The following is a 72,089-nucleotide window of genomic DNA, read 5'->3' on the forward strand; positions in this document are numbered from 1 at the left end:
CTGAGTGGATAATTTTATAAATCTGTAGAACTGTGTAAACCTACTTTTCCAAACTCTGAATTACTGTAAATATGACAGTGCAATTAATATGTATATCACTCTATTCTTGGCACTTTCAAACAACAAGGTAAAGTAGATAATTCATCAAAGTTCAAACAACTTTACCTTCCATTTAACTCTCAAGACCTCAGCAGCTACACCCAGGAAATGAAGACTTCAATTTAACCCTGAAATTTTAGGGCTCCTTTTATGAAGCCGCGGTAGCGGTTTAACGCATGTAATAGCGCGCGCTAAACCGCTATATGCTCTAGCCGCTATCGCCTCCTCTTGAGCAGGGTAGTGCATGATTAAAAGTCATGCGCACTAAAGCCCCTAACGTGGCTTCGTAAAAGGAGCCCTTAGTAGCCAACCTCATTGGTCTTATATTCTTCATAATATTTATGTTTTTTTAATCTTTTTAACTTTTATATCATAAAACTGTCTCCTGTATAAACTTTAATAAATAGCTTAGAACTATTTCAAAAAGTACTCAATTTTTATCAGACGTAGGGGCTCCTAAGTCTGATAAAAAAATGAGTACTTTTTGAAGTAGTAGTAAGCTATTTATTGATAAAGTATATAAAGGAGACAAGCTTTTGTGAAATAAAACTTAAAAAGATAAAAAGCATAAATTTTTATGAAGAATTTAAGACCAATGAGGAGGCTGGTTACCGAAATCTCAGGGTTAAATTTAAGTCTTCATATTCTGTGTAGCTGCTGAGGTCTTGAGAGTTAAATGGTTTTGAGTGATTGGAAGGTAAAGTTCTTTGGACTTTGATTAATATGAGATTTATGCTATGACATGAAGTATATAGTTTAATTTTATCACATTAAAAATAATTGACAGACTTAACATAATTTACCATATTTATTTGCAAAATAAGCTAATAGCATACAGCAAAATTGTACATATATTATACACAAATAAGCACTCTATTGACACCTACACATTAGGTAAGAGTTTAAACAAATACACAGAACTGGTGCAGCCAACCAATGTGGTTAAGCCATTGAGTCTGTAGAAAAGCCAGATGTCCTTTTCTGTTTTGGCAGCCAAGACACGAATGCACTCCAGTACAAAAAGATAATTGGAGTTTGCCATCCAAAATGAAGTGTACAGGCAGTGCAAATAAGAGTTTTCATGCTTGTGCTGGGTTGAAATTCTATCTGGTCCATAGGAATAAACCAAGAAAAATGTCATAATCTGTAAGATCCTCACATGCCCATCCTGATACTTTGGATGATCTGAAAGATGGCTGAAATATAAAAAGAGAGGTTAGTCAAAACTCTGGTAAGTACAATAAATACAATATTGTAGAGTACCACTATAAAATTTCAGAATATACATTACATAGCAAACAGGGAAATAAGAGGTGCTTGGATTAATAGATCTATGCTAATGTTCAATGGCACAAGGAGAAAGGAAAAAAGCCTGTTCATATTTTGAAATTTTTTTTTCCTTATTGTCCATTCTAGCCTAGTCCAAATCAGTGGGTTATGACTTCCTGCTAGCAGATGATGCCAGAGAAAACAGCTCAGAGCTGACCACTCCCCTTACAGGGGAGCATCTCTGTATTTCTCTGGCTCCAGCAGATGATGCAGATATGTAACCTAGTGCAGCAATTTTGAGTAGGCCCAGTGGAGCACAGTCCAAGTCCAGGAAACACTGTGGACAACAGTGCTTTGAGACTGATTTCCTTTCCCTCTTGGGACTAGAGGGGTCAGATTGGTGGAGGCTGATCTACAGAGCCCAGGGATGATAAATCCAGTAATGCTGGGTCCCTCATCCTGCCCCTCCTTCCCTTGTGATTTTTTTAGGGGTTTTGTGGCTGTGGTTTGTGGCAAATACTCTTGGGAGGGAGCCAGAGGTAATCTTCCTGAGTAGTAATGAATTAAAATGTTGGGGAAAAGAAAAAAAAAATTCTTCATTATAGCCTCATCCCAGACTGCCTCCTGGTCTCCTATGGTGCTACTTGGTGGGGACTTGTTGGGGAGGTCTGAAGTGATCACACTTCCCAACTCTTTCCCTCCACTTGTTTCCAGTATTTCAATCTCCTTGTCAATAGTACAGGTCAAGGCAGAAAAGCTTGCATCCTGGAGATAAATGCATGGCTTCATGGATGGTGTCGTCAAGAGCGTTTTGGCTTCCTGGGATGATTTTCCAAAGGTTGCTGAGCAGGGATGGTGTACATCTATCAAAGAAGGGAAGAAGTGTCTTCAGCAGCAGTTTGCCTAACCTACTGAACAGGGCTTTAAACTAGTTACATTAGGGATGGGTAGTTAAAGCCCCCAGGTAAGTGAAGCATTAAATATCTCTACACAAATAGCAAAAAGGAAATAAGGTTCTGGATCTAGAAGCTGTGATGGAAAAGGCTGATTCATGGAGAATCATGACTGGAATATAGTTATATAGAGCTTTAATCTATTTAGGAAAAACAGGGTAGGAAGAAAAGGAAGGGGAATGACATTTTATGTCAGAGATCCTATTAAAGCCACACAATGGCAAGATATACAGGATAAGGAAGACATTCAAAATATAGCTGTAAAAGGGGAGGTACTACTAATAGTTGATTTTAATATGCCAGATGTTGATTGAGGTATCCTTATTGTAGGATCCCCTACAAGTAGGAAGATCCTGGATTCTTTACAGGAAGAACTGTTCATCAGTTGGTAATGGAACCAACGTGGAATGGGGCCATACTGGAATTAGTGGGGAGGGTGTTTCTGATATTATAGTGGGTGATCATCTGGCATCCAGTGATCACCAGATATTAAGGCATGTGTAGAAAAGGTTAATTCAAAAACGAAGGTTCTAAACTTCAAAAAATCTAACTTTGTTCAGATGGGGGATTACATTGAGGAGCCATTATAAGGACAACAAACCATTTTGTAAGAAAAGTAAGAGGAAAAGAAAGCTGCTTTGGTTCTCAAAAGTAGTAGCAGAAAAGGTAAATAAAAAGGTTAGTCTTCATAAAATACAAAAGATCAAAGAAAGAGAAAGATAGGCAAAAATATCTTAAAAAGTTAAGAGAATCTGGTAGAATAGTCAGGAATAAAAATAGCCAACATGGTAAAAATAGGGGGAAAAGACATTTTTTAGGTATGTTAAAGATAAGAGGATGTGCCATTGTAAGACTCAGAGGTGAATGGGAGGAATACATAGGAGCTGATAAAGATAAGGCTAAATTTCTTAACAAATATTTCTGTTCTGTGTTTACAGCTGAAGGACTAGGAACAGGACCACAGAAGACAAACACAAATAGAAATGAATGGAGGTGTGGTAGACCCTGAATAATTTTCAGAGGAATGTGTTCTGGAGAAACTAGCTAAACTAAAGGTAGACAAAAAGATGAGACTGGATGTCATACATCTAAGCCAGGGTATGAAAGGAACTTAGGGAAGTTTTGGTACCTCCACTAACTTTTTCAATTCTTCTTTAGAGTCCAGAATGGTACTGGAGAACTTGAGAAGGGCAGATGTGGTCTCGCTCCACAAAAATGGAAGCAAGGAAGAAGCAGGGAATTATAGGCTAGTAATTCTTACTTTTGTGGTAAGTAAATTAATAGAAACACTTTTAAAGCAGAGAATAGTGAAGTTTCTGGAATGACCCAAGGAAACATGGTTTTATTAGAGGTAGATCTTGTCAGAAAAATCAGATCAATTTCTTTGACTGGATGACCAGAAAATTGGATCTAGGGAGAGTGCTAGATGTATATTTAAATTTTAGCAAAGCCTTTGACACTGTTCCACATAGACTTGTAATAAACTGAGTGCCCTTGGTATGGGCCTTAAGTGACAGACTGGGTTAGAAACTGGTTCAGTAGAAGCCAACAGAGAGTAGAGGTAAGTGGAGCTCACTCTGAGGAAGAGAATGTTACTAGTGGTGTCCTGCAAGGTTCAGTTCTTGGGCCTGTTCATTTTAACTTATTTGTAAGTGATATTGTTGAAGGACTGGCTGATAAGTTTTGCCTTTGGATAACATGTGCAATGACCAAGTGAAGCTTGAAGAATGGTCTGGAATTTGGCAGCTAAGATTTAATGCTAAAAATGTAGGGTCATGAATTTGGGCTGCAAAAACCCAAGAGAACAATACAGTTTAGGGCAGGGGTGTCAAAGTCCCTTCTCAAGGGCCGCAATCCAGTCAGGTTTTCAGGATTTTCCCAATGAATATGCATGGGATCTATTTGCATGCACTACTTTCATTGTATGCTAATAGATCTCATGCATATTCATTGGGGAAATCCTGAAAACCCGACTGGATTGTGGCCCTCGAGAAGGGACTTTTACACCCCTGGTTTAGGGGGTGAAGAATATTTGTGCACAAACGAGTGTGACTTGGGTATGATTGTATGTGATGATCTTAAGGTGGACAAACGGGTAGAAAAGTTGAAGGTTAAAATTAGGAGGATACTTGGATATATAGAGAGAATGGAAAGGAGGTAATGATGCCCTGTATAAGAATCTGGTAAAACCTCATTTAGAATATTGTGTACAATTCTAGAGATTGCACCTTTGAAAAGGATGGAGTCGGTCCAGAGGGTGGCTATTAAAATGGTTGGTGATCTTCATCACAAAGTATTTGGGGACAGACTTAAAGATCTCAATATGTATACTTTGGAGGAAAGGTGGGAGAAGGGATATATGACAGAGACATTTAAATATCTATGTGGCATAAATGCAAATGAAGTGAGTCTCAATTGAAAGGAAACTCTTGAATGAGTGGGGCATAGGATGAAAGTGAAAAGACAGACTCAGAAGTAATCTCAGAAAATACTTTTTCATGGAAAGGGTGAATACATGGAACAGCCTCCCAGTGGAGGTGGTGGAAACGAAAAATGTATTTCAATACACAGATAGGGATACCACATTTGTGCAGTTAAAAAAAGAGGACACATGACCCTTCTCATACTTTAAACTGCCCCCACCCCCACCCCTGCCACACTTACCACCAGTCTCACCCATGCCTCTACCTTTCATCCATTTCCTTAGCCCCCTTCCCATCTTCTGTACCTTTTTAGTGCTTCTCTCTCTCCTTCCCTCCAACTCCTCCATGGATGTTTCTTTTTCTCTCATAATATAAGGATGTAAACAGTCTCAGTTACAACATTATATTAGCAAACAAAGATCTTTAAAAATACTGTAAATTGATTTACACACACCAAAAGGGGGGAAAAAAGAATCTCAGAAACCATAACACAGTACCTTATGAACTGAAGTTTTTTAAGAGTGTGAAGTCTTAACACATTGTGAGAATGAATGTATACGTGGGGTTTGTTGTTATGATAAGTTGAGCCCAACAGCGTGGCAAGTTGTTTTAACAGATTGTGACAGTGAGTGATTTGTTGAATATGGCAATCTGAGCTTAAGATAGTGAGTGTAGGAACAAGTTAATGTCTGTGAAGATCAATAAGAACACTGGGGAATAAACTTTTCTTGATCCACAATCATATCTTCTCTTATGCAGATGATATCTTCATTCTCTGCACAGCCAAAGAATCCTTCAATAGCACCATAACATACCTGAAAAATACCATCAAAGACCTAAGTACTTGGACGATGAGGAATTTTCTTAAACTAAACAAATATAAGACAAGAATATATGGTTTGGAGATTACAACTTGCTACGAGCACCTAGAAAATACCAAAGTCCTGGGAGTCACACTAGACTCCAACTTAGCCTTCAATACACACATTACCTCATTAGTGAAAAAAATTATTCTTTAAGATGAGACAACTGAGAACAATAAGACCAGTCGTAACCGAAACCAGCTTCAGGACAGTAGCACAATCTGTCCTAATACCATACCTAGACTATTGCAACTCACTATATTATGGCATTACAGAAAAGGAATGCAAGAGACTGCAACTGCTAGAAAACACAACTGCAAGACTAATTCTAAAAAGGAGCCGATATGAGAAGACAAGTTCACTATTAGAGAAACTACATTGGCTACCGATGAAAAAAAGGATCCAGTTCAAGATAATCTACATTGGTCCACAAAGCAATCTACAGCGAGAGCGCAGAGGGACTAACTGCTAGCATTAAAGTTCCACACTCTTTCTTCAACTCACGTACTACACAACACTACAAACTATCCTCCCCATTTCCTCAGCAAGTACGGTGAAAGAAGACATTTGAAACTTCGAATACCAAGGACCTCTCATTTGGAACAAACTGCCAATAAGCCTAAGAAAACCCAACAACTACCTTAAATTCCGAAAGAAACTAAAGATACCGTATTTATTTTCACTATAGATACTTTCTTACCCTTCCCCTTCTACCTAAACCAATACTGCGGTGAACAATGTAACTGATGGACATGTTCTAAATCTTTTGTAAACCACATAGATTCCTTGCAGAAAATTGCAGTATATAAGATAGTGTATTGTACTGTATAAGCTAATAATGTTGTGAAGACAAATTAGATATGACATAGACATACATATGTATTGTTTGATTTTTATGCTGTATTATGCATACATGTCTTGAGATCACTGACATATTAGTCTGTTTGTTCTGTCTTCCACATCCTGTACTTGGAAGTTTTTACTGTGAATTTTTATAGAGATAAAAGTTTGCCCTAATGTTTAAGTCATGACCCCTGAAGAAGCTGGATTGGCCTAATGAAATGAGTATTGCAAACTAAGTACAGTTTATGGTAGTATGTATAAATAATTGACTGGAGCATAATCACAAGCACTATAATTCATAAGGTACAGTGTTATGGTTTCTGAGATCTTTTTCCTCCCCTTTTGGTGGTGTGTAGGTCAATTTACAGTATTTTTTAAAGGTCTCTCTCTCTCTCTCTTTTTCTCTCCCCCTCCCTCCATCCCTCTCTGTGGGTGCTTCTCTATCTCTCCCTCCCTCCAATCCCCCCATGGCTGCTTGCTTCTCTCTCCCTTCCCCCCTCTGTGGGTGCTTGCTTCTCTCTCTCTCTCTCCCTCCCCTGAAGGAGCTTTTCTCTCTCTCCACAACTCTCCTCCCCCCGTGGGTGCTTCTCTCTCCCTCCCTCCAACCCCCGCTCCCGCAGATGCTTCTCTCTTTCTCCCTCCATCCCCCTGTGGGTGCCTGTTTCTCTCTCTTTCCCTCCCTCCAACTCCCCCATAGGTACTTGCTTCTCTCTCCCCCCACCGCAGGTGTTTCTCTCTCCCTTCCTTCCTTCCCCATAAGTGCTTCTCTCTCTCTCTCCACAACCCATCTCCCTCGCGAGTGCTTCTCTCTTTCCTCCCTCCACTCCTGTGAGTGCTTCTCTTTCTCTTCTCTGTTCCTCCCTCCAACCCCCTCTCTCCTCTGTTCCTCCCTCCAACCCCCTCCCCCCATGGGACAATGTTTCTCTCTGTCCCCTGTCTCCTACCTACCTCCTCACCAAAATTTAATCTTTAGACCACCCGGCAACAGGAAAGAGGTGAGCCTGCTGCTGTTAGCCTGTCCTGGAAGCCTTCTCTCTAGAGCATTCTGCCTATGTGAAAACAGGGAATCACTCCAGAGAGAAGGCTTCCTGGACAGGCCAACATCAGCTGCAGGCTCACCTGGCTGCTACTGCTGGCTAGCTCGAAGATTCAATTTCAGCATAGCCAGAGGAGGTAGGTGGGGGCAGGGGAAAATACCCCAGAGCAGGCTGCTCTGCCTCCATACTGTCTCCTTTATCTGCATGAAGAGATTTGCAGGTCTCTCAGTCTCAGCTGTAACTTTAAAAAATTTGAACCCTGTATGCTGCCACTGCTTCTGGCCTGCACATCCAGACAGTCCTCTAAAAAGAGGACATGTCCAGGTAAATCTGGATATCTGCTAACCCTATCCAAGGATTACTACCAGATTTGTTATCCTTGATCCCCCACTGACAGCTTCAGACTCTCTACCGGTGGGCTAATTATGGCCCCAGTTACCTGTTGGTCAAGGGGTACTACATTCTGATATCTGGCTATTTAGGTCAGAGTCAGCTCAGGGGCCCTTTAATGATTATCCTAAAAACAAAATTTGTTTCTCCCAATTTTTTTTTTTTGGGGGGGGGGGAGAAATCCTTTTGTCCTCTAAGAAAAACATGGTCTTATGACCTTGGACAAGGGCTCAAGACCTTATTCCCAGATCTGCTGCTTCCATGTCCTTCTTGGGAATGGCCCTTTCTAAAGGTCCTAAGCTCCAGGGTACAGGCTCTTTGTGCTGTACCTTGGGCCAAGACTCATATATGTCTCTCCTAGTTTAGACTCCTTTCAGGATGATCTTTATTAGCCCAGTGTTATAGGACTACTTTCTCTTTCTCCAAGGAATCTGAGCAGGTGACTTTCATAGTTGTCTCTGGCGGGGAATGGATTGAGAATCCCCTTAATGGTTATTTTGCCCTATACAGGTGAACCTGATAGGAAAGTAAGAGAGTTGTAGTATGGGACAGCTAAAGTGGTGACAGTGATCCTGTTGGGGAACAAGACCAAGTCTAGACCAGGTCAGAATCAGCCATCTAGCACTCCATCAATTCTGATCTCTAGTTAGGAGAAGACAGTCCACATGGTGGCAGGCAAGATAATGTTATTTGCCAATAAGAACAAAACTGCTGGTGTATCAAACTTGGTCTGAATTGGAGTTCCCCTGCAGGATCTGGCATTAGCCCACAAAACTAACACCAATATGGTAAGAGGAATTTGTTGAACCAACCCTTTTTGGGACTCTGAAGTGTATGGACTGTAAGTAGCAGCTGTGGCTCTACTAGGGGTCAAGTGAAGCACACATCTTTTACAAATGAGGACCAAGGGTGTAGCATGGAAGAAAAATGGAAAAAAGCATATGATAACTCCCAGACAGGGATAAAACAGCAAGGGGTGTGGAGAGTAAAAAACATAGATAAGTGGCTTGATTGAGGGACTAATACTTAGTAGTAGTCTCAGGTGAGTAAAAAGATGGCACAGGTATTCTAACAATGTGACTCAGGGGCTAGCCCAACCTATAATTAGGCCCAGTATAGAGAAGAGGACATTTCTCTGGGAAAGTATACATTATTTTGCTCTGTACTTTGATAATTTTAGGGATAAATTGTAGGTTCCTTTATAAAGACAGTTTAGATCTTAAGAGCAAACTTAACTTAGCTAATTTCCATAGTATAAAAGCCTTTTGTAGTTTTATAGTTTCTAAACTTAAACTTTCTGCTAGAGATAGTCTCTAGCAGGCATAGTAGGGTCTGGCTTAGTCTTCATTAAAAAAAGAAAAACAAACTTTAGAACTAGTTGGCATTCCATCAAAGCTACTGCATGAGAAGGTTGACCGAGCTCAGCTTCCCAGAGTGAGGCCCTCCCTGTGGATAAAGTTTTGTCCCTGTCTCAGTAGAGTGTATTCTATCAGAGCTACTGCCATTTGGTGCAGGCAGTAAGAAGGACAACCTGAGTCAGATTCCTGGAGTGAGGCTTTCACTGTGGATAAAGTGCCATCCTTGTCTGCCTCTTTGGAGCCCTTTAAGAGTCAAGAGGAGTGAGGAATGTATACTTTGCCCCACTCAAGGGGAAATGAAAAGGAGGGAAGAAAAGCTTTGTTACAGCTTCTGCTGTTAAGGGACCTATAGATTTACATCTACAGAGTGCTGATATGGTTCAGCCATCAATATATTTCAGCTCTATCCCCTCCTCAGCAGCTTCCCTGTCTTTCAGGGGTCCTATCCCTCCCTCACAACCTGCTGGGGCCTTAGGTGTCTGAGCCAATCAGGACTTAAAGGCCCCCTCCGTGAATCCCAGGATGCAAATGGAAGAGGAAGGCCTCCCATTTTGGAATGGTGGGCTTGCGAGTAGGAGGGAATGGGCATCCCTCCTGCCAATTTTTTCATACCGGGTTCATTCATCGGGAGTGGGGGGGTCATCGGTATGATATGACATTTTGTTTTATGGGCACATTGAGGGATACAGGTAAACAAGATCTTCATCAGGAAACACCTGGCTTGGCCTCCGCGTGTGCGGGTCACCGGACTAGATGGACCTAAGGTCTGATCCGGTGAAGGCATTTCTTATGTTCTTATGTTATCTGTGCCCATGGAAAAAAAATGAAAAAAACAGTCAAGCTTGTCAGTAACACAGTTACTAACAGGTCCAGCTAGACCTATCAAGTGCTCCGGGTTGGTAACACTGATCCGCATGCAAGATTAGGGCATCAAGTGGATGCCTGGTTTTAATATCAATGACCTATTTGCATGCCAGAATCGAAGAATGTACGACCACATGGAAAACCATGTGGTGAGCCATTTTGTGCATAGGGTCGGCAAATCAGTTGCTAAACAAGTCAAATTGGTTGGAGATGATTGGAGTGCAGGGGTAGCAAACTCAAATCACATAAGGGGCCGAAATCTAAAAGACAGGCTAAGTCATGGGCCAAATTTTTTATTAAGATACTTAGGGCCAGATTCACTAACCTCCCTTTTCCCATCTGGTCCATGGGGGATCCATGGCCGGGCACCTGAGTCACAACGCGCCCACATGCAAAGTAGGCCGATTGGAGGCACGCCCCCCACTGACTACACGGATCGCTGGGGAGCGATCCTGATGCATGTGCAGACCATCTTCTTTGCCTGTAGATGGTCTGTGCATGCACTTGCTGTCCGTGAAGAAAATTTAGCTTTTTTATTTTTTGACTTTTTACTCCCGAGCCTGTGGCTTTAACCCACGGGTTTAAAGTGGATTAAAACCATGAGTTCAAGCTGCAGGGAAGGGCAGCAAAGGCAGGAGAGTCGGGGTGGCAAGGGCAGGAGAGTTGGGGTGGACTACTGCAATTCTCTTCTAATCAACATAACTCAAAAAGAAAATAGACGTCTCCAAATCATCCAAAATACAGCAGTCAAATTAATTCATAACGCAAAGAAATTTGACCATGTTACCCCCTTACTAATTAAATCACACTGGCTTCCTATAACCCATCGAATTACGTTTAAAATTTTATTTCTGGTTTACAAAACATTGACTTTCAGTGAACCTCAATATATTGCAAAAATGATTGTCCCACACAAATCTTCTCGTTCTTTAAGATCCTCTTCATCACAATTGCTCTCAGTCCCTTCGCTAAGAGTCATAGGCACAAGACGAAATGATATATTTTCTGTAAAAGCCCCTTCAATATGGAACTCCCTTCCAAATTTCATTAAAAACGAAACAGACCTCGTTGCGTTTAAGAAAATTTTAAAAACATACTTATTTCAAGACGCGTTCGACATATGAAATATCACTTTTTAGGCTCCCATATTCTTCCCATCTCATCCTAACCCATTATTACCTAATGTGCTTTCCCTTTGATGTCAATTTCTAACAAAGAACAACAGTGTAACTTTTCCCCTTTCCTCCCACCCCCTCCTGTTCGTCCAATTCTGTATGTCTTTTGAGTGACTATTGTAAATTAAATGTATTACCACATTCTGATGGTTTTTAACACTGTACATCGCTTAGATATTGTTATAAGCGATTCATCAAATAAAGGTCAAACTTGAAACTTGAACTTGAAAGGCCGAAGAGTCAGGGCGACTGGTCCTCAGCAGTCGCTTCTTCTTGATCGGCTAGCTCAGTCAGTGTTCCTGAATTTTGTTTAGTGAATAGAGGCCAAGCAACTTTGCATGCGCAGATCGGATCGAGTGCGGGAAGAAGGTTAGTGAATTGGGTCGGGGTCACAAAGTGATCGGTGTCCTTAGTGAATCTAGCCCTTAATCTTATTAGAAGTACAGTCAAACCTCAGTTTGCGAGTAACGTGGTTTGCGAGTGTTTTGCAAGACGAGCAAAACACTCGAACAAACTGTAACTCGCAAACCGAGCATTGACTCGATTTGCAAGCATCCGACCCCGGGAACCGGCTTTGTTGCTCCCCCAAGGCCACCGGTGCTGCTCCCTCCCTTCACGATCGCCTCATCCCTCCCCCCTCATGAGAATCTTGGAGAAAGTGAGAAGCAGAATACACATTTCAGAGAGGGTGGCACGATACACATTTCAAAACTGACATATTGTAATCACAAAATAGAAAATAAAATTATTTTTTCTACCTTTTGTTGTCTGGTCATTTTGCTTTTCCATCATCTTGGTCCCAGTTTCTCTTTCTGCTTTTTGTCTATCTTCTACTAATTTTCTTTCCAGTATCTGCTGTCCATTTTTCCTCCTCTTCTCTCTTCTTCCATTGCCTCCTTATGCCTGTCTCCAACATATTGATTTTTCCCATTCAGCTTTCTTAACTTTTTCTTTTCCTTTTTGCCTCTGTCTACTCAAATCTTGCCCTCTTTCTCAACCTTCTTTTTAAATTTTCAGCTACCTCTCAATTCTCCATCTCCTCTCAGTCCCTAGCTCTCCCATTTCCCATCTCACTCCTTTCCCAGCCTTCAATTTCCTTCTGTCTACTCTCCTCCTCGGTCCAACATTTTGCTCCCTCTATTTTCTGTTGTTTTTCTTCCCTCCCCCCTTGATGCTGAACAATGAGATGGCAGGAAAAAGAGATGCTGCATTTCTCTCTCACTTCCACCCCCAGGCCTAACATATCTCCCTCCCTTCCATTCCCAGATCCAACTTCTCTCCCTTTCTCTTCCCAACTGCCCCCATCCCATCTCTCCCTCTGTCTACCTGCCTCCCTCGCTACCCCCACCCCGGGTCCACCATTTCTCCATTTCTCTTCCCAACAGTTCTCCTTTCAAATATCTCTTTCCCTCTTCCTCCACACCATCCCAGGTCCAACTTCTCTCCCTTCATCTTTCTCTCTCTTCATATCCCAGCATGGCTTCCCTCCTGCGCCGGTCCCTCTCTCCTCACAGCCCAGAATGTGTTCTCTCCCATGCAGGTTCGATGTCACCGTCATGCTGAAAAATCTGCCAGCCTCAGCAGTGATTCAGTAACGTTGTCCACGGCTCCCCTTCCTGCTTTCTGTCTGCCGTGGTCTGTCTCCAATGACGCGCAACATCCTGTTTCTGCCAGGTAGACCACCACAGCAGATGGAAAACAGGAAGGGGAACCACAGATAACATTGCTGAATCGCTGACAAGGCCGGCAGATTTTTCAGCGTGACAGCGACATCGGACCAGTGTGGGAGGGGAGACATGCTGGGCTGTGAGAATGGGAAGTTTGGGAGCACTGCCACGGGCCACATAAAACAGCCAATCAGGCTGGATTCGGCCCGCAGGCCTTGTGTTTGACACATGTGCTTTAGTGCTTCTAGCCCTTTGTCTTGTCAAGCAGCCTCAGCAGCAGTGAAAGTTTAGTTTTACATCTTTAAATAGAAAATGTTTCAAGGGCTCATAATGTGAGGCTGCTGAATATCCCCTTCACTTATTTTTTGTGTCCAACAGAGGTCTTTCCCTATGTTCGTCTTGTTCTGTCTTAGTCTAGTGAGTATTGAGTTTTGTTTGTACCCCGATTTTTAATTTGTACATCACTTTGAAATATAATATTGTGATTGAATCAAATTTTTAAATAAACTTGAAACTTTCTATGAGCATAGGAGCATTTACCTCACCGGCCTGTGGTATAAATCTCAACCATAGCTTTGTAACAGGAGCCCTGAGAGCTACATTGTTGGTATCTTTTCTTTTAGAAGAACATAAAAATAAAGTGTTGAAAACTTATTTTTTGAAAAAGAATGTTCCATTTTATGGACAAACCAATCATGATTTTTCCATATGTTGCCAGACTGACACAGTTACAAAGAAAAACCTTTTTAAAGCTGAAGCCTAAGCTTTTAGCTTTGGGGACTACTTTTTTCCTTAAATTCCCCTGCAAGTGTCTGGTAACTTTTGGGAATAATTCATATATTTTCCTTGATCTCACTCATCTTTCCACATTTGTACATGAGTTTTCTGTTGCTACTGTTCAGATAGCAGAGAAATAGGGCTTTCAATATTAGTAATGCCACTGCCATGTAAAGTGCTGTTTGAATTTGATTTTGCTATAAGGTTCCATGGATACCTTAACATAGACTAATATGCTTACATTTTTTCTGTTCTTTGTTTGATTGTAAAATGTGGCTATATCTTAGTTGTTATTTACAATGTAATATTTAAAAGCAAATTTTAAAAAAATCTTTAGAACTAGCTAATAATATTGTATACAATCCTTTTCCAATAATTTTAAATATGGAGTGTTTTAGCAGAGCATTACAGTTAGGAGCACAGCTCAAGCTTTCTGTTTAAAACAAAGGAACAACTAGTTAGTTTCTGTTCTTTACCATAAAGAGCAGGGAGCAGTGCTTCTGACCTGAATTAGGTAGAGTAGCTGTAAAGGTCACCAAGGTAATCTAATTACTGTGTTAGCTTCAAAGGGTCTGTTTGTTGCATTCCCCTAAAAATCAAACCTAGAGAGAGAGAGGAAAAGCCCAAGGTAGCCTTCTTTCTGAGAGGAGAGGAGGGTCTGTGGCTTGGTCTCAAAGCTTTGCGGTAAAAAATGATGGCCAGTGTTGAAGCTGTTCTTGTAACGATTTTAAAAAGGCAAATCATTCTCCAAAAACAGCACATGTAAATGAGGTTTGCGGTGCGTAGGCTCGCTAAATTTACTTGAGATGAGTCGCTGGTGGTAGCAATCAGCACATGCACAGAATACACCCACATTAAAATATATATATATCAAAGATTAGCAGGAGAGATGCCCACTCTCCTACCATGTCGCACAACCTTGCCCAATCCCCCTGACAATTCCCCCCATACCCCTGACTCTACACACACTCTCTCTCACCGTCGTCCAACCCCCCCCATCAACTTCCCCTGTGCCCCCTGACTCTACATCCCCCCAAAGCGGGAGAGATACCCCCTCTCTCCTGCCATCACCAAACCCCCCTGACAATTCCCTCTGTGCCCTAGACTTGGAGCATGGGGGAAATTAAAGGGGGGGGGGGCGACGGTGGGAAAGAGTGGGCATCTCTCCTGCTGCACAGAGGGGGGTTAGCAGTGGATGATTGTGCGACACAGCAGGAGAGAGTGAGTATCTCTCCTGCCGATCTTCAATTTGGGGTTTGTTTTTATTTTAATTTGCGTGGGGGCTCTGAGCTGTCAACCCTTACTTTCCAGTCAGTACCTGAGCCAATCAGCGCTCAGACACTGATCAGAAAGTAAGGCTACGACAGCTCAGACCTGTCGGCAAATTTTGGCTGCAGATGTGGCACAACGAGGTTAGGGAATCATTCGGCGATGATAGAGAATCGCTCGGAGTGCTCATTTTAGTATTAATGACCTCATTGTACTTCATTTGCATGGCAGTATCTGAAAACTCGGAAAAGGCCACGATTAGCCGTTTTGATAATCTGCTGCTAAAGTACGTGCTGGACCGGTTTAGAGACCGTGTTAAGTTTTGAGAATCTGGCCCATAGTATCTTAACAAGGTTTAATTAAAAAGCTCAATAATACTCAATAAAACAGCTCAATAATACTTAATAATACTAGGATGCAGACAAGTCTAGTAGCAAGCGAGGTGCTATCTAGCCTTTTGCAGAGCGTCACATGAATAATTATCTCCCAGTTAGCGAGAAGTTATATGTGTGTGCTCACTGCAAAGAACTCCTAGCTCTCAGAGAATGAGGCCCAGATGCACAAAGCTCTGACACCACAGTAAAAAATACCGTGGTGGGAGCGATTTTTTTTATACTGGTAATGCTCAACAAAGTAGCATGCAAATTATATGCATGCTATTCATGCAGAGACTCAACAGTAAAGAGAGGAGGAACTGTGCCTGGTGATTGCTTAGAAGAGAAATCTCTAGGCACAGCTCCACTCTCCTGCCTCAATCAACTGAGCTGCAAGATTCCCCAAAGCCACCGGCAGCTTCAGGGCTTCACCTGTTTCTCAGTTGTTCGGGGATTCCCCAGTCGACTCAGCTGCTATCAGCCTCAAGGAGTCCTGCTGCTCAGTTGATCGGGATAGGGAGAGCAACTTTTTTTAATGGGTGCAATTTAAAAAAAAAAAATTTGCAGGAGGAATGCCCATTCCTTCCTACCACAGGGATGGGATATTCCCCCCGATGCTGCAGGGACAACCACCCCATACCATACCAAGTCAGCAGGATAGATGCCCATTCTCTCAAACACACACACCTTTTGGTTGAAAATCCAGCAGAAGGGCTGCCCACTCCCTCCAGGCCCACCTCTTCAAAATGGCGGGCTTTCTCCTTTCCAATGCACCAGGGAGGGGCCTGAGACATCTGAGCCAATCAGGGACTTAGGCCTTTCCTGGTGCATCTAGGATGCACCGGGAAGAGGAAGACCTGCCATTTTGAAGAGGCTAGCCTGCTGATGGAAGGGAGTGGACATTTCTCCTGCCGGATTTTCAACCAAAAGGTATGGGGTTGTCGAGGGGATGGGGGTCCTGGGCTAGTGAAGGGATCCGTCGGGCAGGCGTGGGCATCCCTCCTGTTGACTTGGAAAAAAGGTACAGAGTTGTGGGGGGTGTTGGGTATCCCAGGCTGGTGGGGGGCTCAGTGTGAGGAGGGACAGGCAGGGGCATGGACTGAGGCAATCGCAGGGTGGGAGGGAGAGATGGGGGATCTTTTTTTGTGTGTGTGTTGTGGCCTTTAATGGCAGATTCTGCTGTCAAAGCCAATCAGCGCTCAGGCACTGACCTAAAAGTAAGTCTGTGACAGCTCAGACCTTTTCGTTAAAGTCTGCATGGAAAGCAACAGGTTTCCCTACTGTGCATACAGCATGCTCATTAGAATACTAATAAGCTCCTTGTAATGCATTAACATAGGATTCTCAGTAACTGCTACAATGATTGGTAGCAGCCACAGAGAATCCTTTTGTGCATCAGCAGGGCAGCTTTCTGTGCCAGGAAGAGTGCTTTAACGACTTACTATCACAGAAAGCTTTTGAGCATCAGGGCCTGAGTTTGTTCCCTTGAGGCTAGAGTAGCAGATTTGGAGGAACTGAGGGATACAGAGAAGGACATAAAGTAGACCTACAAGGACATTGTAGAGAAATCCCACCTCCAGCCTGGCAGTCTCTTTGCTGCCTTGAAGAAGGAAGATCTTCTAAAAAGAGAGTATCATCCTGGTGAAGTAGGAAATAATCCCATAGCCAGGACCTACCCACCAGAGGATACAATATCCTCTTGCACCAAGGATGAGTCTTCAGAGGCTTCTTCCCAGGAGGGAAGGGTTAGGATAGCTATTGTAGTTGGTTATTCGATCATTAGGCATGTAGATAGCTGGGTAGCTGGTGGGCGTGAGGATCACTTAGTCATTTGCCTGCCTGGTGCAAAGGTGGTGGACCTCACGTCACTGAGCTTGGATTTTAGATAGTGCTGGGGAGGAACCAGCTGTTTTGGTTCATGTAGGTACCAATGATATAGGAAAATGTGGGAGGGAGGTTCTGGAAGCCAAACATAGACTCTTAGGTAGAAAGCTGAAATCCAGATTCTCCAGGGTAGCATTTTCAGAAATGCTCACTGTTCCACATGCAAACCCAAAAGGCAAGCAGAGCTTCAAAGCTTCAGTGCATGGTTGAGACAATGGTGCCTAGATGAGGGGTTTAGATTTGTTAGGAACCGGGCGACCTTCTGGGAAAGGGGATGGAACTAACGTTTAAAAAGGAGATAGAGCAGTTTTTAAACTAAGATTGGGTGGGAAAGCCAACAGTCACCCAGGAGCGGATGGTTCAGTGTGGAGTATCATTGAAGGATACAATTGAAACAGGATATTTAGGGAGTTCAATAATGGTGAAAGAAAGCCAGGAGTGTACAACCTAAGAAAAATCAGAAAATACTTCAACATAGAACATTTCAGACTCATAGTCCAAGCGCTAATCCTGGGACTCCTGGACTACTGTAACATCCTATACCTATTATGCCCTGCCTACACTTTAAAACAATTACAAATGGTGCAAAACACAGTTCTCAGATTGATATATATGCTGAAAAAAATACAATCACATTACCATTGCTTTCCAAGACTCACATTGGTTCACAATACAAGCATGCATACAATACAAATTCTACTGTACCCTCTTCAGAGCCCTAAATGGAACTAGTCCTAGCTTCCTAAACAACCACCCAATCAGCAATAACATATCAAGACCAAAGAGAACGCAGGCTCTCTTCACCCATCCCCCTGCAAAACGCATACAAAGCAAAAAATGATATGACAAACTACTAGCCACCAGAGCAGTTAAAATAGACTACCACTTCTCCAAGCTACTAACCAAGATGACCAACTACAAAACATTCAGGAAAGAACAGAAAACTGTGCTTTTCAAAAAATTTGTCAAATGATCTAACTAAAACCTTATAAACCCTTTCCCAGATCCCATCGCTCATGCTATCCATCAATTCGGTAAGTTCATTCTATCTATCAACTTTGTAAGCTCCCTGGGAATGCCCAGACCAATTCCTTTTTGTATACCGTCTAGAACTGAAAGGTATTGGTGGGATAGAAAACAGTAATGTAATGTTTAAGTGGAAGGCAGAGTAAAGGACACAAATTATCTCTGCCATCTTCTTAACAGCCTGTAGATACAAGGAAAAAACACAATGTGAAGTGTCTGTATACAAATACTAGAAGCCTAAAAAAGTATATATCACTGAATGAAGAGGTTGATATAATAGGCATCTCAGAGACCTGGTAGAAGGAGGACAATCAATGAGACACTGTCTTACCGGGGTACAAATTATATCGCAATGATAGAGTAGATCAAATTGGAGGGGAGAGAGTTGCGCTATATGTTAAAGAGGGAATTGAATCAAATAAAATAAACATTCTGCATGACATAGATAACAGTGTGGAATTCATATGGATAGAAATTCCATGTGTGTAGGGAAGGAATATACAAGCAGGATTATATTAACGTTCCCCAGGACAGAATTAGCAGACAGATGAAGAAATGTTTTCAGAGATTAGGAAAGCTGGCAAACTGGGCCACAGTTTAAAAATGGGTGATTTCAATTACCATAATTTAAAGGAGAGAGTATGATAAATCACTGAATAATTAACCACACATACTTATATATTCACTGGAACCCTTTTACCAAGCTTATCCAACAGGGACAGAAAGCCAAAGCTCCAACAAAAATAGAAAAGTGGAGAAAAAATCTGTTAGTCTTCATAGGTTAAAAAAACCCTCTACTTTGTCACTTATTAAATAGTCCAAAAGAAACCACAATGTTCTACTTATAAGTCCCAGGGTATCAGCCTTTAAGGAGAGAATCATTTCTACTCTGATATTCATAAACAATTCTATTCAACACATGGAGGGGCATAATCAAAAGAAATGTCTAAGTCCGATGTGGATGAAGGGCACTAGTCGCCCAAAGTCAGCAGCAGTAAAATGTCCATTCTCGAAAAGTACGTCCAAAATATTTCTTTTTTTAAAATTGTCTACTTCTACGTCCAGCCATTTGATCGTCCAGACCACTAGTACGTCTATCTTTATACCACATTTTTGTCCAAATAATCGTCCAAGTCCCAAATGCCAAGAATAAGACCTTTTGGACGTGGGAGGGACCAGCAAAATGATGGACTAGCCACCCAGACATGGCAACACTGCAATGGGGCACCTTACAGGGCACTGCTGTGAACTTTACAAAAAGGGTGCCACATAAACATCTCACCAGAATTCCCCTGCAGATCATGGTGAGCCCCCCCAAACCTACTAAAACCCTGTCTACAACCCCACTTATATAGCATACAGTAGGATTTTGGGGAGTTTGGTGAGCGCACATTTTCCACCATGAATGTAGTGGTTAGAGTGGCTTATGGGCCTGGGTCCTCTTCTCTATGGTTCTGTTGCCCACCCTACAGCCTACTTAAGCCACCTGTGTCAGCTCTACTAGGCTGTCCTATACCAGGTGCTGATGTTCTGGAGATAGGTATATACTTTTTTATTCTGATCTTTGTGGGGGTGAGGGGGTCAGTGAACACTGGGGAGTGTGGAGGTTCTTTACTTTGTCTCTGCAGTGGTTATCTGGTCACTTTGGATATCTTTTTGGCACTTATACCTGTTTTTCCATCATCTAACTCACAACGTTTAAGTTTCGTCCAGGATGTCTAGTAAAACAATCGATTATCCCTTCAGGATAACTAAGTCTAGGTAGGCCCACATTCCGCCCTAACCACTGTTCCAAAAATGCCCCTTTCAGCTCTGGGTGCACAGCAGAATAGAGAGGCCTAAAAAGCCTCTGGATATGTCTAATAACCCATTTCAATTATTGGCACTTGGACGACCTGTCTTAGATCGTCCAAGTGCCAACTTGGGCGGGTTCTTAGATGCATTTTTGTTTCAATTATGAGCCCCATGTTCAATTCCCAATTCATACAGTCATCTGACACCCCATAAAATATTCAGTTCTTTCTTAAGAAATGTTCACATATCGATGTCAAATCTTTTTTTTATTTATCTCTGGAAAAGAAAGTGATATAATTGTAGGTAAACAACAAACATTTTCCTTGATTTACTCATAAAATAAGATATCCACAAAAATGTGTATTCTGAGGCTCAAATCACATACAAGTGATTTAAATCACCACACAGGTGTATCACATCAGGTGCGCATGATTAGAACATCGTTACTCAGCATTTTGAAGGAGGTTTGTCCTATGTAAACCTCATACTATAGGATTGAAATGGAACTGAACCTCTTCAATGTAGATAACAAACAAACTTTATACAGGTTCTACGTGCAATTGTATAAATGTTTTGTGAATTTCTTAAATTTTTACACTTTTAAACAGGAGGGGAAGACCTCAGAAGCCTGCACCATCAAGAATATCAATTCTCTAATGATCATACAGCAGGACAGGTTTTTAATCATAGGTCTCACACTCCGGTGTGAGACCTATGATTAAAAACCTGTCCTGCTGTATGATCATTAGAGAATTGATATTCTTGATGGTGCAGGCTTCTGAGGTCTTCCCCTCCTGTTTAAAAGTGTAAAAATTTAAGAAATTCACAAAACATTTATACAATTGCACGTAGAACCTGTATAAAGTTTGTTTTTCTATGTAAACCTCAGACATTTAGTTTGGTGTGCTCATGACTGCTGCGGTGAGAGTGAACACTATGATGAGATCAAAAGAGCTGTCTAAGGCCTCAGAAAGAAGATTGTAGCAGCTTAAAAGTCTGGTAAGGGATTTAAAAAGATCTTGAAAGAATTTGACATTCACCATTTGCATAGTCTGGAAAATAGTGTACAAGTGGAGGACTTTCCAAACAACTGCCAACATGCCCAGGTCTGGCTATCCAAGCAAGTTGACCCCCAGAGAAGAGCGCAAGATGCTAAAAGAAGTCTCCAAAAACCTTCAAATGTCATCACGGGACCTACAGCAGGCTCTTGTTACTGTTGATGTGAAAGTGCATGCCTCTACAATCAGAAAGAGACTGCACAAATTTAACTTGCATGAGAGGTTTGCAAGGAGGAAACCTTTGCTCTCTAAGAGAAACATCAAGGCCAGACTGAAGTTTACCAGAGAGAACATAGACAAACACTAGGACTTCTGGAATAGTGTTCTATGAACAGATGAGTCTAAAATTGAATTATTTGGACACCAGAAAAGAGGACATGTTTGGCTACACCAAATACAGCATTCCAGGAAAAGAACCTCATACCAACTGTGAAGCATGGAGGTGGAAGTGTCATGGTTTGGGAATGCTTTTTTGCAGCAGGACCTGGCCAGCTCACTATCATAGAATCCACCATGAATAATTTTTTTTTTTTAATAATTCTTTATTCATTTTTACATCTTACAACAAGTGTAAACAGAAATAACATTTAAATTTACAAATTTGAATTTCTATTACAATTATCTTAAATTAATGAAATTTATCCCCCCTCCCACCCTTACCATATCATATGATATCATGTATATCATATAATATATTCTTTTCTACTAATACAAGCACTTAATGTAAGATCAGAAACCCCCCTACCCCCACCCAATTATGTAAATAAGGGAAAAGTGTTATTTACTCATTACAATAATCTGTTAATGGTCCCCAAACATCTTTGAATTTATTAAAATGTCCTTTCTGTATGGCTAATATTCTTTCCATCTTATATATATGACATAAAGAATTCCACCAGAAATTAAAGTTTAATCTACTCCAATTCTTCCAATTAAAAGTAATTTGTTGAATGGCAACTCCAGTCATAATTAGTAAGAGCTTATTATTTTTTGAGGATATTTGACTCTTTGCCCTCATTGACATGCCAAATAAAATAGTATCATATGATAGGACCACCGGATTTTCCAATAAATTATTTATTTGGCCCCATATTGATTTCCAAAAATCCAAAATAAATGGACAATAGGATAATAAATGATCTAAAGTCCCAGCTTTGAGATTGCAGTGCCAACATCAGACTTAGAGCTATCTAATTTATGTAAACGAACAGGGGTCCAAAATGCTCTCTACCGTGTATCAGAGGGTGCTTAAGGAACATGTGAGACCATCTGTAAGAAAATTAAAGCTGAAGTGGAACTGGACGCTGCAACACGACAATGACCCAAAACATACCAGTAAATCCACCAAGGACTGGCTGAAAACTAAGAAATAGAGAGTCCTAGAGTGGCCGAGTCAAAGCCCTGATCTTAATCCCATTGAGTGATTTGAAACGGGCTGTACATGCAAGAAGCCCCTCAAACATCTCACAGCCGAAAGAATTCTGCATTGAGGAGTGGACCAAACTTTCTTCAGACCGATGTCAGAGACTGGTAGATAGCTACAAGAAATGTCTCATTGCAGTTATAAAAGCCAAAGGGGGTAACACTAGCTATTAAGGTGTATGGTATCCTAATTTATCCTTCAGTTAGAATACACATTTTTGTGGATATCTTTTGTTTCATGAGTAAATCAAGGAAAAATTTTGTTGTTTACCTGCAATTACATAACTTTCTTTTCCAGAGATAAATAAAAGATTTGACATCGATATGCAAACATTTCTTAAGAAAGAACTGAATATTTCATGGGATGACCTAATTTTTTCACATGACTGTATATACTAGCAAGGATAAAAATAGAACAGGGGAACACTTAGCTGCAAACTTCAAAGCACATGCCAGTCCATCAACTTCATAATCTTATCTGGTGTACTGATGTGTCCCACCACCTGACAGGTAATCCCCGTTTCGCCAAAAAGCTGCATCAGGGGTTCGCCCTCTTCCTTGCAATCAGAAACATCAAAGCTCAGTGCCAATGCCATGTTTGAGATGAGATATTCCTGATTGCAAGATAGAGTATGGACCACTGATGCAACTTTTTTGCAAAATGGGGATTCCCTGCTGTCTGGTGGTGGGACATGGCAGTAAAAATGAAAGTGAAACCTTTTCAGCAGAATACTCCACAAGTCTTGGGATTTTTGTATGTATAACCTGAGGTTTATCATAATGTTCCTCTACCTATGCGTAATTCAAGCATGTGTGCAAAATGCAAACACTGCAACAAAGAAATGCAAGACCTGGTGGCACAAAAACACACAAGAAGTGCGTTGAAGGTGATAAAAGTAACATGTGTGATCAGGAGGATCTTCAGGTTGGTAAATGTTTTGATTTCATAATATTTCCTTGAGGAATTGTCATATTTGAGCAGTGGCGTAGCGATGGTAGGAGGCGCCCGGGGTGGTAGTACCCCTGCCCTCTTCTCCACTCCCAACTCTTTCCCTGCCTCCTCTACCACGCATGTGTCCCCTTCCCTGTACCTCTTTAACTCTTCGCTGACCCAAGCATCATCTCCAACCTGCTGTCTGCACTGGCCCTGTCACTCCCTCTAACATCACTTCCTGGTGCCACTGAGAAGTAATGTGGATCTTTGTTGGATTTACATGAGAAGTTCAAGTCTGACTGACAAGGTCTCTTGTGTTCTTCTCAAAAAAAGCAATTTCAACTGCCAGGACTGAATTTAATCATATTAACATCAACAAGCAGGGCTTTTTCCTATGCTGGCTCAGCTCTTTGGAATTTGCTATTGGACAGTTTCCATACTGATTGTTCATATTTAGCTTTTTGTAAAATTATTAAATCTATCTTATTTCACCAGTATTTTGGATAACTGTTATGATTTTTTTTCCAATGTTAATTAACGCTGTGGATTTTATTGATCGCTAGACTCCTGATACATGTGCTGCTGATAGCATTTGTAGGACTTCCATCAAGCAAAAACAACTGGGCCTCCAGATTCAATGGAGCACTATTGGTACCTCCCTGCCTGTGGATGTACGTCACCTCTGTGACATTGTTCAAAAAAACCCTGACCGCTTTGCCATTCAGGGTGTTCTCCAACAGCTGTAAGGTCAGACAAATGGCTTGCAGCTCTAACCTGTTGCTCCTCTGTAGGGGCAATCAGCAGCCCTGAACAGGGTGATCCTCACAATGACCCTCCAAGCCATAAAGGCTGGCTTCTGTTGTCAGGCTCACCGAAGAGGATATGCAGAGAGGCAAGCCTTTCTCTCGACTCCAGCACAAACTACCAGCACAAACTTTGGCGCACCTCTGCTGTCTAGGTCAGTGGATTCTGCACAGAATCTGCCTATGGGTACCAGCGGGATAATAGTGTTCTTTGAGAACAGCAAAGGAGCTTTCACCCATGGAACACCTCTATGCTCAACACCATTGACCCTGGTACCTGCAGATAATGCCAAGTCTTGGGAGCAGGCATTGCCAGGAACTCCGCAATCTAGTGTCTTAGTTACAATTTGCATGTCTCTGGAAGAAAAACACAGCCTCCTACCATGTTAAAGCAAATTCCCATGTATTCTAGGGATTGTGGAAGGATTACCAGATTTTACTCACATAAAATATGGACCCATAACCCCGTCCCCAGGCCTGTCCAGTTCCACCCAGCCCCGCCCCATTACACCCTAGGCACGCCCCATTCTGCCCCAGCCTCATCCCCCAGCCCCGTCCCCTCAACATGTACTCGTCCTTGGGACTGTGTCGGGAGGGCATCCGCAAATGTGCGGATGCAACGCGATGATGTCACATGCCTGTGACATCACCGCATTGCATCCATGCATGCGCAGGTGCCCTCCTGATGCAGTCCTGAGTTGGAAGCTTTTCAAAATCCGAACAAAGTGCCAGGTTTTGAAAAGCCGTCCGGACTCCCGGACAAGTCCTCTAAAAAGAGGACATGTCCAGGTAAATCTGGATGGCTGGTAACCCTAGATTGTGGGCTCCAAGAGACTCTTCCAAAAGTTGATGATCCATCCTGGTTTCTGAAGCAGTTGGACACCCTGTGCCACTGTTGTGTTTCCCTGGTGCTTGGATGGAGCTCTAGGTAGCAAGTCTTCCAAGCACAGATGCACCTGGATCACTGTGTTACGCAGGTGCTGTGATAATGACTATCACCTTGGAAATGTGTGAGGTGTCTTTGCCAGACTGAACAGAAGCATTGAGAACCAGAAATATCTGTCTGGTACATGGAACCTGTGGAACTTCCTATAAGCCAGAAATATGGGAATATGTAAGTAAGCCTTTGTCAGATCTAGAGAGGCCAGAAATGCCCCCTGGTGCCACTGAAGCTATGACCACACACATGGTCTCCATTCAGAATTGGGGCACCTTCAGCGCTGCATTGATGACTTCAGATCCAAGATTAGTCCACAGTCATCGGAGTCTTTCTTAGGCATGATGAAATATGTAGATTATCTGCCCAGGCTCAATACTTTGGCTGGTACAAGTTCTATTGCCTGAATATCCAGAATCGATTGGAATTGAAGAAAAATGAAAATTTGTTCAAACAATAGAAACTATTATGGACCGGAGAACAAATTCACATCAAGTTACATTAGATTACCAGACCTCAAATACCCAAGGCACTATTTAAATAGTTTTTCATGCCCCTATTGGGGTGGTATATTCATCATTGGTCTTGGTAAAGTAACTAGTGCTCGACTTAATAAACGCTGTGCGGGTGCTTGTGATTGTTGCAAGTTTGGTGCATTAATAGAAGGAGGCATAGCCCCTGATGAAACCGAGTGTGAAACGGTTGGGCAGCCGTTGGGCACAAAAGATAAGTGCTTTCCTTCCTATAGCACCTTATGCACTTGATATTTATTGTAATTGTTATTTAAAATAATTAAAAAATATACAGCACTAGTCACTTTACCAAGACCAGTAAGGGCATGAAAAACTATTTAAGTATTGCCTTGGGTATTTGAGGTCTGGTAATCTAATGTAACTTGATACAAATTTGTTCTCCAGTCCATAAATGAATATCCAGAAGCCATTTCACCATTGCTTGGACTCTGATTGCTTTCTCTGGAAGGAGGATGGACAGAGTCCACAAATAGGTCCAGTAGAGGATGAGAGAATTAGAGGTTGTACTCTTCTTGAATGATGACCAGAACCCAGTGGTTTGAGCAAATCCTTACCCAAGCCTCCCAATAAGGCAACAACCTTCCTCCAATCAGGGGGGAGGAGGAGGTTCAGCTACCACCCTGGTGTCATTTTTTTTTTAGGCTGCTGTGGGGCGTGCATTAGAGGACTAAGCTCTCCTAACACTTCCAATAATCTGCTGAGATTCTTGAAACAATCTTTGGGTAGATAGTCCCGATAAGAACTGAGGAATCGTCGAAAACCCTGAAAAAGAACCACAACTTGATCCCCCAGGGGCTTGGGGTCTGCTATCTGGCAAAGACTTCAGGTGATGATCTGCCACACTATCAAAATATCTTTCAGTTCTTTTCCAAAGAGCATGTGGCCCTTGAACAGAAGCCTGCTCAAAATGGCCTTGGATGCTGAATCTCCTGCCCACTGTCTAATCCGGAGCATTCTACAGGCAGAGATCGAGTAAACAAAAAACTTTGCTCATAACTCTAAAAAAATTAGGACCTGGGATTATGCGTCATCCTCCGCAACCGGGGCTGGATGCAATCTGGTATGGAAGGCGCATGTAACAGAAGCCACCTTTAGGCCCAAAGCCAGAGCCTCATTCTGTGATCCTGCACATCCTCTAAAATCACTCCATCTTCACTAGGCAGAGAAATATGTTTGGTAACTTGAGCTATCAATTTATCCACTTTAGGTAGGCCAAACAGCTGTTGAAACTTAGGATCCACCTGTTGAAACTCAGGTGGGTACGGCTTTGTCATATTCCAGGCAACCTGCAAGGAGCCCTCCAGGGCTTCCCCATGCTCTGTGAGCAACATTAACAGGTCTGGATGCGAAGAAAAAAGAGCGTTCTGAGTCTTAGAGCCATTTATGACAGAATATTGTGCAGCAGAGGTTAGCGAAGGTACTAGCTTTAATTCCCGAGGTGAGTCTGTAATAAACTTCACAAAGCTGCAGGCTTAAAAGGATGGCACACCATAAGGTCTTTTCTGTGGACAAGGACTACCACCGTCTCTTGACTGCTGGCCTCCACCTGAAAACCTGAGTCTTCTAAAAATTAAGATTCATTCTGGGGCAGTAAAGGCAGTGACTCTGACCCCCAGACCTCCCAGTCCATATCTGACTGGACCTCTGGGACTTATCCATTGTTCTTCTTTAAGAAAGGTGCACTCTGTGAGGGTAGAACCCCCCTGCACAACCCCTGGCATGGTCCCAGATGGTGTATATAGCTCCCAACAATTCCAATAAGTTTTCCACATCAGACTTACCAAATCAGGGGTAAATTCCTGAACAGGATGCCCAGAGAACCCATGCAGAAACTTATCTTGCTTCCTCATGGGCTCTGAGGCATCCAAAACATGAGCCATCTGCAACTCCTCAACCCTAGAGGGACCAGAAGGGGCTAAGCCTATTGTTCTTGCACCCCCCCATGAACTATTCAGTGCAAATCTGGCTTGAATCAGGGTTAAAACAGCCTGAGGATTCCATTTCTATGCATTTTAAGCAAAATCGAGGAGTTTTGAGGCAAATGGAGGCTTTTAAATCCAAATTGGGAAATCCAAGATGGCCACTGTGACAGCATGCTGGTGCCAAATACAGCCAGGGAGAGCAGTATTAACACTCAAAAAATTCAGGGAAGGGGTATTTGGAGGTGGGGAACCTATACCAAGCCCCAGAAACCACCAAAACAGCAAATTTCAGAACCCCCCAATTCTCCCACAGACTATAACAGCCTGTACTAATTATGCTGTAATGGTACCTTGCCTGCTTCAGCTCACACTGCAGCTGGAAAATGGAGAAGACCACTGCCTCAGACTAGCATGTATAAAGGTCCTAATGCTGTGTTCTTTGGGCTGCCAGTTGGACTGAAGTTAGACTGAGACCTCAAGTTTCAAGTTTATTAAGTTTTAATATACCGACCATCAAATAAATATCTGGCCGGTGTACATTACAATAAAAACATAAATAAAGTAGGGAAGGGGAGTTAATATATTCTACATTTAGAGGTATAAATAGTGTATATTACAACATAGACTAGACAAACTTGATTGTGAGGGAAGAGGTTTATGGAAGGGTAAAGTTACAATGTTGAGAGAAAAGGGAGAAAGAGGGGATGGGAAAACAACATTTGGGTAGGGAAAAGTAGTTAAGATAAATTTGTGATGTTGAACGATTGAAGATGACTGAGAGATAGATACTAAACAGAAATAAATGCATCACGGAATAGGAAAGTCTTTAAACCTGTTTTAAATTTTTCTAGTTGTTGTTCATCACGAAGAGGTTGTGGTAAAGAGTTCCATAGCATTGGGGCAGTAACAGAGAAATTTATTTTCCGTGTGTAATAAAAGCTTTTAATGGAGGTGATCAGACTCCCACAGCTCCACACAGGTCATCGGGGGGAGGAAAACGCAGCCAATACCCGCTAAAGCCCACTGGACTGCCACGGGGCCAAACAGCCTATGCTCAAACTCTGGAACGACCAGGATCAAGCCATGCTACTAGGGATACAGATCCTGAGCTCTACATTTGTTAATGCAGGCTGGCTAAACAAGTTACCTAAAAAATGGTTGTCTTACTAGCTACAGTCTTCTGCTCACAGAGTCTGTGTCTTCTCTCAGGCAGCGCTATCCAACAACTGCTGAGGATCTCTTGAGCACCGAAAAGCCTCCAAATCCAGATAGAAACCCCAAAATAATGAAGTTCACTTAAAGCAGATCAGAAAGATATCTTCCAAATCGTGTGCAGAAGAAAAGACTGAGGAGCTATAGCACAGCCCAGTGAGGAAGGAGGTGAAGCTGTAAAAGGTAGATGATGTCTTCTATACAACTCGTAGTCAAGACTGATGTTTCTTTTGCACCAGAATTGTGTTTTTTAAAGCCAGGTACTGTACATTATCTTAGAGTTATGTAATTTATATTATTGCGTATTTACCTCTGTGTCTAAACTATTCGGCATTCTCTCATACAACTAACACTTTAGGAGCTATGGTGAAGACAATTAACACGTCTGGTTTCCAGGATAACCATATATCTAAATTATCTGGATTCATAAGTTAAATACATGTAAATATGCTCGTATATTAGATGACTATTCAGAGTGTATTTGCTAAAGTTAGATTTGCTCACTTGTGAATGCTGAGAATAGGAATTGCTCATAGGTTAGTCTATGCTTGGAAATTATCATCCTTTGTTGTGACTCTTACATTTCAGAAATTCTAGAACATAATCCCTAAACTAAACTAAACTAAACCTTAGGTTTGTATACCGCGCCATCTCCGCAAGCGCAGAGCTCGGCACGGTTTACAGAGTTAAAAGGAAAGGAACTACAATAAGGGAAAAGGAGAGGGACTAAGAGGAAAGAGAGGGACAGAATACTGGAGAATGGGAGATGATTAGATTTTTGCAAAGAGCCACGTTTTCAAGTGTTTGCGGAAGGATTGGAAGGAGCTGGAGTTTCTGAGTGGGGATGAGAGGTTGTTCCAGAGTTCTGTGGTTCTAAAGGGGAGAGATGTTCCAAGTTTTCCTGCGCGGGATATACCTTTTATAGAGGGGAATGATAGTTTCAGTTTTTGGGAGGGTCTGGTGGAGTGTGGTTTTGAGGAATTCCAAAAGAGTGGGATAACGGGAGGAAGGATGCCATGTAGAATCTTGAAGGCTAAGCAGGCACATTTAAAGAGGACTCTGGAGAATACTGGGAGCCAGTGAAGCTTGGAGAAGAGTGGGGAGACATGATCGAACTTGCTTTTTGTGAAAAATAAGCTTAGCCGCGGCGTTCTGAATAAGCTGAAGTCTATGGAGGTTTTTCTTAGTAAGGCTTATATAGATGGAATTGCAGTAATCCAGTCTAGAGAGGATAGTAGATTGAACGAGGACGGTAAAGTGAGAATGATGAAAGCAGGATCTCACCTTCCTCAACATATGAAGGCAAAAGAAGCATTTTTTTATCAAAGAGTTGAGGTGATCGTTGAAGGAGAGAGAGGAGTCTATGACGATGCCTAGGTCTTTGCTTGAAAACTCAAGCTGAAGAGTGGGTCCAGAAGGTAATGGGATGGAGGTGGGTAAATGATCTAATGTTGGGCCGAGCCAAAGTAGTTTTGTTTTGGACTCGTTCAGTTTCATTTGGACAGATTGGGCTCAGGATTGGAGATGCGTAATACAAGTGGATATGTTCTCAGCGAGGTTAGAGAGGTTCGAGTCGGTCTCGAGGAGGATGAGGATGTCATCGGCGTAGGTGTAGAGAGTTTCCAGGGGGGATAGATGAAGGAGTTTCAGAGAGGACATGTAGATGTTGAAAAGGATAGGAGAGAGGGGGGAGCCTTGCGGGACTCCGCATTTCGGTTTCCAGGGGGGGGGATGAAGTACCGTTTAAGTTAACGGTGAAGGAGCGGAAGCGTAGGAATTTCGAGAACCAATCTAGGACTGTGGAGCTTATGCCTATTTCGGAGAGTTGGAAGATAAGGATATCATGATGGACGACGTCGAAAGCTGCGGAGAGGTCGAATTGGCACTAAATATTGGGCACTGAATTGGGTGCACAGGGGTCATTTACGCACGTAATTAAATTAGGCCCCCTTTTCTCAAGCTGTGTTAGAGTTGTTTTTTTTATCGCTGACTGCTGCAGTAAAAGTTCCAATGCTGACAGAATTCCTATGAGCATCAGAGTTCTTACCACAGCGGCTAGTGATAAAAAAAAACCCTAACGCGGCTTGATAAAAGAGGGCCTTAGCTATGAGGTGCTAAATTGGCATTAAGTACCAATAATTGGCATCAACAAGCACTAATTGGCACTGATTTGTATTTATCCACATAAATGACTTATCTAATCTAATCTTTGATTTTATATACCAATTCATCCCAACAGGAGGACTCGACTCGGTTAACAAAATATTAATTATACAAGAGAATACACCTATACTATTCTATAAACTTACTGTTTAATTTCTATGGTACCCAACTCCAAAAGGCACTAAGTTATAGGATTCTATCAGTTACACATATAACTGCCAGATTTGCGCGCAAACATTTATATCAGCCATTGACATGGTGTAAGTGCTCGTGCCTAGAGTTAGATGCCAAAACACAGATTCATGCTATTATTTTATACTAGCAACTACATGCACTATTACTGTTATAGAATTCACACCTAGTGCCTAAATTTTTGGGGCCTAAGTATCGGTGCCATTTACTGAATTGAGCTCCATATGACCAAACAGATCTAATTCTAGATGCAAAGAAAATGTGGCTCGCTGAAACAATATATTTATTTAAAAATTTATATACCGCATAAATACTATGCGGTTTACAAAATTACATGCATACATATTAAAAATACTAAAACATGTTTCGACAGAACAAACACAATAAAACAGTAGCTCAGTGAGTGACAGGGTAATCAAATAAACTTTTTTTTTATTATTAATGTCTCTGTGAAGACTTCATACATATATTATTAAAGCATTGCGTATTCTTTCAAAGGCAGGTAGATGTTATAGATATTTCACCTATTATACCAAGGATCCTCTGCCACATGAGTGATATAACTCAATGCGACTGCAATCCTCATTGATCCTGGTAATGAATTATACTCTATAAGGTACACAATTGAAACGAAAATACATCTAAAAACCCGCCTAAATCGACACTTGGATGATCAAAAAGACAGGTCATTCAAGTACCGATAATCGAACAGGGTTTTTGACATATCTAAAACCAGCTTAGGACTTTTGACTGCCTCTGTGCGCCCAGAGAAAAGGGGCATTTTTGGAGGAGTGAGTAGGGTGGGAGGTGGGCCGACCTAGACTTAGTTGTCTGGCAGCCATAATCGAAAAGTTTAACAGGTTGCCTGAATGGAACCTATACATTTTGACTTAGACCAAACAGGTATAAGTTCCGGTTCAGGCCGCTGAGCTGATCACGGCTGCCGCGATCAGTTCAATGGCTCAGGCAACCTGTTCCCCCCCCTTTGCAGCGATTGCATCCCTCCTGCCGGGGATGTTTAAGGGGGGAGGGGGCGGCAGGAAGGATTGGGCATCCCTCCTGCCCAAACCTGCCACAATCCTCCACAACCTTCCCTGGCAGGAGGGATGCCCAATCCCTCCTGCCGGATACCCCCAACCCCCCCCACAAGCATCATCGGCAGGAGGGATGCCCAGTCCCTCCTACCGGACACCCAGAACCCCCCCACCAAGGTAGGCTGCCTGACCCCCCACCCCCCAGCCCGAACCCCCTCCTGCCTAGCTCACCCGAACCCTCCCCACCTTTTGTAGTTGGCTGGAGTGACCCTTCCAGCTTGAGTCTAAGGGATCTGGCCAATTGGACTCTTAGGCCATCCAAGTTCATCCCAGAATGCAAGCCTAAGATTCTATAGGAGGGGTCTTAGACGCCTGGGCCAATCAGGGCCTTAGGCCCTTCCCCAGTGCATCTCACAATTCACCTGGAAAGGGTAGGCCTGCCATTTTGGTGAAGGTAGGCCTTCCGGCTGGAGACTAGAAGGGTCCTTCTGGCAAGCCAACTACAAAAGGTAGGGGGGGTTTGGGTGGACTAGGCAGGGGGGTTCCAGCTGGGGTGGGGGTTAGGTGGCCTACCTTAGCAGGGGGGTTCGTGGTGTCTGTCGGGCGGGATTGGGCATTCCTCCTGCCAGCAATGCTTGCGGGAGAAGGGGGGATTCGGGGGTATCCAGCAGGAGGGATTGGGCATCCCTCCTGCCGTGATCATTGGGAGGGGGGGTATCCATGATTCTCTAACTGGCACATATGACAGATGCCGGTTAGAGAATCATGGTTTTAGGTGAAGAACTGGTCCCTCCCATGCCTAAAAGGTCTTGTTTTGGGCATTTGAGACTTGGGTGAATTTTCTTTCGGGAGTAGGGATTAGAGACAGATGCAGTGTTGTTCTAAGCAATTAAACGCTTGAATGTACAGGTAAGCCATTCTAAAAAAACCCCACATTTTTGACATTTTTTTCCGAGAATGGACATTTCCATGCTGCCTACTTTGGGTGCCTAGGGCCTTAGGCCAAAAAGGGACTTAGACTTTTTTTTTTTATTATGCCCCTCTATGCTTTTATCTGTTCATTTTATATATATATTTCTATAAATGATTTAGCTTATATTTTATTAAGCATAGAGTATATTCATTACCAGGATTGATGAGGATAGCAGCTGCGTTGAGTTACATCACTCATGTGGCAGTCTGAGGATCCTTGGTATAATAGGTGAAATATCAGTAACATCTACTTGCCTTTGAAAGAATACTCAACTCTGATAATATGTGTATGATGTAATTTAGAGGGTAAATGAAAGATCTATAATTATTGACAACCGGGATCTGTGAAGACTTGGCATTCCCATTAAGCCTTGTTATAGGTAAACAGGTTATTTGCCCTTGACACCAAGATTTGCTGGTCTATTCTTAAGGAGTTGTTCATACCTGATCCACAGACAACAAAAACAAATAGTGCCAGAAGCCATGGTCCTACAGGATATTTCTCTTCTTGTGGCCTCTAAAATGTGGGGAGAAAAAAGTCATTTAAGTTTAAGTTGTTACCAATTTATCAATGTCTGTCTTGTGAGACTGTGTAAAAAATAGAAGTAGAAAAACTGTGAGAAAATATGGTATGGTTTTAAGACCAACTGAAAAAGGCAAAAACTATGAAAGGCATCTCCACTCACATTTACTGTTGCACAAGATGATAAGATACCTGAAATGAAAACTATAGTATAATACAGGGGTGGGCAACCTTTATATACAGAGGGCTTCATGCATGTCAGTATTATCCCTAGTAGGCTGCAATATTACATAATGTCACAACAGGACATGCACAGAGCTCCATAGATTTTCTGTGATAAATAAATAAATAAAAATTTAACTAAAAATGATGGAAACAAACTGCTAGAGTGGCTATTCTGAAAATATTTGCAAAATACAGTATTTAAAATTACCAAAACTATGATTAAGAATGTTTTATCGTCCCCTGGTCTTGTGAGTTGCATAAAATTCAATAGTGGGCTGCATTTGGCCCATAGGCCAGAGGTTGCCTATCCTACATCATATCAAAACCATATTGAATATCTGGATTTCTTTATCAGATAAAGATTGTAAAAGATTTATAGTTTGCCTTAGTGGTGAATCCTTCCAATCATACCATTTTGGGTACACACAACCTATGCTATTAGTATACTTGTTTTTACTTCCAGCAGATTTAATACTTTGTCTATTGCTTATTATTTATTAAGCGGTAAATATTCAAGTGGTGGCTGTGAGCATTTTGCTAACTGCTGCCAGCTTTATTCCCAGATATTCAATGTCAGGCCATGTCCAGGCTTCAGCACTGAATATCAGGCCAGAGGGCCACCGCGTGAGCGGACTGCTGGGCATGATGGACCATTGGTCTGACCCAGCAGCGGCAATTGTTATGTTCTTATGCAGCGTTGGCTAACACATAGCCAGTTAAGTCGATATTCATAACTTAACCAATCATGGGCTGCGCATAAAGATAGGACGGTGTTTTGTGTGATCTCATTTGTGCAATTATTCTGGCCAGTTATGTTGCTAAATATTGGCATTTAACTGGTCAAGTGCTGACTCTGCCCCAGAACACTCCCAAAATAGTCAGTTTACACTTGGGCAATAACAGGTTAAGTGCTGTTGAAAATTAGTAGATAGCCCCATTCTGCCTCTTTCTATTGTGCCTGTATATATTTGTGCACTGTGAATGTGTTTCCTTTGTTGCTTGCCATAGGAAGCCATGTGTTTCTCTCTCTGTCGTATTGTTTCTGTTTGGCTTTCTTGGCTATATTGTGAGCATAATTTTATAATAAGTTGCCCATATTTATGTTGCTTGTTTTTAGTTTATTTTATAGACACTAGCATAAATCCTGCAGAAATTGTGCCTATATTGAAGGCACAGACATTGCAGCTGCTCCATATGTACATGAATAAATGTGACACCATCCATCCTTGGTTCAACTCTGAGCACACATACTGTACAAGTTTGTGCTAGCCTACACCACACATACTTTTAGGCACGATCTCATTTTATACAAGTAAATCAGCATTTACTTGTATAAAATGGAGAATTATAATACAGGTACAAAGATCCTTTATTCAAAATCCTTATGACCAGGCATATTTCGGTTTTTGGAACTTTTCAGATTTTGAAATAGTGATGTTAATTCAGAAAAAGACAGGCCATAAGACCATAAAATTGCCACCAAACTTTTTTTTTTTTTCAAAATAAATCAAACATCAAACACTTCAAGCACTTAAAACACAAACATGTTCCAAACTATGGGACTGCAGCAATACCTTCAAACATAAATAAAGCATCAAATTTTGGTTTTTGGAGCTTTTCGGTTTTCGGAATTTCAGATAAAGGATCTTGTACTATACTGAAAATATATTTTAGATAAATATATGAAAATATGGAACCTCCATCGACACAGGTGTCATCTACAGACCTCCAAACACAAGCAGAGAAGTTAGACAAACATTTGGTCATAGATATCCAAAAGTTGTGAATGAAGGGGTAGGTGCTGTTAGGAGAGTTCAACCTACTGGATGTGGATTGGAAGGTCCCATCTGCAGAATCAGAAAGACGTAGAGAGATTGTGGATGCACTAGGAGGTGAGACACTAACAAACACAGATCAGGAGAGAAATCTTGGGGTGATGGTTACTGAGGATCACAAGGTGGTGAAACAATGTGACAAGGCAGTGGCTATTGCCAGAGTAATGTAGGCTGCATAGAAAGAGGAATAATCAGCAGAAGAAAGGAGGTGTTGATGCCCCTGTACAAGAGGTTTGTGAAGCCCCACTTGGAGTACTACTATGTCCAGTTTTGGAGGTCATATCTCTCTATGGACATAAAAAGACTTGAGGCAGTCCAGAGGAAGTTAACTCAAATGGTATGATTTGTACCAGAAGATATATGAGAGAAGCCTGGACGACCTGAATATGTACATGCAAGGGAAAGGAAAAAGCGGAAAGGGAAGGGATCTGATATACTGCCTCTCTGTGGTGCAATCAAAGCGTTTTATATAATATATATACAAGCACTTTTTCTGTCCCTAATAGGCTCTTGATCTAAATTTTGTGTTTTATTTTTTATACCTAGGCAGTGAGGGGTTAAGTGACTTGCCCAGGATCACAAGGAGCTGCAGTGGAAATCAAACCTAGTTCCCCTGGTTCTCAGGCCACTGCACTTCTAGAGGAGATATGACACAGACATTCAAGTACTTGAAAGGTATTAATATACTTATAAACCTCTTCCAGAGATGTAGGGGCAGTAGAACCAGAGGGCATGAATTCAGGCTGCACAGCAGTAGACAGGAGTAACATCAGGAAATAGTTTTCACAGAGAAGGTAGGAGATGCCTCAAACACTCTTCCAAGAGAAGTGGTGGTCAAAAAAGATGAAGGAATTACTGTAAAAAATGTGTGGGATAAACACAGGGGATGCCTAAACAGAAAGAGGATGGAAGCACGACATGGCTATTGAGGTATTAAGTTGAGCAAGAACAGTGGGAACTAGGCTAGTGCCTGACAGACTTCTATGGCTGTGTTCTGAAATTAGCAAAAAGACAGATAAAAATTTGACAACTCCTGTATTGGGAAACTAAGGCCAATACTGGACAGACTTCTATGGTCTATGTCCTGCAAATGACAAAAGACAGATGAAGATTTGGCAACTCCATTATCCATTTTATTATCATATGCTGCAAGTGAAGATGCTGTACTACTCAAGGTAAAGGGGAAGACATCTTAAATAGAAAGTTAAATACTATAGTTATAGCATATATTGTCCAAAGACTCCATTATATTTAAATGCCTAAATGTGGTTGGTCTGATGGCACATTGCCAACCAGTGTTTAAGTATGAATGACTATAACCAGCACAGAGTAGCAGGTGTGGCTCTGGCTGCCTTGTTTGGCAGACTGAATTTACTGTGTTACCCTTTGTACGTATTGTCTCTTCTGTGCATCCTGCCTTTGCATTATTTTCTAAAACTTCTTTGTGATCTGTATGAATGTCTTTTCTTTTCTCTTTTGTTCCTGATACCAGATATCTTCAAATGGCTAGTGTCCTGGACTCCATGGTTATCGCCAGTGTGTGCATGCATGAATTTCAAATGTTTTCTCTGGAGATAAAGTAATGCCCACTTTTGGAGGTGCCACTTTATTTCTTGCTTTGCACTTATTGTTTTCTATGTTGTTTGTGAGGCATCCAGCTGATTGGCATTTTTTTCTGCCTTTCAGCTTCACTTGGGCATTCTAATGCAGGAGCAGTAGCAGAGGCTTCTTCTGTCTCCTGAACTTTCCTAAGATATAGCTAGATCCTTTACCCTACCCCGGCACCAGGGCAATGTGTTTCCTAGGGGGGCCAGTCCCTGGGCCCCGAGGACGAGAGTTTTGCCAGGTAAGGTCGGTGGGTTTAGTGGAAATTTCAAGGTTGGGGGTGTAAGGGGTCCACTGGACCATCAAGGAATTTCTCAAGGTTAGAGGGGGGGGGGGGGCTCAGGAAGGTGGTCAGGGGACCACTGGTCCTCTGGGGAATTTGGTTGGAGGGAAGGTTGGGAGGGGGTCAGGGGTTCTCTGGCCCACTGGGGAATTTTTAAGTTTGGGGGGATGGTTGTGGTTTGGGGATAAGGGATGGCTGCTGCCTGTGCTGATTTTCCTGTTAGTGCCTCAGCCAATCAGCACTCAGGCACTTGACAGGAAAGTTAGCACAGGGCTATGGAAAGCTCAGAGCTGTAGTTGAGCATTAGAGGGAATTGCTAGTGAACTTGTTTAAATACCAGTGAGCTCATTAGCATAGTACTTATTGTTTCCATGCACGGTAAAGCAGTGGCCAAAAGTCTCTGTGCATTGCCCTCAAAAATAACATTCAGTTAAGAGTGGCTAAAACCAGACTAACTGAAATGTGTAGACTTTGTGCATCTGCCCTTTTCTCCCCCAGTGGTATTCTAATTAAACTGATAGTGTGAAAGGAAAAATCATAGCAAGTACAAGCTCCAATAATTTTTCTTGTGAAGAAAATAAGGAATATATTTTTCTCACTGAAATCAATGGAAGTAACAAAGGGCATGGCAGAGGTAGAGTGATGCCCAGTAATGGAAACTATGCACTGGTTCTAAATTCTGAGTGTTTTGTGCCCTTAAAAATATGTTTCCTAGTATTTTAAAACAGTACAAATGGAACTCAAACATCAGGTTTATAGCAGCAGCTAGTTGGAAAAACTGGTATTTGGTTGCTATTTACCTGAACTCTGAAGGTCAACCGAGCCCAAAGTAACTATGTAGGGCAAATAAGACAGATGTATGATCATGATTCAAATAAAACATGGGACAAAACCAGAAAATACCTAAGTTAGATGAAAGTAGCAAGATAGAAATCATATTATGGGACAGAATCAGAATATGCGTAGCTATGGGTCAATGAGGATAAACTCTGATTTCAAGTAAGATTTGTAGTTTATGCAAAACAGTAATCAAAATGTGCAGACTAAATGGGCATAGAAGCCAATTTTTCAGGGTGACAGCAATAAACTCAACATAAATCACCCTTCCCTAGCAGCAGTCAAAGGGTGGTTTCAGTATTTGGCTGGGGTTTGAGGGGGTGCTTTCCTTGGATTTCCCATATTTTAATTTTTGTAAACCACTTTGATTCTCACACTGAAAGGCAGTATATATCAAGTCCCCGATAACTAAATTTCTTCAATTGCTCCTGGCATGTTTCAGTCAACTAATGGTGTATATAATGAAATGAATAGCTCATTTTTTATTTCATATAAAATTAAGATAGTACTATGTATTCTCATGCCAATTATTATACCGGATACATCTACACAAAGGCAGGAAAAATCCTAGGTATCTGAGTCCCAGTGTGATTGGCCCAAGCCTGAAATGAGATAATGTAGCAGTGGCCAGCCCAAGCTAAAATGAAGATGTCACAGCCCTGGATTTCACTTATTACTGGACCAGGCACAAGTGCTGAGTGAAGAAGAAGTGGATGATAGAGACTAGACAGAGAGAGGAAGAAGTTGGAGGCCTGGGAGAGAGAGAGAGAGAGAGAGATTGAAGTGAGGGAAGGGGAGATGTAAACATTTTAAAAATAAAGGGGGGGGGAAACAAGCCAAATAAGCCTCCCCAACACACACACAATAAGAAAACAAAAAGGGGAAAAAGTTTCAGGGATTTTTGCATTAAGAAAAAATGTCACTTTCTATGGGGCACTGCTAGGTGGGCTTATGCCCCAATTCAACTGTACAGTAGCCCAAATGCCAAGAGTGCTACACAAAATTAAGGGCCCACAGCCCAAGCTGCCCTCCTGCTGGTCCATGGGCACCTGCACTGGACTGCAGGTCAGTGCCTTCCCAGTCTACATTTTTGCTGCTTGTCCATGTCCTGGTGCCATCTTGCAATGAAATTACTATGTAGTAGATTTAAAACAAACCAGAGAAAATATTTCTTCACTCAATGGGTAATAAAACTCTGGAATTGGTTGCCAGAGAATGTAATGGAAGTGGTTAGCTTAGCAGGGTTTAAAAAAGGTTTGGATAATTTCCTAAAAGAGAAATTGATAAGCATATTTGTAAACAGCTTAGGTATAGAAAATTTTAAAATAAATAAATATATAAGATGGCTTGGGAAAATCCATTGCTTATTCCTAGGATAAGCAGCATAAAATCTGTTTTCCTCCTTGGGATCTTGCCAGATACTTATAACCTGGGTTGGCCACTGTTGGAGGGAGGGTGCTGGACTTGGTGAACCTTCGGTCTGTCCCAGTGTGGCAACTCTTATGTTCTTGCTTGGAGAGGCACATCCCTCTTTCCCTTATGTATAAGAAGAATCATTCCTCTGGCAGGAGACTTCACAAAAATATTGCCATAAGCTTCAAAGATTTGGGCCAAAATTTTGAGCTGGTGCCTGTTTTCAACCTATTTTTCCACTCTTACATATAGGTGTGTAGGTACCAGATGTAGGTCCTTCAAAAACCCTAGCAGTTTGGTAATATCTGAATAAAATTTAAAAATACATTGATCAATTGCAGTACGTTAGCCAAAACAGAAATCTTATTCTTCTGAGTACCCATGAATAGTGCTATTTTTGAGTCTTTTATCTACTAAAGAGCTATAATAGAAAAAAAAAATATTTCTAAACAGGAACATGCCTACTGAATGTAACTTACCTTGAGCTACAACCGATAAAAGGCATGGGCTAAATCTAAAATCCCCTCTTCCCTTCCCATTCAGTATACAAAGGTTTAGACTTACATTGTGTAATAAACTCTGATGGGACGGTTCCTGTTTTCTGAGAGAAAGGCTTTGTATTTACTGTAAATCTCCATACTTGCCACTACCTTCCCTGGCATTCCTCTAAACATATCATGATTAGGAGCCAGCTCTGTTGTTGAGCAAGCCCCTTCATTGTGTCTAGGGAAGAATAATTTGCATGGTTTGGCACCCTCACTCATGTTGGTGTCTAACCCTTGGTTTTCATATAGAAACAGAAAGACAAAGTCATCTCTTCTTTTTCCTCTTCCCTAGCTAGCATCAGGCTGCTGACAACTCTTGATGAACAGAAAACTGAAGGTCTTAAAATTAACAATAATCGCCCCCCCAAAAAAAACAAACAAACAACTGAATCCAATCAGCTTGAATGAAATGGTTTTAGCCGCCCAGAGCCTTACCAGGGTTTTTGCTACGTTCCCTCGCTGTGTGATGTTTTTGCTGTGTTTCTCGTTGGCCATCCGAATCCGCTGTTTGGCCACCATATTTGTTTGCAGAAAGTAGCGGGGCGGGAGGGGGGGGGGTGTACGCGTGCGGGAGAGGGAGGGGGTTGGGGGACCGCAAATGACAGCGGAGGATCTGGGAGGCAGGGGGTTCCAAGACACGCAAGCTCAGTCGAAGGTAGAAGTCTTCCCGCCCCCTCGCCAGCGCTACTTCAGCCCGGAAAGACGCGTTACACCGGCGGCCACAAGGGATGCGCACTGAGGCGCGGAAGTCATCCCGTCACCATAGAAACAAGCCATTTCACACGTGTATCCTTCAACCTCGCTTTATCATTTTGCCCCGCTGACGCCATGGAATGGTACCGAATGGTACTTGGCTCCAGTGCAGTTTTAATACATTTTTGCTTTTCTGTAACTGGGACTGTTTCACTGGCAGAGGGAGGCACTTATTTCTGTTGCAGTGACGCTAAAAGCGGCAATTGTACACGTATGCATCTGTTGAGTAGCTGAGGAGGAATCGATCCAACCCACCTTAGAATGTGGTTGCTAGGAGACCGGATGCTGAGAGGTTTGTGTAGCTGGAATACTCTGATTGGTCTTCTGCTTCCGGGTACGCCCACGTTATATGGCTAGGACAGTGAGAGAGGCAAATCTTTCCTTTAGAGACGGTAGAGGCTTTGGGATCCTGATGGTATGCCCTTTTAAGCTATGGTATGCATGTGTTAGTGCTTCAGCTTGGTAAAAGGACCCCATAAAGATCTGTCGACATATTAATAGCTCCTTTCAGCTTCGACCACCATCCTTTCATAAGAACATAAGCAGTGCCTCCGCTGGGTCCATAATGCTCAGAAGTCGGCTCACGCGGTGGCCCATCAGGTCCAGGACCTGTATAGTAATCCTCTATCTATACCCTTCTATCCCCTTTTCCTTCAGAAAATTATCTAATCCCTTCTTGAACCCCAATACCGTACTCTGTCCTATCACACCCTCTGGAAGCGCATTCCACTTCACCTATGTCTCCCATCCTGTCAGCTCTTCAGGTACTCCCTCAAAATTACTAAAGTCAGCATGTTTGAAATCAAGTATTTTAAGTTTTGTGTATCTACAGTCCACTTTATCTCATATCAAACCACATCATGTGAGGATCATTATTGGATAGGTGGTTCATCGTGATTTGTTTCAGTTCCTCTGTACTATCAGCCTTGAATATTGTTTCTGGCACTTCTTAACCAAAAGAAAAAGAAAGAAAGAAAGCACTCAAGACCTTCAATTATGGGGGCAAACTTCTCTTTATTGATGGACCTGACAGACTGTGTTTCAGCAAAACCATCTGCATCAGGAGTCAACCACTTTAATTCCTTTACACTTGGAATATAATCCAAAGAAAATGCTTGCGTAATAGTAGTGAGCAAAGTTTTGTTCTTCTATCTACAGGAAAGCACAGAACCCCAAAGTGTGCCAGAGAAAACTCACACATGCAGTAAAGGAGTTCATGTGTTCATTTGGATCCATGAATAGTAACACTTTGTACTTCCTACTGTTCTTATTTATTTATTTTAGGTACTTTATTTTAGGTATGCCACTTGTTTTTACAATGCATTCTTCTGAGATTATAAATTTTGTTTATATGGATTTAGACCTCTGACACAGATGAGTAAGCTGAAATACAGGCTGTGCTGGGTTTAAAGAAAAAAGTCCTGGCCTTTGGGATCTTAGCGACCTACTGGTCATCTTCTGTGTTTGACTGGGGGGGGGGAGAGGGGCTTGTGTTTGGGGTCTTTGCTGGTTGGGTAGGGTTAGGGAGATGGGGGGGATCGCTAACCACAGATGTTGTGTTGTTGGATGCTAGTTTTTTAAAAATTTTGTTCTATTCCTTGATGTCTATTGTTTGGCGTTCACAACAAAAAAGATTTGAACATAACTGGATTTTTCAGCTCCTGAAGAAGTTTGTGAAATGGAGCTCTGTCGAGCCGAGACAACTACTTGTTGGGACTCAGATAAGTCTATTAAACAGACTGAATGAGCTATGATTTGATGGACTGAATGAACTAAGATTTGATCTGAATTGTGATTATTATTGTTGGGACATTGAATTATACTGAATGAATTGCAATTTGAATTGGGACAACCATCCGTTGGGATTCAGTTGAATTTACTGAATGAATTATAAATTGTGATTTGGGATTTTTAAGTATTGGCATTTATACATGAACTTATTTATACATGAATTTTTGAATGAAAAATAATTCTTTTTATATATATACATATATCTTTTTCACTTTGGCACTTTGCACTTTTTGATGAGTTTTGAAGGCACTTTATGGGCGGGGCTCTATGAGCCGCTTTTTTCCGTCCCTTTATTTTTCTCTCAGAATTTTTCACTGTTTATGCATATTAATTATTTATGATAATTGAGACCAAATGATGTATGGGGCAGAGCTTATTTAGGTTCAAAACCTGGTGCTGGTCACCTATGAGTTTCTGCCCAGGGCCAAAAAAAGCCACTCGCTATACACCTAGGCCCGTACTGAGGTGTCTCACGTTTACTAATTTATTAATTATTTTCTTCAGGTGTAGTGAATGTTCTTTGAGAGTTTAATACTGGGCACTGCCAATGCTTTTTTGCTTTGTTAACTGCATACATATAGGACAGGACTTCCCAAACTGCGTTAAAAGGCAAATAAGCAACTTAAAGCCCTTATGCTGCTTTGTGAAGCAGGAGCAGGCTTTGTGCAGGAGTGAGTGGGGATAGCCTATTAACCATTAATGACACAGTAGGCATGGGGATGGGGAATGTAGTAGGGGCTCTGCTGCCAGGGGTTAAGTTTGGAAGGGGGGGCTGCTGCCAGCAGGTGGGTCCAGAAAGGGGGCATTTTGTGGTCTGGTGGGTGGGGGAACAGAGCCAGTTTCATTTTCATCCTCTTTATAGTGATTCTGTATTCCTGACTGGTGTGGATCCAATTCAACATCTTCACAGGGTTCACATTCTCTCTGCCCCTGTGACCAGGACAAGGGGATGAGCTAGGCATCCTTTATAGAATCGTACCGTGGAGCCTAGGTATGCTTAGGCACTGCTAGGCCCCTCATGGTAGGCACCAGTATATAAGGCCTGGGTTTTTCTGGCCTAATTTACCAGTGCCTAACTACAATGCCTAGTGATGCCTGTCTCCGCCTCTAACTATGCCTACTTTTCAGGTAGGCATCATTAGGTGTCAGAGGGTGCCTCCACTGTGCTGATATCCTCGCAAATCCTTAATTTATATTTTTAAAATTGTTTTTTTAATGGGTGTTTAATGGCGTAACCCATTAAGAAAGAAGTTGCACATGGATTTAAATTAGGCGTCACTAGGCATCTGTGATTAGGGTGTCTAATGGCGCCTAACCTAGGCACGATTTATGGAATCAGGCCTTATATAAAGTCCACCTAAAGTTAGGCGCCAATATTGGCACCAATTCTGTAAAACTTAGGCGCCCATTATGAAATCATGTTGAGCGTTGCCTAAATGTGCCTAGGTGGCACTTAGCATCCTTATATTTAGGCATTCCCAGTTTATGCCAGGGTTTAGTTAGGTGCTAATATCGGTGGCGCCTAACCCAAAAACATGCCCATGATTCACCTCTAATTATGCCCACTTTTAGTATAGCGCTTTTGGCTAGGTACCTATTTTTTATACAATTGTGTTTTTCAAGTTACTTGCCTAACTTTCAATTAAGTCCAATTAAAGCCAATTATCAGGTGTTGAGTGCCACTATTGGCACCAATAAACATATTGATCTATTTAGTCAGGCGCAATATCAGTGTCTAACTTTAGGTGGTCTTTATAGAATCAGGGCCTGAGTGCCTCAGTGCATCAGGGATGCATGTAACATACAGTAGTCAATAAGTTAATGTGAGTAAGTGGGAGCCCATCTAGTTCCTTACCAATGTTTCGCTCCTGTGTAAACCCCTCTTGCAAATATGGAAGTTAAGCAGATATTTGCAGAATAGCACTTATGCACAAATATACTAATATTCTAAACCTTTATGCATGCAATACGCATACAAATGTTAGCACCTAGTTTATAGAATTGCCCTGTTAATGTACAATCTCTGCTTCTTGGAGCTTACAATCAAGTCAACATAGAAATGACACATTGTGAAAACCAAATAAAATACTTTGAGCTAAGACAGCAAGCCATGTACTAATAAGCTTTAAAGTATGTGGGATTAAACTAAGGAGGGACAACATTTATTGATTTGTACATGGTCACCAAGTGAGTGATGGAGAGGAGAATGAAATTAGTTACCAGGTTTCATTACTGTGTTTAGTCACTAAGCAGTAGGCCACCCCTTAACAAGGCCATAATCTTAAGAGGAGGGAAAAATCCTCATCGAGTGTAAAATTAATTCCCTCTGGATCAAGATGCAGTACTACCAACTGTTTTCAATAAAGCTTAGTACCATACCTTAGCACTACTGAATGACTCTGACAGAATGTGGAATGATTTAATATTTAAAGGATGCTTGATTAGCTAGCCTCATGTCAATTAGAGAAATAGCTACTGAATTCGTACTGAATGCAGTGAACCTTGCAGGAAAGGAAAGAGTTTATTGACTGCTCTTTAGAGCCAGCTGGGTGTTTTCTTGTTTCTTTTAAGTGGTTAGTGAAGGGGAACTCTACAAGGCCAACACATCCCCACTGGGAATTCCAGCAATCACTGAACATGCTGATGCCTGAAAATTTGTGCACCCAGAACATGCAAGAGTACTTTTACAGTGCAAATTTCATTTTCCCTTTTCAATATTGTCTATTAAAATTCTCATGGGGAAATCTGCACAGATGGAGAGAAAGCATACAGCATTCAACAGCTATCAAAACCTTTGTGTAAGGGCTCTTAGATTTTATGAAATGAAAGTAAAACAGTAAGTAAAGAAGGTAATTTTAAAGGGTTAAGCATCATTTATATATGTATAAATAGCAATTTTAGAACAGGTATTTTTAAGGGGGTAATTCTGTAACAGGATCTCTGTAATGAGTCCTAAAAGGTGCCCATTTTAAGCCTATTTTGTAAGAGCAAATAGGTGGCTGTTACTGTTAGAGGTCAAGTAACTCATTGTTACTCTAGATCAGATTACCCCTATTTCTTAAAAAATTTATTACCCACCACATCCACCAATTCTGCACGGGTTACAATAAAGTAACAGAGAAAAAATAAAACAACAAATACAGTAAGAAAAGAAGTGCTTCTGTCCATGAGACACAATGCCTTACCTTGGCTCAATAAAGCCTTGATGGTCCTAAGAGAGGAATTGAGGAAAGCAGAAAGAAAAGAAGCATTCGATCCATTATTCCCCAACAATCTTGAATCCAATAGAAATCAACTATTTCATATCAAAAATTGACTTAGCTTTGAGTCGCCCAAAGGAACTATTTCAAATAGTAAAATATTTATTCAAGAAAACAGACTGGTTAAGTCTGAGTGGACCCTCTATGTCACTGTTCTTCAATGCAAGGTCTGGGGGCAAATGGAAGCCCTCAGAGGTCTCTGGGACAGCCCTCATTATCATTCTGTTTGGTTTTTGGGTTGTTTTTTTTTTAAATACTTTCTGCCTCTCTAACAAGTTCATGAAAGAAAGGGGGAAATAGATAGGAAGAAGAGCCACATGCTTGAAGGATAAGGCATTTATCTGTAGGTGAAGAGAATGCATCTGTTAGGGTTGCCAGATTTTCTTTTTGGACAATCTGGACCCCCTAGCCCCTCTCCAGGGCCGCTTATCCCCACCCTAATCCTTCCCCCCAAGCCTGCCCTAGCCCTGCCCCGCTGCTTGCTTTTCAAAGTGCCAGGTTTTGAAAAGCCGTCCGGACCCCTGGACATATCCTCAAAAGGAGGACATATCCGGGAAAATCCAGACATCTGGTAACCCTAGCATTTGGAAATGTCTAACTCCTAAGGATATGCCCAATAAATAGTCTGAAGGTGGGTTGGTGGGGTATATGTCATTAACACATACTGGTCAGCAGTGTCATGACCTCATATGGGAAGATATTTGGTGGCTTGCTTTCAGTTCATTGGATCCAAAGTGACCCCTGCCTAAAAATTAGTGAAGACCATTGCTTCCCTGTCAATGACTTTTTGAAAACTTTTTCCAACAAAATCTCCATACTTTTGTTTCATTTCAGAATAAGCCATTCCCTATGGAAACCTCTGTCTCTGAACTACTCTTCTGGGTCACCTTTGAGTACACATACCAAAGGGGAAACTATGTCTGTCTGTGGCTCTTGTCCTTTGTCCAGGAAGAATTACCATAGACCTTGTCCTAATGGCAAAGGTAAAGATGTGGAGGGGCATAATCATAAGAAACGTCTTAAGTCTGATTCAGACATATGGTGCTAGATGTCCAAAGTTGGCAGTGGGAAAATGTCCATTTTTGAAAAATACGTCTAGAATATCTTTTTTCAAAAAATCATCTATCTGAACGTCGACACCATTGATCATCCAGACTGCCAATACGTTTATCTTTATACCACATTTTCGACCAAAAATTCATCTATATCTTAAATGCCCAGAACAAGACCATTTGGATGTGTGAAGGGCCAGCATTGTGATGGACTGGCCACCCAGACATGGCAACAAAGCAGTGGGGCACCTTATAGGGCATTGCTGTGAACTTCACAAAAAAGGTGCCACATAAACATCTCACCAGATCTCCCTTATAAGTTATGGTAAGCCCCCCCAAAACACCACCAAAACCAACTATACCCACCTATCTACAATCCCAATAGCCCTTATGGCTGCAGGTGGCACCTATATGGCAGTACAGTAGGGTTTGTGTTTTTCTTGGTGGGCTCACATTTTCCATCATGAATGTAGTGATTAGAGTGGCTTATGGGCCTGGGTCTTCATCTCTATGGTTCACTAGCCCACTCCCCAGGCTACCTAAGACACCTGTATGCAGCTTTACTAGGTTTTCCTTTAGCAGGTTCTGATATCCCAGAGACAGGTATGTACGTTTTTATTCTGGTATTTGTGGCAGTGTGAGAGGGTCAGTAATCACTAGGGGAGTGTGTGTGGGTCTTTACTTTGTCTCTGCAGTGGTCACTTTCAATACCTTTTTGGCACTTATACCTGCTTTTACATTGTCTAAGTCACAACGTATAAGTTTCATCCAGGAAGTCTCGTGAAACATTTGACTATTCCTGCAGAACGAGTAAGACTTGGTCAGCCCACATCCTGCCCTAATCACTCCTCCAGATATGTCCCTTTTAGCTCTGTACGCAAAGATGTATTCAGAGGCCTAAAAATTACATGGATATGTCCAGAAATTCAGTTTGATTATCGGCACTTGGACAACCTGTCTTTTAGGTTGTCCAAATGCCAAATTGGGCGGGTTTTTAGACGTGTTTAAGTTTCAATTATGAACCCCATACTTATCTGCTGAGAGACTGCCATCTTCATTGAAAATTGCCACTGTCTATCCATTATTGAAGATAGATTCCTAATACAGCTCTAAAACACTTTGAGAGCTCCTCTGATCCTTCCTAATATACTTCTCCAGGATTCTACTGGAACCTTGCTACCAATTTAAGGACTCAGGCCTGTATATTGTTTTATTGTAGTGAACTACCTCTTTTTTTATTCTCTCTCAGCAAAAATACTTGTTGCATGTCATAAAGCCAGATTCTTTAAAAAAACAAAACAAAACCAACTAATGAGAAACACTCAAAAGTGACAATTGTTTTGGGGCAAACAACTGTGGTTTAAACTGTGGTTTAAAAAATAGTCTCACTTTCAAAACTACAACAAAACCATATTCCAGTTTTCCTACACTTTGTAACTTTGTAAAGTTTTGAGAATCTGGTCTTCAATACCAGCACTAACCAGCTACCGCCCAATTAAGTGCTTCTGAATGTCGGTGGCCCACCCAATGAGTGTAATTTGCCATTTACCTTGATAATTTGTCCTCTCTACCTTCTTTCCATACATATGTAAATAGGCATGATCACTAGGATTTTTTTGTTTGTCTGAGATTGACAAATTCTTACTAATTAGGCTTTAAACCCTGTGAATCAGATCCTATTCTAATCCTGTAGGAGATTAAAGTTTAAGCAGTGGAACAAGGTCTGCCAGCATCAGAAGGAAGAAGCCTCTGGAAATCAGGTTCAGTCTAACAAAGAAAACATATTGCATCATACTTCTGGGAAACATTCTGCTTCGAGGCTTTATAGTTGTTACCTTTCTAAATTTGACCCATTGATGCTCTTTGTACAGGAAATAGTGATGATAGTCCAGGATCTTTAGTGTATTTAGGTGATGAGTAATCTAAAATGTGGCATGTGGTGTAAAGATACCATGTACCCGTTTCAGTATGTGGGTAGGGATAGCAAGGGTTCTCAATCCAGTTCTTAAGAATCACCCATCCAGTTTAATTTTTTAATTATTCACAATTAATTTGCATGCTCTGTCTCTGTTGCGGGGGTGGGCAATGAAGGCCGCACTCCAGTCAGGTTTTCAGAATTTTCCCAATGAATATTGCATGAGATCTATTTGCATACAATGGAGACAGTCCATTCAAATAGATCTCATGACTGGATTGCGGCCATCAAGGACAAAAGCTATTCCACCAGTTCTATTGCTGGCATAAGTACTTATGTCTAAATTATATAATGAATTAAGTTGATCAGGTCAAATAATTTTTCTTATTGGCTGGAGCAATTACTTCCAAACTTTGTACATGTGCTCAGTGCTCAATGTGTAATTATGAACAGCACAGCTACACCTTTATAAACAGTTCAGAAGCAATCTTCATGCAGGATATAATCTTCAGAAGCCTCAGTAGTGACTAGTTTCACATGAGCCACTCTGCCCGTGATTCACCTAATTCTTCATAGGCTTCAAATGTTGTTTAGTTAAATACTTACGAAACACACATTTTTGAAAAATGTTTTCACAATAATCTATATCCAAAAAGGAATTAGGCCCAAGTCTTTAATAAGAGATACACTTTCTCAAGCTTTTTGGATAAAAAGCAACTTATGAATCACAATTAACATGTATTCATATTGAAGTTATACAAAGATGACCACGGAAGATTTAGAAGTGAGTAGTTTTTCGAGATTTGCGATTATACTGTAAGTCACTTTCACGAATCAGCTCCCAGATGTAGTCTCCCATCATGTTCTCATTATATTGTTCTTGGTAGCAGTGTTTGAAGTCCAGTATATCTTGGTGGAAGTGCTCATCTTGCTCCTTTGAGTATGCTTCCATATTCTTTCTGAATGTCTAATGAAGAACATCAAGGGCATGGACTTTGAGAGACAGCCTGTAGCCCATTTTATTGTAACTCTTCACCAGATTCTCAACTAACTGTATGTAGTTTTCAGCCTCTTGATTGTCCAAGAGCCCTGAACCATTGTGACAGCTGTTCCAAGCCATTTTCTTCTTCCTCATTAGTTTCTTGGGAAATTCCTTGCACTCCATATTTGTGGTCTGGCAAAGACATCAGCTTTGACCTTTGCCTCAAACTTAATAATTTTTTCTTTTTTTCTTTTTATATTTTATAGTTCAACTCGTAACTTATCATGAAAATTTTCTTTAAACATATTAATTTTATAAATATTTCTTCATCTTTTTTGCCTATAAAAACTTCATCTTATTATTAAAGCATTCCATTTTCAAAAATTCACTAATAGATAATGCACTTATCTTATATATATCAACTGTGTGGCCGCACTATTCCCCACCAACGCGTTTCGCCTTCTTCTTCAGGACGGGGCTAGTGCTGCAACTGTTAGCTTACACCATTCCATTCTGCGGCCGTTCTAACATTCATTGTAAATGGGTTTCTACCAGAGCCTTTAATTCAGTAGCATAATTAAATAAAATAACTATTTCTGAAGTTTATAGGGACAGGCGGGGATGGAAGGGATTCCTCGCGGGAATGGGTGGGGACGGAGGGGATTCCTCACGGGGACGGGTGGGGACAGAGGGATTCCTCGCAGGGACGGCTGCAGAATGGAATGGTGTAAGCCAACAGTTGCAGCACTAACCCCGTCCTGAAGAAGAAGGCGAAACGCGTTGGTGGGGAATAGTGCGGCCACACAGTTGATATAATATATAAGATAAGTGCATTATCCATTAGTGAATTTTTGAAAATGGAATGCTTTAATAATAAGATGAAGTTTTTATAAGCAAAAAAGATGAAGAAATATTTATAAAATTAATATGTTTAAAGAAAATTTTCATGACAAGTTACGAGTTGAACTATAAAATATAAAAAGAAAAAAAGAAAAAATTATTAAGTTTGATATACACAGGGTGAACTCAGTGAGGAGTGCTGCTACGCTGATATCTTTCAGAGTAGCGTTCTGAGATATCCCCAGTGTCTATATATCAAAGTTTAGTTCTTTGCATTTGGAGTTATACATGGCAAGATAGCTGGTTTGCTTTGGACTGTTATTTAATACTTGCCACAAAGCCATTGATTTCTACTTCCAACATTAGCCTTGCCCATAGTGGCATTAAGTGCTGTAAAACGCCTATGTAGGCACAATTCCAGTGCCTATTATTTAGGTGCCAGTAGGGCGCCTACCAGTGCCTAAATTTAGGCGCCATTTCTAGAATTTCCCCCTTAGTGTCCTTTGTTAAATCCCTCCCTTAATGCTCATTAAGGGAATTAGTGCGCTTTAAACCGCTTATTCTATATAGTCTGCCTAAAGTTAGGTGCCTATATTGACACATCTAGCCAATGTAGGTGCCTAACTTAATTGGTTAATAGGCTTGATTGGCGCTAATAATTGACACTTCACACCTAATAATTGCCATTAATTGAACTTAAATGAAAGTTAGGCACCTAACTCAAAAAAAATGTGATGCTACAAAAGTAGGTGCCTTGTTCATAGCACCTACCTAAAAGTGGGTATGGTTAGGGGTGGATCATGACTTAGTTGCTGTTAGGTGCCTAACTTAGATGCGAGTGCTTAGGCGAAGAAAACCCTGGCATAAATACAGTGCATCTAAACCTAGCAATGCCTAGCATTGTTTAGGTGGCACTAAGAATGATTCTATACAGTATACCTAACTTTCATAGAATCATGCTTAGCGCCAAATTTTTAGGCTTCCTATATAGAATAGGACCCTAACAGCCCATAGGAATAAAATGGGCTTTAGAATTTAACTTGAACTAATTCACTTAACACACATTAAAGGTGCATTAAGCCCTAATTCCCCCAAAGTATCTTATCTAAGATCACAAGGAGCAACAGTGAGATTTGTTGCCGACACTCTGGTTGTCCATACTCCTCCGCTTATTCTGTCTTTGTTGAGGGCTTTCTTGAATTTTTCTGCATGAAACATCAGGTACAACTCTGGCCATCTTATTGAACAGACTACATAGATCAATCATATTGGTCTTTATCTTCCATCATTTACTATGTTTCTGTGCTTCAGAAAATATAAAGTGGGATCTTCAGAGAGATAATTATGGGCTCCTTTTACAAAGCTGCACTAGAGGTTTCTACCACGGGCCAGCAAGACAATGCTCCGATGCTCATAAGAATTATTTGAGAATCAGAGCATTTACCTCGCTGGCCCGCGGTAAAAACCTCTACTGCAGCTTTGTAAAAGCCAGCATATATTTCTGAACATTTGCTAATTAATTTTGAGCTTCTTCCGTTTATTGATCTTTATTCAAAATCAGAATGGAGCCAGCCTTGTCTGTAGATTTAATAATTAATTCAGAATTACAAGATAATTCTCTAAGATCTCTTCTTCCATTTAGTCTCAAATAAAGGCGTGAAGTTTATCATTCCTATTTTGGACCTTTAAACCATAAAAGCGAACAACCAATTTACTACAGTAAACCTATTCAGAAGAACAACACGTTATTATGTAGAAATCACCAAGGGCCCCGGTTATCAAACTGCGGTAGAGCTATTTACCGTAGGCTGGTGAGGTAAATGCTTCGACGATCATTCAATTCCTATAAGCTTCAGAGCATTTACCTCACTGGCCCACAGTAAAAAGCTCTACCATGTTTTGATAAAAGGGACCCCAAATCCCCATAGTCTCAGGAGGACAAGTCTTGAGCAGTTTACATCACTTCAGTGTGAATATCCTCTAAAGCAGCTAAGTATAAGCATCAAGATATTATTTTAGCTCACAGGTTGTTTCTTTTTTTTTTTTTTTTAGTGTAGGTGCCTTTGATTTATTCAGTAGTTAAGAAATTCCTATTTCCATGCGTTATATGCTAACTGTGAATGATTTTTGCAGGATCATTCTAAACAACAATGGAATAAACACAAAGCTAAATTGAAATTTTCAAGTCTAGCTCCAAGCATAGCATGTACATATTATATGTATCTATTGACAGATTTTGGAATTATTCAAGTTGGGCTGTGTATTACCTTTACTGTATGAGACAGAGTAGTTTCATTCTGATTTTGCATCATATGAGATATGTAAAAGTAACACTACTATGGATCTTCAACCTTGTGGTCAGTGCATGTTTTGTGGTCAAACTTTAATGTATAAGAAATGGAGTCATCCAGGGTTTTTTTTGTTTTTTTTTTAATTTATACATTTTCAAATAAATTTACAAGCATCCACTTGTTGCAGCAAATCAGAGTATCCTATAATTAACAAAAGTAATTTCCAAAATTGACATGAAAATCAAATAAGGTGCCTTAGCTAGGTAATTCTTTTAAATTTAAGAAAATTTAACAAGTATAATTTTTAATTCTTAGAAAGTCCTCAATATCAAGTGAGAAACAATTGAAAAAGAGACAGAGAGATCTCAATATTAGGATAAAACCAATGCATAAAGAAATGACTTAACGTGATAATAAACGGATCATCAAATTGCTACTACCCTACAGCATTTTCTTAGTGTCCAGAAAGCTACGAAGGTGCTCGGGAACAAAGAAAACATATTTAATCTCAGTGTATCTTATAAAACATTTACAAGTGTAACTAAGCAGAAACGTTGCCCCCAAACTCTTCACTTCCTCCCTCATAGCAAGAAACAGCTTTCTCTGGTCTTGAGTAGACTTTGTCACATCAGGAAAAATTCAAATTCTCTGACCCATAAATAGAGCCTGGGAATGCCGGAAGAAGATTCTCAATATAACATTAAGATCTTGTTCAAAGACTAGGGATAATATAAGTGTACCACGATATTCAATGTCTTCTTGGGTGGTTTCCAATATACCTGTTAAATTATTTAAATTGAAGGTTGGGATCCGCCATTTTGTTTAACAGATGAGAAAAATTCAGCTTTCCTTGGAAGATAATATACCTTATTTATAGGTGGAATTGCATTTGGAGAAAATTTTAAATTCTCAGTAAGGTATTTTTTAAACATGTCATGTGGGGTAATAGACAAAGATTTAGGAAAATTTAGCACTCTAAGATTAAGCCTCCTGTTATAATTTTCCAGCTGTTCAATCTTGTTTTGAAAAAAAAGCCTGTCTTTAACCAATGTTCTTGTTAAATTTTGGACTGAAGCAATTTCTTTATTGATTTGATCAAATTTTGCAGTAGTTTCAGTTTGAATATTGTGTAAAGAAGCAGAAAGATCATCCAGTTGACTCACAATTGTAATGATATCACCGGCAGATTTTGTAGCATCCACTTCTAATTTCTGGAGCCCTCGCCAAATGTCATCCAATGTCACCTTTGACGAGTGTCTGTCTTCCGCTCCTAAATTTGATGAAGATTCGGTGCTCAGAGCGGCATTAGGCTTCCCACTGCGTGTGAGCGCTGGACTCACAAGGACCGCAGCACTCACGCTCTCAACGTCCTCTGGCACCGTTTTAGGTGGCAAACAGGTAGCCAGAGGGGAGAGCGAGATTTCAAGTCCCAAGGCTCCGGTGGCTTCCTCCAATGGAGTCATCGCTGGGTTCCTACCCCCTTCAATACTGGCTGGAGAGCTGGTGAGAAAGAGATCCATCGACGCTTGACCGGGCATGGGGGAATTTACCCGGAGAAAGCCCTTGCATTTGTTATGGGGTATTGTCAAAGGAAAGAAATCCCCATTCAAACTTGAGGTATTAATTAGTGAAGTTGCAAGGTGCGACGGAGCTCAACTCACTAGCTGCTATCATGCCGCCACCATTTTGGGCTACATCCAGTTTTATATAAGACTTACAAATTATGAAGCAATTAATTGTGTCAGTCCTCATTTGCCACACACATCTTCTGTTCCTTCTTATTGATTTACAGAAGGCAGATTACATCCAATGAAGGTACATTTAATTCAAATCACATAATAAACCCCTCTCTCAAGAGCTTCAGTTTAGAGAATGACGCAGGGAAAAAAATTGTCCCCCTCTCCATCCTGTCCCCATGAGCTCAGCCCTGTCCCTGACAGCTCAGTACCCATCCCCACCCCATCCCCACAAGCCATCTGATCCCATCCACACAAGCCTCAAATAATTATGATTTTATACTGAACTTATTTTATTAAAGTATAAAAAGAAACAATTTTCTGTACAATTGTCATTTTATAAACACAAATAATACAGAGCAATGATCAACAAACCCCCTTGTCTCCCCTCCCCTTCACAAATATCCCCTCCACTATCGAGAAAACTTAATAAGCCAAATTATTACAGAATGCTATACAAAAAAATTATGCTAACAGAATACCGCAGTCACACATGACAGGAATGCAACTAGGGCAACTGCCCCCTGGTCAGAGAGAGCCCTAAGCCAGCTGGAAGCTAAAGAATCACGGCCTAGGCTTTGCGGTCCCCAGTTATGTCTAACACCAGCTCTAACAGGATACATATTTGAAATCTGATATATTTTAATCACAAAACAGAAAATACAATTTTTTTCTTTACCTTTTGTTATCTCATTTTATTCTTCAAATCATGCTGATCTCAGGCGCTGGTCTGTTTTCTTTTATCTTCTCTTAACTAGTCAGGGTCTCCTGACTAGTGCTGCCTGATTCAGGAAAAAAAATTTTGATTCGATTCAGCCTATTGAATCGATTTTTCGATTCGATTTTCCTGCCCAATTGGGTGTTTTTTTCAAACATCCTGGTGGGTTTATTTTATAGCCTCTTCACCCCCTTTGCCTTCTCCTAACCACACTGGCGCTGTGATGTAAACAAAATGAACAAACAAAAAAGACTTTTCCTCTCTCTGTTAAATCCTAGCTCACGTTTGCTGTCTAACACCAGCACTGGCAGGATACACATTTCAAATCTGACATATTGTAATCACAAAACAGAAAATTATTTTTTCTACCTTTTGCATCCCCCTCGCCCTCTAAAGCAGGTGCGGCAGCGGCTGGCCAGCAAGAGGCAGCGCTGCTACTCCTGCTTTAGGTGGGGAGGGTCAGTTACCGAACGGGAGGCCAATTTTTTTTTTTTTTTTTAATCGATTTGAATTGATTCACCTGAAGTGAACCGGTGAACCGATTCGAATCATGAATTGGGCAATACTGCTCCTGACCATTTGACATTTCTTCTTTCTCCATGCTCACCATACCTCTTCTATTTCTGTGTATGTATTGTTCCCCATGTTCAGCATCTCCCTTCTCTATGTCTCCTTTACGTCCCTTTCTAGTATTTCCCCTGTGTCCATCTCCTTACCTTCATCATCTCACTTTTTATGAGTTGGCAAATGGATGGTTAGCACGCAGAAAGAAGAAAGAAGGAGACCCTGGCAAGCAAGTTATCAGAAGAAAACCAGAGCCTTGGACCAACAAGATTTGAAATATAACCAGACAACAAAAGGTAGAAAAATTAATTTTATTTTCTGTTTTGTGATTATAATATGTCAGATTTGAAATGTGTATCCTGACAGAGCTGGTGTTGGGCTGCAAACGTGAGCTAGGATTTAACAGAGAGAGGAAAAGTCCTTTTTGTTTCTTTATTTTATTTACACCACAGCGCCAGTGTGGTTAAGAGAAGCCAAAGGGGGTGAAAAAGCTATAAAACTCACCAGGAGTTTTGAAAAAAATCACCCAACTGGGCAGGAAAATCGAATTGAAAAACCAATTCAATAGGCTGAATCGAATCGAAATTTTTTTTCCTGAATCTGGCAGCATTAGTTTGCGCTACTGTCTTAGACTTTATGACCTGGGATTGGGGAGAGATGGCATCCTCAGTACTTTATAATGCAAGTGAAACGAGGATTTGGTCAGACTTTTGAAGGGTCTGCAGAAAAAAAATATTGTATAGGCCGGGGACATGAAACAGCAGGAAATGGGAACTTTTCTTCCTTCTATTTTTGTGAATGGAAAGGCTGAGGATGTCAGAGAGTTCAGTTAAAATATATGCTTTATAAGAAAATATAATAATGTGTTTTATAAAGTTTATAGCATAGCTGGCCTACCCAGTGAGGTGTTTCTAGTGGTGGTGGTGGCAGCGTGTCAATGTGTTGAGAGGAAGAGGTGGTCTGGGAAATTCTGCTGAGCAAACTCCGGGCCCATTTCCACCCCCCAGTTAGTCCACTCCACTCAACTGGTTCACACATTGAGTGGGTCTTTGGGTGTTGTGTTGGGATCTCTTCCAGTGGTTTATCAGTATCTCCTTCTGGTTCAAGGAAGGAAACTTTGTTATCCTTAGCATTGACCTACAGAATATGTTTGTAACAGCGCTGCTTGTGTGGCATTAGGCTATGTAGTGATCGAAAGAAAAAAACAGACCTTTGCACATTTTTGCACTATATGGTGGATGTATGAGGAGATTCACATTTCCTGCACAGCTAAGTCCATGTGAAGTTACCTTGTGCTGTATTTGACATCTAGCAAGGTCTCTGTTTGAAAGGAAAGATCTAAACTTAAAAATGAAGTGGCCAGAAGTTATGGTAAAAGCAGATAGTGTAGCTGGTTTTAAGAAAGATTTGGACAAATTCCTGGAGGAAAAGTCCATAATCTGTTATTAAGACATGGGGGAAGTGTCTGCTTGCCCTGGATCGGTAGCATGGAATGTTGCTACTCTTTGGGTTTTGACCAGGTTCTAGTGACCTGAATTGGCTTCCATGAGAATGGGCTACTGGGCATGATGGACCATTGGTCTGACCCAATTAGGCTATTCTTATGTTATGTTCTCATCTGTAGGGGCCTTTGTTTTCACTTCTTATTTTAATGTATTTTTTTTCTGGGAACTTATCAGTGTTTTTTATAATGGGAACAAAAATGGAAGAGAATTAATGTGTGTGGGATGAGGGGGTAACTAATTTCTTCAGCTAAATAATTCAATCCACTTCAAACAGACATAGGAGAACTCACGCACCATTCACACACCCTCCAACCAAAAACGTCAAAAGAAAAAAACTGTTCGACAACCTCCTAGCCATTCGAGCTGCTACACTCGACCTCCAACCCTACAACCAATTGACATCGACCACATACTGCAAAACCTTCAAAAAGAAATAAAAACCCTTCTATTCAAAAAACACATAAAACCGAACTTAACCAGGCAGGAGCCTAGGAACTATGAGGGGGTGCTGAAAAGTTCTCAGCCCAACTAAGACGAGAATGATGTGAATATGATTCAATCAGCGATCTGAAAAATGTCAAAACTTAGAATATCATTTCTGCAAATTGGTACTTAACGAAATAAGATAACACTCTTTCAGCTACAGTGGCAAAATAACACTCAGAATTTAGGAAGTTGGTTGGTTGGGCTGAGAACTTTTCAGCACCCCATCGTATGTGAGGTGATAATTTAAGTTAAAAGTACAGCACACAGTGGGCAGGGCAAACCAATCTTTTTCTTGATTTTTAAAAGCTACTGTAGCCTCACCTTGTTAGCCTATTGTAGCCTGCCTTTGTTTTATTTTGACCTAGATACCACGGATCAAAAGAAGTACTTGTAAAGGATTTATCTGTAACCAGTGAGCATCTCAATAATGGCCTATAGACTTCTCTTTTAGGAAATTGCTCAAACCTTTTGTAAACCCTGCTAAGCTAACTGACTTCAATGCATTCTCCAACATCAAATTTCAGAGTTTAATTACACATTGTGTGAAGAAATATTTTCTCCGGTTTGTTTTAAATCTACTACTTAGTAGCTTCATTGCATACCCCCTAGTCCTAGTATTTTTGAAAGAGTAAACAAGCGATTCACATCTACCCTTTCCACACCACTCATTATAGACTTCTATCATATCACCCCTGAGCTGTCTCTTCTCCAAGCTGGCCCTAGCCCTCATAGGGAAGATGTCCCATCTCTTTTATCATTTTTGTCACCCTTCTCTGTACCTTTTCTAAATCCGCTATATCTTTTTTGAGATATGGTAACCAGAATTGCACACAGTGTTCGAGGTGTGGCCGTACTATAGAGCGATACAAAGGCATTATAACATTTTCATCTTTGTTTTCCATTTCTTTCCTGATAATTCCTAACATTCTATTTCCTTTCATAGCAGCTGCCACACATTGAGCTGAGGGTTTCATTGTATCCGCAATGAAGACATCTAGATCCTTTTCCTGGGCAGTGACTCCGAACATAGAACCCAGCATCACATAGCTATAGTTCGGGTTCCTCTTTCCCACATGCATCACTTTGCAGTTGCTCATATTAAACGTCATCTGCCATTTTTATGCCCATTCTTCCAGTCTCACAATGTCTTCTTGCAATTTTTTACAATCCTCCTGTGATTTAACAACTTTGAACTACTTTGGCCTGGATGCACTAAAGATATCGACTGGATCGCTGTTGGCCAATTCTGGACAAGTGATCGATGCACTGCCAATCAGACTTCAGACCTTAGGCCCTACCTTGTGCATCACATGGGATACAGGGGGAGGAGCCTAAGGCCCTGATTGGCCTTTGGGGAAGGGCCTTAGGCATCTGAGCCAGTCAGGGCCTTAAGCTCCTCCCCATGCATTACATGGTGCACCAGAGAGGGGAAGGCCCGTCATTTTGTATGAGCGGGACTAGGAGCTGAAGGGGCTATGCTTTCCTCCAGCTCCCAATGTTTAACAAAGGTAGGGAGTGGGACAGGGCGGGGTTTGGGGGAGCATCCAGTGGCAGGAAGGTGTGGGCATCCCTCCTGCCTTTTTTTCTGGGAGGAAGGGTAGGGTATAGTTTGAGAGGGGCCTCCGTTGGCAGGAGGGAGTGGCATCCCTCTTTTAGGGGAGGGGATTCTGGGTGCCATGTTCGTTGGGGAGGGCCGACATCAGTGGTGGGGTACTTTTTTCTTTTTTTTATGGGACACACAAAATATCTGTGCCATTGGAGAGAAAAAAAGAGGCAGACCTGTTGGTAAGTTACCTAGACCAGTCGTTTTTCTAATTGCTAAAATGCCTAGATTTAGGTAGAAGTAGGAACATAAATGCTGGTATGGGAACACGTATATATGTAAATGGCAATATTTATTTATTTGGTTTTATATTCCGTCCTCCCAGGAGACCTCAAAATGGGTTTCAAGTTTACATACATAACAAAGCATGGTAAAACATAACATGACAAACATGGTATGGTGTGACATAGCATGATAAGCATTGTATGACAAAACAGGATGGCAGCTTAGCATGGCAAATATAGTCTTATGCAAACATAGCTTAGCATAACATGACAAACATAGTATTACAAGTGTAGTTAGCATAGCATGGCAAACAGTTATATATATATATATATACAAGCATACTCGTGTGCTGCCTTAGCCCCTACTTTAATGTTCTCAAGGAAGGAAGTTAAAGAGAAACTAATAAATGTTTTTAAAGACTGATTATATCATCAGTGGCCCATCTATGGCATTATAGTAAGATTGGAAATGATTGAGAAGGAGCCTTGCTGTGCATTGCACTTAGCTGAGGACTTTGTTTAGAGATGAGGAGTTCTGCTGCTTAAGAATCTGGTCTTTGACATTAGGACTAAATCCATTGGGGTCAAAATTGAGCTGGAGGCGATCAGGGTTTTATAAGCTGCTTACTGCCAAGGATATTCAATGCTGGCCAATTAGATCACCTCACTCGTTGTTTCCATAGTGTTCATAAATATGTTAAAAATGACCAGTCCCTGTACAGATCCATGGTGGCACTCTAAGTTTATTTAAATTTAACTCACGCGTTTTTCAGTAGTAGCTTAAACATAGAAATGGCAGATAAAGGCCAGATGGCCCATCTAGTCTGCCCATCCGCAGTAACCATTATCTCTTTATCTGTCTGAGAGATCCCACATGCCTATCCCAGGCCCTCTTGAATTCAGACACAGTCTCTGTTTCCACCACCTCATCCAGAAGACTGTTCCACACATCTACCACCCTTTCTGTAAAAAAGTATTTCCTTAGATTACGCTAGAGCCTATCACCTCTTAACGTCATCCTATGCCTTCTCATTCCAGAGCTTCCTTTCAAATGAAAGAGACTTGACTCATGCACATTTATATTATGTAAGTATTTAAACGTGTCTATCATACCTCCCCTCTCCCGCCTTTCCTCCAAAGTATACAGATTGAGATCGTTAAGTCTATCCCCATACACCTTATCATGAAGACCACACACCATTTTAGTAGCCTTCCTCTGGACCGACACTATCCTTTTTATATCTTTTTGAAGTTGCGGCCTCCAGAATTGTACACAATTAAGGTGAGTTACATTCAGGTCTCAAGAGGGTTTACAATCTAATTTTGTAACTGAGTCAACAAGGATTAAGGGACCTTTTACAAATGTATGCTAGAATCTGGGCTTATTCTAGCTATTCACTCTTCTGCAAGTATTTGCCAATCTTTGATGGCAAGTATTTTACAGGTAGGCATTTACATAACCAGAGTTTAGGTGGAATGTGGATTGGGTGCACAATTATGCATTACAAGGAGGTGCTGATAGGTTCTCAGCACAACCAAGAAGAGAATGACATGGATATGGTTCAATCAATGATCTGAAACAATGTCAAAATATGGAATTTTGTTTCTGCTGATTGGCACATAACGAAATAATATAACTCTTTTCAGCTACAGTGGCAAAATAACACTCAGAATTTAGGAAGTTGGTTGTTGGACCGAGAACTTTTCAGCACCCCCTTCATATGTAATAAAAGTGAGCCAAGTATAGGACACTCAAGCCATTGTGACATCACTGAGGTTGGCTTTTATTGGTTGAATGAGGCATTATCTCATACTAACATAGTAAATGACGGCAAATAAAGATCCGAGTGGTCCATCCAGTCTGCCCAACCATACATGCTCCATAAATTATTTAATTTAAATGGTCCCTTTTCTTAGATATTTCTGGGGCAGAAATCCAGAGTGTGCTTTCGTTCCATCTACTGGAGTCTCCATCATAGTATTAGCTCTGGTTACCAGAGACAAAGTCTTCACACTAGATGGGAGTGCTGAAAAGTTCTCAGCCCAACCAAGAAGAGAATGACGTGGATATGGTTCAATCAATGATCTGAAACAATGTCAAAACATAGAATTACGTTTCTGAAAATTTTTATGTTTTTTATTAGGATTTTATATACTGCCTATCCAGGTTTTCTAAGCGGTTTTACAATCAGGTACTCAAGCATTTTCCCTATCTGTCCCGGTGGGCTCACAATCTATCTAACGTACCTAGGGCTATGGAGGATTAAGTGACTTGCCCAGGGTCACAAGGAGCAGCATGGGGTTTGAACCCACAACCCCAGGGTGCTGAGGCTGTAGCTTCAACCACCGCGCCACACACTTCTTCAATTGGCACTTAATGAAATAAGATAACACTTTTTGGTATAGCACCAATATTTTTACTGTATATTTTATATTGCCCTAATACCCTTACATTTTTTTCTTATCAATAAAATATTCAGTGACGTTATGAAATTATTTTTATAGTAAAAATTGGGATAAAAATATGTGAATAGAATTCTCTTAAAAGGGAAAATATTACTTAGGAACTGCAGCTGGGACGAATTAGAGCATGTTATGCCTCATTATGAGACATTCTTGTAATGAATGTTTCATTATTGAAAACCCTGAGAAAACAAAAATATTTTTGGCAACTTGGAGAGAAACACTTCAAAGTGAAAAGATGAAACTCCCTCAGGCATTCTTTAGGTTGGTTGTGTAATGCTTTACAGAAAGGAAAAACTTCAGATGGAGAGTCTTGTGATTAGGCAATATAAAAATGTGGGCTGATGTCCTAGGAGGGATATACATATAGGCAGTGACTTTGCTACCTATATTGATTTGATTTACTGCTATTTGAAATAAAAATATTACATCATTGTGATTCACCAAACTGAATTAAATGTTAACCCTCTCTTTTTCTAAGCCTGATAGTGCGGGCCAATGCATTAACCCCCCCTCCTCCTTTTACATAACCGTAGTGTGGTTTTTAGCACCGGCCTCAACGGTAACAGCTCCGATGCTTATATAAGCATCAGAGATGTTACTGCCGTGGCCGGCGCTTAAAAACCTTGTTACAGTTTTGTAAAAGTGGGGGTAAATGCTCCAACGCCCAAAGGGATTGAATGGGCATTGGAGCATTTGTGGCAAGGCATTCACTCCTTTAGCTTAGAAATAAATCCAAAGGCTGATGGTGTCATGGCACGAAAAAGGGGATCCTTGATAAAGCCTAATATTGGCGAAACAGGTTGGATTATTTCCTCTGGTCGACAAACATGACTATTTAAAGGTAAGCGAATCTATTTATATAAAAATTTAAAGAGGAGTGAATTTAGATATTAAAACTATAAATGCACATAAATAAGCTAATGATGAATGGGGAGTGGCCAGAGGAGGGCGACGAAAATGATAGGAGGCTTGCGCCAGAAGACGTATGAGGAGAGACTGGAAGCCCTGAATATGTATACCCTAGACTAGAGGAAAGGAGAGACAGGGGAGATATGATTCAGACGTTCAAATACTTGAAGGGTATTAACGTAGAACAAAATCTTTTCCAGAGAAAGGAAAATGGTAAAACCAGAGGACATAATTTGAGGTTGCGGGGTGGTAGATTCAGGGGCAATGTTAGGAAATTCTACTTTACGGAGAGGGTGGTGGATGCCTAGAATGCGTTCCCGAGAGAGGTGGTGGAGAGTAAAACTGTGACTGAGTTCAAAGAAGCGTGGGATGAACACAGAAGATTTAGAATCAGAAAATAATATTAAAGATTGAACTAGGCCAGTTACTGGGCAGACTTGTACGGTCTGTGTCTGTGTATGGCCGTTTGGAGGAGGATGGGCAGGGGAGGGCTTCAATGGCTGGGAGGGTGTAGATGGGTTGGAGTAAGTCTTAACAGAGATTTCGGCAGTTGGAACCCAAGCACAGTACCGGGTAAAGCTTTGGATTCTCGCCCAGAAATAGCTAAGAAGAAAAAAAAAAAATTTAAATTGAATCAGGTTGGGCAAACTGGATGGACCATTCGGGTCTTTATCTGCCGTCATCTACTATGTTACTATGTTACTATGAGTGTAAAGTTTAGCAGATGAGATGGTTTGAGCGCTAAGTGGCTCCGCTGAAGCTTTGGAAAAAATTATAAGTATTTTTCTGATACCTAAGGACTGTTTTGTGGTGGTAACTTAAAACTTAGGCACCTGCAATGTAGGCCAGGGATTTAAAAGCCTACATTATAGGCACCTAAGTTCTTTAGAGCAGTGTTCTTCAACCACCAGTCCATGGACCGGTGCCGGTCCACAGAAATTTCCTGCCGGTCCACAGGGCCAGCATATGCATCAGGCCCAAAACTGTGTTCTTCAACTGCCGGTCCGTGGTACAATCGATGCATGTTGATAAGATTATATTGTGTGCATATATGAAAAATGAATGGAAAAAATAGTGTTACATTTAGGACTATGGGGACAGGGTCTGGGGTGGAGACTGGGTAGAGATGGGCAGGGTCTGGCCCACGACTTAGCCGAGTGTTCTTCAACCGCTGGTCTGTGGACCGATGCCGGTCCTCAAAATAATTCTTTTATTTCTGCCGGTCCTTAGGTGTAAAAAGGTTGAAGGACACTGCTTTAGAGAATTGCACCTAGTGGCACCAAAGCCCTTCTCCACCCCTAAACACGCCTACTTTGGAGTTAGGTGCCTATCTTATATAGAATCGCATCTAAATAGATAGGTGCTTATTGCCCAATTTTTTTTTCAATTTTGAGCTTATTAAAGATCATAATTTAAGCCAATTTACTAATTAACACCCCCCCCCCGCTTTTATTAAACCGAGTTTGGGGGTTTTATTGCCAGCCGTAGCAATAAAAGCTCCAACGCTCATAGGAATTCTATGAACTTCTGAGTTTTTACTGCCACAGCGATGATAGAAAACCCTAACACGGCTTCATAAAAGAGGGGTAAGATAGGTGCCTATCTTTAGGCGCCTCTGATAGAATTTACCTCTTACTGCTCAAAAAGTGGCATCTAAAAAATCCATACGGAGCATTATTTTATAAGATGCACTCCGAGTTGGGTGCTGTTTATAGAATAATACAATACAATCTTTATTTGTATACCACCAATACCTCCTTGAAATTCACAGTAGTTTACATAAGTAATTATGGATATACAAATTAAAAACAAGTATTACAATATTTAGGAATAATTCATAACAAATTCTTGAAAAAAATAGGTCTTTAGTGCTTAGAATCAATTTATGCACCTGAATTTGGGCAGGAGGATTTGCACCAACTGAAATCTGGTATAAATCCTGGCACATAATTTAGGCATGGATCCCTGGTATTCAGTAATACTGCTTGCATCTTTAGTGAGTGCCCTGACCTGCCAATGCCTTTCCCCCTTTTGAGTTGCATGCTATAAGATTTGACCACAGATTTTGATAGACTAGCATGTAGCAAGATGGCCATGCAAATCCAAATTGTTGCCAATTAATGCCAATAATTGTTAGCACCCAAGTATTGGCACTAATTGGCTCATTAGGCAATTTAGTTGTGCTGGAAGATGTAATGGGGCAATTTGACAAAATGAACAGTAGCAAATCGCCTGGACCTGTTGGTATGTATCCTACAGTGCTGATAGAATTGAAAAATGAACTTGCAAAGCTATTGGTAATTTGTCATTTTTCTTTAAAATTCAGCATGGCCAACGTAATGCAAATTTTTAAAAAGAGATGCAGAGGTGATCCAGGAAATTACAGAATGGTGAGTCTGACGTCGGTGCTGGGCAAAATGACAGAGACTATTATAAAGAACAAAATGACAGAATGTACATAAACATGGATTAATGAGACAAAGCCAACATGAATTTAATAAAGGGAAATCTTGCCTCTCTAGTATACTATATTTCTTTGAAAGGATGAATGAACATGTGGATAAAGGTGAGTGGGTCAATATTGTGTATTTGGATTTTCAAAAACATTTAACAAAGCATCTTATGAAAGACTACTGAGGAAATTAGAAAGTCATAGGCTAGGAGGTAATGTCCTATTATGGATTAAGAACTAGTTGAATGATAGAGAGTAGGTTTAAATGGTCAATATTCTCAATGGAGATGGGAAAATAGTGGGGTTACCCAGGGGTTTGTGTGGGGCCTGTTGCTTTTTAACATATTTTTCAATGATCTGGAGATGGGAATAACTAGTGAGATAATTAAATTTACTGATGACACTAAGTTGTTAAATCACAAGAGGATTGTGAAAAATTGCAAGAGGACCTTGTGAGACTGGGCATCAAAATGGCAGATGATGTAAGCAAGTGTAAAGTGATGCAAGCGGGATAGAGAAACCTGAACTGTAGCTATATGATGCAGGGTTCCATGTTAGGAGTTACTGCCCAGAAGAAAGATCTAGGTGTCATTGTTGAGGATACATTGAAACTCAGCTCAATGTGCAGCGGTGGTAAAGAATGCAAATAGAATGTTAGGAATGGAAAGCAAACATGAAAATGTTATAATGTCCTTGAATTGCTCTATGGTATGGCCGCACTTCAAATACTGTGTGTGGTTCTGGTCACCGTTTCTCAAAAAAGATATAGCGGAATTATAAAAGGTACTCTCCATCCGCTGTAACTTGAATCTGTTGTTATGTAACATCTTCTGTAATCTTGAATGTACTGTAATTCTCTACTATAACCTGTAATTTACTCTTCTCCTGTAATGCAATTCTACTGGAAATGCCCAGATATCTTCTATATTGTAATCCGCCTAGAACCGCAAGGCACAGGCGGAATAGAAATCTCTAATGTAATGTAATGTAAAGAGAACATAAGAACATAAGAAGTTGCCCCTGCTGAGTCAGACCAGAGGTTCATCTTGCTCAGCGGTCCGCTCCCGCGGCGGCCCATCAGGACTAGTGCCTGAACAGTGGTCCCTGATTAATTTTGTAACTTACCTCTAATCCCATCCCTATAATCTACCTTTACTCTTATCTGTACCCCTCAATCCCTTTGTCTTCCAAGTACCTATCCAAAGCTTCTTTGAACCCCTGTAGCGTGCTCCTGTTTATCACATCCTCTGGTAGCGCGTTCCATGTATCCACCACCCTCTGTGTGAAAAAGAACTTCCTGGCGTTTGTTCTAAACCTCTCCCCTTTCAATTTCTCTGAGTACCTCCTTGTACTTATTGATCCCCTTAATTTGAAAAATCTGTCCCTGTCTATTTTTTCTATGCCCTTCATGATCTTGAAGGTTTCTATCATGTCTCCTCTAAGTCTCCGCTTTTCCAGGGAGAAAAGCCCTAGCTTTTTCAGTCTGTCAGTATATGAGAGGTCCTCCATGCCCTTTATTAGCTTAGTTGCTCTTCTCTGGACCCTCTCAAGTACCTCAATGTCCTTCTTGAGGTACGGCGACCAGAACTGAACATAGTACTCCAGGTGCGGGCGCACCATAGCACGATACAGTGGCAGGATGACTTCCTTTGTCCTGGTCGTGATACTCTTCTTAATGATACCCAACATTCTGTTTGCTTTCCTTGAGGCCATGGCACACTGCGCCGACGCCTTCAATGTTGTGTCTACCATCACTCCCAGGTCTCTTTCAAGGTCGCTCACCCCTAGCGCTGATCCCCCCATTTTGTAAGTGAACATCGGGGTTTATTCCCTATATGCATGACCTTGCATTTCCCTATGTTGAAACTCATTTGCCACTTTTTGGCCCATTTTTCCAGTGTTGTCAGATCTTTTTGGAGATCTTCGCAGTCCTCCATGTTATTGACCTTCCGCAAATTTAATAACCTCACATTTTGTTCCTGCTTCCAGGTCGTTAATGAATATATTGAATAGGAGCGGTCCCAGCACCGACCCCTGTGGAACTCCGCTCGTGACCCATTGCCAGTCTGAGTAATGTCCTTTTACTCCAACCCTCTGTTTCCTGTCCGCCAGCCAGTTTTTGATCCATCGATGGACCTCCCCTTGCACCCCATGGTTCCATAGCTTCCTTAGTAGTCTTTCATGTGGCACCTTGTCGAAGGCTTTTTGGAAGTCAAGGTAAATGATATCTATGGATTCCCCTTTATCCACCTGGCTGGTTACCCCCTCAAAGAAGTATAATAAGTTTGTGGGGCATGACCTGCCCTTGCAGAAGCCATGCTGGCTCGACTTTAGCTGTCCAGCAGCTAAAAGGGATGGGATGACTTCCCTATGAGGAAAGGCTAAAGCAGCTAGGGCTCTTCAGCTTGGAGAAAAAAACAGCTCAGGGGTGATGTGATAGAGGTCTATAAAATACTGAGTAGAGTGGAAAGAGTATATGTGAATCGCTTGTTTACTCTTTTAAAAAATACTAGGACTAGGGGGCATGCAATGAAGCTACTAAGTAGTAGATTTAAAATAAACCAGAGGCAACATTTCATAACTCAACATGTAGTTAAACTCTGGAATTCATTTCCGGGGAATGTAATAAAATCAGTTAGCTTAGCAGGGTTTTAAAAAGGTTACATAATTTCCTAAAACAAAATTCCATCAGCCATTATTGAGATGGCTTGGGGAAATCCACTGCTTATTCCTAGGATAAGCAACATAAAATCTGTTTTACTCCTTGGGATCTTGTCAAGTCTTGAGACCTGGTCTGGCCATCGACGAACCTTCAGTCTATCGCAGCATGGCAACTTTTATGATCTTATGTTTTTATGAGCATCTCAGGATAGCATTCAATTTTGCACACAGAAATTTGCATGCCATTTATAGAATCCAGATGTTAGTATACACTGATCCAAACCTACAAGCTGGATAATGCAGGAACACCTGCGTCTCTCTAAAATTTATTTTTTTTTAATTCGTCAATGGGCTGGTTAGCACATGCAACAGACAAAACACTTTAATGCATGGTAGCCTGTTAGCATGTGCTAAGGGTGTAATACTTTTAGTAAATAGAATCCTATAACAGCACAGTAGAACAATTATAGAATATAAAGATGATAAATGTCAGCAAGCATTTCTGACAGGATGCTGTATTGTCCTGTACAGCTGTCTGCATGTTCTTCAGTTTTCATCAACTGGAGGAAAAAAAACACCTTTAAAATAGGTCTGAAAACACAAAACAGGAGTCACACTTTGCAATTCTAAGGCTCATTTAATTTCAGCAACATAAACTATATGGCAAAGTGAAATGTCTATGCTTTCATTAATAATCAGTTAAAATAGAGGTGAGCTGATTGCCAGTACCAAAGAGCTCATTCATCCTCAGTGACATTTTGCTTCATGTTCTGATGTTTCCAAAAAAAAGCCATTTTGATTTAATTTTTCAGCTCTCTCAGCTAATTTTCCATTCTTGATCAGCATAGTAAGGAGTTTTGTTGAAAAAGGGCTGTTGTTAGCTAAAACTGCTCAGCTGGCAGGCAAGGCATCTGAGAAACTCTGTAAAGAAAGTGAAAAGATCAGTGAGGGGGGCAGAGTGGCCACAGACTGGGACTTGAAGAAATGAAAAAAAATAAAAATAAAAAATTCAACATTCAGCACTGATGGACCAAGGAGATATTTCACTAGAAGTAAATACCAATGCTACCTCATGCCGCACTCTCTCTAAGACAGAGGCTCATGTTAACATCTACAAATTGATTTGTTAATTTAAAAATGATCTTATCTGCTGTGATATTGCCTTTCTCCACCTGAGCTCACTATTTCCTATTTGTACAGCATCTTGTAGCTCTTGAAATATACAACTCCATTATTCTTATAACTTCTCCTGGAAATGACCAGAATTCTCTCTGCAATTATCCTGGAAATGTCCAGTTGTCTCTTTTGTAATCCGCCCAGAACTGCAAGGTTGAGGCGGAATAGAAATCAGTAATGTAATGTAATATAACCGAAAGGTAAAACACAATCGTATTATAAGAAAGTCAGGAGGACACAGGCTGCGTAAAGGGGGAGGGGGGGAGGTGATGAAAGATTAAACAAAATAATTATTTTCAACAAAAATAGACTGTTCTGCAAATATTCGGGAAAAAAGTATTTACACATCCACTTAACAAATATAGGGCTCCTTTTACAAAGCCATGGTAACAGTTGCTGCTGCAGTAATTGCTACGACAGCCATAGGGATTTGATGGGTGTCAGCGTTTGCCACATGGCAGCTGCTCCTGTGGCTTTGTAAAAGGTGGGGTGGGGGTGGGGATAATTACAAATAGTCCACAAATAAGAGTCCTTTTACTAAGGCATGCTAATGGATTTAGTGCTTGTTAATTATTAGCGTGCACTAAATGCCATGCAGACATTATATTCTTATGGGCTACATTTAGTTCTCACGGTGGCCAATCCAGGTCACTAGTACCTGACCAAAACCCAAGGAGTAGCAGCATTCCATGCTACCGATCCAGGGCAAGTAGTGGCTTCCCCCATGTCTTTCTCAATAACAGACTATGGACTTTTCCTCCGGGAACTTGTCCAAACCTTTCTTAACACTGGAAAAATATTTTGAAATTTAGAAATAACATATGAAAGAAACCTATCATTCCACCTTTATTTAATTCATTTTCTATCCCGTTCTCCCCAAAGAGCTCAGAATGGGCTACAGTTTAAAACACAGTTCTTCAACCGCTGGTCCGCGGACCGGTGTCGGTCCGCAAAAAAATGTTGCCGGTCCGCGAAGGATTCGGGTCCCCAGCCGCAGCAAAAAGTGCCAGCGTCAGCTGACGTGCAACTTCCTGTTGCCGTCGCTATGCCGACACTCCTGCCTTCCACCTCCTACTCCTGCCGCGTATGTCTCCGCACCTCCAGACAAGCAGGGGCAGCTTTGTGTGCTTTTAACTTCGGCACACAGCTGCCCCTAAGCAGTATTTTAGCCGCGGTTTCATGAGGCAGCCTCGGGGCCTTTGGTAGGCCGCCCACATCGCATCATCAAAGCGGGCCGGCCTACCAAAGGCCCCGAGGCTGCCTCATGAAACCGCGGCTAAAATACTGCTTAGGGGCAGCTGTGTGCCGAAGTTAAAAGCACACAGAGCTGCCGCTAGCCTACATAGAGGAAACATTTGCTGTAGAGGGAAGGAGGGAAGGGAGTAGAGGTGCTCCTAGACAAGGGAGGGGAAGGGGCTACTGCTGGCAGGGGAGAAGGGAAAGGGAAGGGATGAGAATTACTGTTGGATAATAGGAGGAGGAAAGGGAGAAGGGGTACTCCTGGACAAGGGAGGCGAAGGGGATACTGCTGACAGGGGAGAAGGGAAAGGGAAGGGATGAGAGTTACTGTTGGAGAAGGGGTACTACTGGACAAGGGAGGGGAAGGGGCTACTGCTGACAGGGGAGAAGGGGAAGGGATGAGAATTACTGTTGGATAAGGGAAGGAAGAAAGGGAGAAGGTACTGCTGGACAGGGGAGGAGGAACATTGGAAGGAAACAGCTGGCAGGGAGATTAGAGGAGGGGAAGAAGTCAGGATGGAATGGAAAGATCAGATGAGGGAAAGGGGAGAGACAGAGGAATGACAAAGTAGAAAGAGATTGATGCTGGGAAGAGGGATCAGATGAAAAATAAGGAAAGAGGGACAAAGATGCTAGATCTGGTGTAGGAGAGAGGGGCATAGAAAGAACGCAGATACCATATGGAAGGGGGAGGGGTAGAGGGCAGACAGTGGATGGAAGAGGCAGATGCTGGATTGAAGAGACAGAGGGCAGACGCTGGATGGAAGAGAGTGAAAAGAAGATGAAAGCAGAAACCAGAGACAACAAAAGGTAGAAAAAAATAATTTTATTTCTATCTTGTGATTAGAATATATCAGATTTAAAATATGTATCCTGCTAGAGCTGATGTTAGACATAACTGGGGAGTGCAAAGCCTAGGCAGTGCGTCTTTAGCTTCCAGCTGGCTTAGGGCT

General features: G+C 41.3%; 1 protein-coding gene across 1 annotated transcript; it reads right to left on the minus strand.

Annotated features, from left to right (window-relative positions):
- Positions 1-943: 943 nt before the first annotated feature.
- SERP2 (stress associated endoplasmic reticulum protein family member 2) lies at positions 944-41,034 on the minus strand. Its single transcript, XM_033950613.1, has 3 exons — positions 40,949-41,034; positions 33,692-33,764; positions 944-1,295 (listed from the first exon to the last, which is right to left on the minus strand). Exons 1-3 carry the CDS (start codon positions 41,030-41,032, stop codon positions 1,255-1,257), a joined length of 198 nt encoding a protein of 65 aa, XP_033806504.1. The 5' UTR covers positions 41,033-41,034; the 3' UTR covers positions 944-1,254.
- Between the last annotated feature and the right edge of the window lie 31,055 nt (positions 41,035-72,089).

This window comes from Geotrypetes seraphini, chromosome 6 (genome assembly GCF_902459505.1).
Source record: "Geotrypetes seraphini chromosome 6, aGeoSer1.1, whole genome shotgun sequence".
Classification (NCBI taxonomy): Eukaryota; Metazoa; Chordata; class Amphibia; order Gymnophiona; family Dermophiidae; genus Geotrypetes; species Geotrypetes seraphini.

What these genes read in the sequence shown, in the direction of transcription:
- SERP2 (XM_033950613.1), bottom strand. Translation starts at nt 41,032, where the DNA reads ATGGTGGCCAAACAGCGGATTCGGATGGCCAACGAGAAACACAGCAAA. An exon ending in GGAACGTAGCAAAAACCCTG is followed by an intron (nt 33,765 to 40,948) that starts GTAAGGCTCTGG and finishes CCCACATTTTAG; the next exon opens with AGGCCACAAGAAGAGAAATA. An exon ending in TTTTGTTGTCTGTGGATCAG is followed by an intron (nt 1,296 to 33,691) that starts GTATGAACAACT and finishes TTTATATTTCAG; the next exon opens with CCATCTTTCAGATCATCCAA.